Raw genomic sequence first — 72089 nt, forward strand, 5'->3', positions numbered from 1 at the left:
TTCCAAGTTTGGGAGGTGAGTGGCTTGGAGGGGAACTTGCAGGTGGTGGTGTCGCCAGATATCTGCTACCTTGTCCGAGATGGTAGTGCACGTAGGTTTGGAAGGTGCTGCCTAAGGAACCTTGGTGAGTTCCTGCAGTGCATCTTGTCGATGGTACACACGGCTGCCACTGTTTGTCTGTGGTATCATCTTGCATCATTGAATTTGTCTATATATGTGTTTGTAGAACCCACCTCTTCATTCGCCTGAGGGAGGAGCTGTGCTCCGAAAGCTAGTGACTTGAAACAAACCTGTTGGACTTTAACCTGGTGTTGTAAGGCTTTATACATTTCGAACATTATACCCTTACTTTTATATTCTATAACTCTGCCAATGAAAGAGAGCATTCCATATGCATGAGCATTCCCGTGCCAGCCTCCCCGAACAGGCGCCGGAATGTGGCGACTAGGGGCTTTTCGCAGTAACTTCATTGAAGCCTACTTGTGACAATAAGCGATTTTCATTTCATTTTCATATGCTTTCTTAAAAACCTTGCAACTTGAACTGCTGCCTTTAGGGACTTGTGTACTTGTACACCAAGATCTCTCACTTCATCTACCCCTCTTTGTATATTACCATTTATTGTAAACTCCCAACAACTGTTCACCCTCCCTAAATGCTGACCTCACACTTCTCTGTGTTAAATTCCATTTGCCACTTTATCACCTGCTCCACCAGCCCATCTCCTGTCTATCATTCTGGAGATTGTAGCTATCCTCTACACTGTCCCCCACTCAGATAATCTTTGTGTCATCTGCAAATCTCCCAATCGTGCTCCTCAGGTTCACGCCCAAATCATTAACATATAACACAAACAGTAAGGGTCCCAACTCCAAGCTAAGTGGAACACCACTTGAAACAACTTTCCATTTCCAAGGCCAGCCATGGTCCAATACCCTTTGTTTCTTCTCACTAAACCAACTTTTTATCCAGTTCGCCACGTTGCCCTGTATCCCATTGGCTTTCACTTTCCTGACCAATCTGCCACATGGGACCTTGTCAAACACCTTGCTAAAATCCATATACCCAACATCCACTGCACTACCTTCATCAACCCTTCTTGTCACTTTCTCAAAGAATTCATTCAAATTTGTGAGGCAAGACCTTCTTTTAACAAATCCATGCTGACTATCCCTGACTAGTCCATGCCGTCTTTGTGACAATTAATCCTATCTTTCGGGGTCATTCTGCTAACACCACCAACATAAAACTAACTGGCCTGTCATTGATTGGCATTTCCTGCGATCCCTTTTTAAACAATGGAACCACGTTTACAGTTCTCCAGTCCTCTGGTACCTCACTTGCATCTTGTGTGATTGAAAATCATCTTCAGAGCATCTGCTATCTCCTTCCTGACCTCCTTCAGTAGCCTTGGAAACAATCCACCTGGCCCTGGTGGCTTATCAACGTTCAAGGATTCCAAGGCTACTTCCTCTCTCTTTATGATTATCCCATCCGATATCTCACAGTGTCCCTCCTGGACGACTCTATCTGCATCATCCATTTCCGTTGTAAACACGGAGACAAAAAAATCATTTAAAACCCTTCCCAAACCTCTGCATCCACACACAAGTTCCCTTCTTCATCTCTGATAGGTCCCACATTTTTCTTAACTGACCTTTTACCATTAATATATTGGTATCCATGTCACCTGATGTCCCCACTGAATCCCTATACTCCTTTAAACTCCTTTGTGCCAAGCTATAGCACCTGCTTGACATGCCATAAGACCATAAGACATAGGAGCGGAAGTAAGACCATTCGGCCCATCGAGTCCACTCCGCCATTCAATCATGGCTGATTTCAACTCCATTTACCCGCTCTCTCTCCATAGCCCTTAATTCCTCGAGAAATCAAGAATTTATCAACTTCTGTCTTAAAGACACTCAACGTCCCAGCCTCCAGCGTCCTCTGTGGCAATGAATTCCACAGACCCACCACTCTCTGGCTGAAGAAATTTCTCCTCATCTCTGTTCTAAAGTGACTCCCTTTTATTCTAAGGCTGTGCCCCCGGGTCCTAGTCTCCCCTGCTAATGGAAACAACTTCCCTACATCCACCCTATCTAAGCCATTCATTATCTTGTAAGTTTCTATTAGATCTCCCCTCAACCTCCTAAACTCCAATGAATATAATCCCAGGATCCTCAGACGTTCATCGTATGTTAGGCCTACCATTCCTGGGATCATCCGTGTGAATCTCCGCTGGACCCGCTCCAGTGCCAGTATGTCCTTCCTGAGGTGTGGGGCCCAAAATTGCTCACAGTATTCTAAATGGGGCCTAACTAATGCTTTATAAAGCTTCAGAAGTACATCCCTGCTTTTATATTCCAAGCCTCTTGAGATGAATGACAACATTGCATTTGCTTTCTTAATTACGGACTCAACCTGCAAGTTTACCTTTAGAGAATCCTGGACTAGGACTCCCAAGTCCCTTTGCACTTCAGCATTATGAATTTTGTCACCGTTTAGAAAATAGTCCATGCCTCTATTCTTTTTTCCAAAGTGCAAGACCTCGCACTTGCCCACGTTGAATTTCATCAGCCATTTCTTGGACCACTCTCCTAAACTGTCTAAATCTTTCTGCAGTCTCCCCACCTCCTCCATACTACCTGCCCCTCCACCTATCTTTGTATCATCGGCAAACTTAGCCAGAATGCCCCCAGTCCCGTCATCTAGATCGTTAATATATAAAGAGAACAGCTGTGGCCCCAACACTGAACCCTGCGGGACACCACTCGTCACCGGTTGCCATTCCGAAAAATAACTTTTTATCCCAACTCTCTGCCTTCTGCCTGACAGCCAATCGTCAATCCATGTTAGTACCTTGCCTCGAATACCATGGGCCCTTATTTTACTCAGCAGTCTCCCGTGAGGCACCTTATCAAAGGCCTTTTGGAAGTCAAGATAGAAAACATCCATTGGCTCTCCTTGGTCTAACCTATTTGTATCTCTTCAAAGAACTCTAACAGGTTTGTCAGGCACGACCTCCCCTTACTAAATCCATGCTGACTTGTCCTAATCTGACCCTGCACTTCCAAGAATTTAGAAATCTCATCCTTAACAATGGATTCTAGAATCTTGCCAACAACCGAGGTTAGGCTAATTGGCCTATAATTTTCCATCTTTTTCCTTGTTCCCTTCTTGAACAGGGGGGTTACAACAGCGATTTTCCAATCCTCTGGGACTTTCCCGGACTCCAGTGACTTTTGAAAGATCATAACTAACGCCTCCACTATTTCTTCAGCTATCTCCTTTAGAACTCTAGGATGTAGCCCATCTGGGCCCGGAGATTTATCAATTTTTAGACCTCTTAGTTTCTCTAGCACTTTCTCCTTTCTGATGGCTACCATATTCAACTCTGCCCCCTGACTCTCCGGAATTGTTGGAATATTATTCATGTCTTCTACTGTGAAGACTGACGCAAAGTACTTATTCAGTTCCTCAGCTATTTCCTTGTGTCCCATCACAAAATTACCAGCGTCATTTTGGAGCGGCCCAATGTCAACTTTTGCCTCCCGTTTGTTTTTAATGTATTTAAAGAAACTTTTACTATCATTCCTAATGTTACTGGCTAGCCTACCTTCATATTTGATCCTCTCTTTCCTTATTTCTCTCTTTGTTATCCTCTGTTTGTTTTTGTAGCCTTCCCAATCTTCTGACTTCCCACTACTCTTTGCCACATTATAGGCTTTCTCTTTTGCTTTGATGCATTCCCTAACTTCCTTTGTCAGCCATGGCTGCCGAATCCCCCCTCTGATAACCTTTCTTTTCTTTGGGATGAACCTCTGCACTGTGTCCTCAATTACTCCCAGAAACTCCTGCCATTGCTGTTCTACTGTCTTTCCCACTAGGCTCTGCTCCCAGTCGATTTTCGTCAGTTCCTCCCTCATGCCCCTGTAGTTACCTTTATTTAACTGTAACACCTTTACATCTGATTCTACCTTCTTTCTTTCAAATTGGAGATTGAATTCTACCATATTATGATCACTGCCTCCTAAGTGCTGCCTTACTTTAAGATCTTTAATCAAGTCTGGCTCATTACATAACACTAAGTCCAGAATGGCCTGTTCCCTCGAGGGCTCCATCACAAGCTGTTCCAAAAAGCCCTCCTGTAAACACTCAATGAATTCCCTTTCCTTGGGTCCACTGGCAGCATTATTTACCCAGTCCACCTGCATATTGAAGTCCCCCATGATCACTGTGACCTTGCCTTTCTGACATGCACTTTCTATTTCGTGGTGCATTTTGTGCCCCTGGTCCTGACCACTGTTAGGAGGCCTGTACATAACTCCCATTATGGTTTTTTTGCCTTTGTGGTTCCTCAACTCTACCCACACAGACTCCACATCATCTGACCCTATGTCATTTAGTGCTATTGATTTAATTTCATTCCTAATTAACAAGGCAACCCCGCCCCCTCTGCCCCCCTCCCTGTCTTTTCGATAGGTTGTGAATCCCTGGATGTTTAAATGCCAGTCCTGAACCCTCTGCAACCATGTCTCTGTGATGCCTACCACATCATACCTGCCAGTCACAATCTGGGCCACAAGCTCATCTACCTTGTTCCGTACACTGCGCGCATTTAAATATAGCACCTTTAATTCTCTATTGACCGTCCCTTTTTGTTTTCTTAGTGTGGTGGACCTTGGTTTACTGAGCCTTTCCATACACTGTGTCATATTTTGTGGGATGGGGACTATCGTAACCTCTCCTGAGTTTTGTCTTTTCGTGCTTTTTTGTATTCCTAAGCAGTTACGCTTCCCACTGATTACTTCACCTCTTGGTTCCCTGACTTTCCCTTCCCCCCCAATCTTTAGTTTAAAGTCCTATTGACCACCCTATTTATTCTTTTCGCCAGAAAACTGGTCCCAGCTCGGTTCAGGTGGAGACCATCCCAACGGTATAGGTCCCCCCTGTCCCAAAACTGATGCCAGTGTCCCATGAAAAGGAACCCCTCTTTCCCACACCACTCTTTCAGCCACGTGTTAACTTCCCTTATTCTTGCCTCCCTATGCCAATTTGCACGTGGCTCGAGCAGTAATCCGGAGATTATGACCCTTGAGGACCTGTTTTTTAATTTGAATCCTAGCTCTTTATAATCTCTAAACAGGTCCTCTTTCCTAGACTTGCCTATGTTGTTGGTACCGACATGGACCACAACAACTGGATCCTCCCCCTCCCTCTCCAGTATCCTTTCAAGCCGGTCAGAGATGTCCCGCACCCAAGCACCGGGCAGGCAACATACCATGCGGGACTCTTTATCCTGCTCACAAAGGATACTATCTATCCCCCATTGATCCATCATACACGAAGCATGGCTGAGGGCCCAGGCATCCATTAGACTTGTTGAAACAGCTGCACCCCAGAGTAAGCATCGCTTGATTGACAGCTCAGGCTCTCTCATCTCTGTGTCAATTTCACAATGTGTGTTTACACGACATTAAGTGGTTTCAAGGGATTGGAGATTTTGTTATCTACACTTTAAAGTGCCTGGATGACTGACAAATCTATTGGCTTGTAGTGAAGTGACTTGTTTGGCAACATATTAGAGAGCTATGATTGACTTACTTTTATAAAAAAAACTTTTTTTAACGTCCAACTGGCACAATGGCCTGAATTGTTTTTGGATGGCGATGTCCCTGCTCCCATTTGAAGAGTCAGCAAGGATATAGTCCCGCCAACTCTGAGTGCTCCATGCTCATTTCACACTTGAATGAGCATTAAGTGGCTGCAGGTTGGACTTCTGTCCCAGCCTCAGATGGAAGCCGCACCCAACCCCCCACCCCCCCGTAGAGAGCTGCCATAGCTGGGCTTGGGGGACATAGGGTGGGCAGAATGGCATAGGAAGCATGAAGGGATGCGAGAAGTGTGTGGAATGGCAGAGCTGGGGAAGGGGTGGTGCACGGGGAGCTATATATCTTTTATAAAGGTCCCTTCAAGCACACTAGGGTTCACTACTCTATGAACCATGACTCTCCTCCATGTCAAGTCTGGTGGAATAAGACATGCTGATCCCAGTAACGGAGCCATCCAGGTCAGAGGTGCCAGGTGTGAGATTTTGACAGGAGCCAGCCATACTATTCCCAAAAACCCCTGGAAAGGGGTTGGAAATCCCAGAATGAGGACCGTCTGCCAATTTAGAGTGCTCCAAGTCATTCCAATTCAGTGAAAGCCCCAGGCCAGCCTGTTTAGTCAATTATAGCATTGTCACTTGTGGGAACTTACTGTATGCAAATTGACTGCTGCCCTCCCTACTTTCTAACAGTGGCTCATAGAGTGCCCATCGAGTCTGCACCGACCCACTTAAGCCCTCACTTCCACCCTATCCCTGTAACCCAATAACCCCTCCCAACCTTTTTTGGACACTAGGGGCAATTTATTATGGCCAATCCACCTAACCTGCACATCTTTGGACTGTGGGAGGAAACCGGAGCACCCGGAGGAAACCCACGCGCACACACAGGGGGGAACGTGCAGACTCCGCACAGACAGTGACCCAGCGGGGAATCGAACCTGGGACCCTGGCGCTGTGAAGCCACAGTGCTATCCACTTGTGCTCCCGTGCTCCCATTTAACAGACCTGTATTAGTCATAGAGCAACTGGGATGTCCTGATTTGGAGAAAGGCACTATATAAATGCGCATTCTTCTTTCCATTCTGCAAAAAAGGAGGCGGCAGCAGTGAAGAGCAGGAAATATGAAGAAGGTGAGCCTGGGGAGTTAATGATGTAAAACAAGGAAATTGGGGAAGCATTGAACAGCTATTTTGTGTCTGTATTCGCTGTAGAAGGCTTAGAAAACTTCCCAAACACACTTGAAAATCATGAGCTGCAAAGGAAGAACTTAAAACAATCACCATCACCGGGGAAAAGGCACTGATCAAACAATCAACCCTCAAGACTGACAACTCCTAATGGCCAACATCCCAGTTTCTTAAAAGAAGTGGCTGCAGGGATAGTGGAGGCATCGATTATAATCTTCCAAAATTCCGTAGATTCTGGAAGGGTCCCAGTGGATTGGAAAATGTTGCATGTCACACCTTTATTCAAGAAAGGAGGGAGACAGAAAGAAGTAAACAATAGACCAGTTAGCCTAACGTCTGCCATGGGAACATTGCTTGAATCCATTATAAAGGAAAATATAGCAGGACTTAGAAAATCATAATGGTTTCAAAGGCAGAGTCAACAGGGCATTGTGAAAGGGGTTATGTTTCATTCATTCAGTGCAGATCTTTAAGGAAGTAGCAAGCAATCTGGAGGACGGAGAAGCTGTAGATGTAATGTACTTGGATTTCAAAAAGGCATTCAATATGGTGTGTTGCGACACCAGTGTGCACTAAATTACAGCCCCAGAGACCTTGGAGTCCCAAGACAAATGAATTAACCAATCATTTGTGGGAAGATTCTGAGATCTTTGTCCTGTCATGTGAGAGTACCTTTAAGAAATGGGTGTTTATAAATGGGTGTGTGTATAAATATCTGTAGTGAGAGTACCTTTCAGAAATAGGTGTTTATAAATGGGTGTGTATATAAATATCTGTAGTGAGAGTACCTTTCAGAAATAGGTGCTTACTAGTGCAGTGGTGTCAGAGTGTGGGTGGAGCTGGGCTGTCTGTCAGCTTGTTACTTTCATTTTAGGCTGTTTGCTGCAGGGTGTGTTTTAGTTTTGTATTCGGTGTTGGAGCTGAAGCCAGATAGTGCAGGTGTACTGTTGATCTCTCTGCCATGAAAAGACTATCTCTTGATCATTTGGTGAATTCAGAATTATAAATGTTCTCTGTAGTGAATGTAAACCTAATGTGCTTCTGTTAAAAGGTGTTTATTTTGTCTTCTGGATGTTGTTTGGGAAGTTATTAAGGGTTACTTAGTGTTGTATTCTTTGGGGGTTGTATTTGAATTAATGGTGGCTAAGATGTTCACTGTATGTTTTAAAAAGGTTAACTTGAGTTCATAGAATAAACATTGTTTTGCTTTAAAAAATGCTTTTCCATTTCTGCTGTACCACTCCTGTAGAGTGGGCCGTGTGCTCCCCATACCGCAATCTATTAAGAGTTGTGGGTCAGGTGAACTCCATGATACACTTTGGGGTTCTCTAAACCCTGGCCCATAACATTCCCTTGACTGTTCCAATGACTCACAGGCACCAGATTTGTAAGTGAAACACAACAACTGTTTATTTTTAACAAAAATAGAGATAAAACGTGCAATAATTATAATTGAATAATGGCCAGCTAATCTACTACACCACCTTTTACTGTCCCATCCACCATCCAACCACACACACGACACACACAGGGGAAGGGAAAGGAGTAAAATTATAGGGATTAAAATGGAAAAAAAGGAAATGAGTGTCCTTGTTGCTGATATTGGAACCGTTGTAGCCAACCATCTTCCCAGGACGTGGAGTGTTGAAACCATCAGCTGGATTGATAACAATGTTTTTTCTGGCAGCTGCATTCAGTCAGAACTCCCAGGCTTCAGTCTTTCCACCACAGCCTCAAGCCTGCGTAATTTTAATTTGTTTCCAACTACAGCAAAATGACCAACAGCTTGTCTGAGATAAACGGAGTACCAGAGAAGCAGCTTCCATGAGATCTTACAGAGATCTGGTAACTTTCCAGGGAGAGAACCCCAAAATGTTCCCTCCAACTCAATGATATTCCAGTGAGTGCAAGGCCGACTGGAGGTGTCCCAAGGCTTCAGGTGAGGGAGATGCTGATGACAGTGCGCAGTGCTGAGGCCAATACTGCAAGGGTGGTAACTGCTTTGAGAACGTGGAGCACGATGTGTGCATCTTGAGTGGTGGTGTTCAAGGCATATGTGATGACCATGGCTGAGGGCCTTTACATCATGTCCCAGTCGCCGAAGGATGTGTCCCAGATGCAGGTGGACATTGGCAAGGCACTGCAGAGCATGGTCCAGTCACTGAGGACCATCCCTGAGGGTGTGGAACTGGGGAGCCTCCAGGACTGGGAGCACCAGATGACTCAAAAGCTCCTCGAGCTCACACCAGCTGCCCCTCCGTCTTTCGGGACTTGTGGGAGGAAACCGGAGCACCCAGAGGAAACCCACACAGACACGGAGAGAAAGTGCAGACTCCGCACAGTGACCTAAGCTGGGAATTGAACCCAGGTCCCTGGCACTGTGAAGTAACAGTGCTACCCACTGTGCTACCATGCCACCCTTAAGCACCTTAAGATGTTTAACTATGTTATACTGGATCTGGTTTAGCACAGTGGGGCCGGTTTAGCACAGGGCCAAATAGCTGGCTTTTAAAGCAGACCAAGGCAGGCCAGCAGCACGGTTCAATTCCCGTACCAGCCTCCCCGAACAGGCGCCAGAATGTGGCGACTAGGGGCTTTTCACAGTAACTTCATTTGAAGCCTACTTGTGACAATAAGCGATTTTCATTTCATTAAAGGTGCTATATGGTAACAAGTTGTTGACATTGAATTTGTGTTTCAATGGCCTGTGATATGGGAAACTTAGGGGAGGTGAGAAGCTCTATAGTTTGAAGGTTAAATGGAAGAATGAGACGAGGAGGCAGGGTGGTGGTTTTTGGTTTTAACATAGTGAGGTTAGAGTAACGGGGAGAATGCGAAGGGCGTGCTTTCTTTAGAAAAGAGAAGACTTAGCGTTAGCGTAACATTAAAGGCCTGATAGCTTGCCAGTGCTGTTTAAAAATAATGGCCGAGAGTTTTTCCAATATCAGCAAAGGCCTATTCCAAGTGGGAAAAGTGGCGTTGAGGTTGTCAAAAGCAATGGGGGCTTTCTCCACCACATAATCCTGGACTTCGAAAAAAAAAAAGAAGACAGGCAGGGGTGCCATGTCGTATCGCTGGCGGGCAATCTCTGATTCGCCTAGCCCGCCATCAACTCAGCCAATCGATGATCCTGGTGCCATTTTTAAAGGTTGCTTCAGCGCACAGTGAGCAAATCAGGGAACAATCTTCAGCACTTCCACCACCGAACACACCCGCCCCCGGCACCACCTGGGCATCAAGGTGGCATCAACCAGGCAGACAGAGGCATTACCCTGGCATGATCATGGTGCCCGTGGAAATACCCTGAATTAACCTGGCACCCCTGAGATTACCCTGGCACCCTCTGGCATTACCGCAGAACCCCTGCCATGACCCACCTGTCATGATATCCACATCAGCATATCATGGTGCAATCACACACACACTGATGGACAGGTAGTTGGACCAACCAGCACACACATAACATCGCAGCCAATCACCAGTGAGAGCACACGCACTATAAAACAGGGAACACCACAGTTCCCGCTCATTCTACCAGGAGATAGCTCAGAGCACAGAGCTCACAGCGCGCCACTCAGACATAGACCATGTGCTGAATGCCTCACCAAGATAGTGATAGGGCTGTGTCCACAGGTTAGCTGGTGAAGCATGAACTTCAGCCAGCAGTTAGTTGTTACCGTTGTTTAGACAATAAAACTGAGTTGTACCATCTACAGCCGTGTTGGATCATTTGTGCATCGGAACACCCAACACGACATGATACCAGTAGTGGACGCTAACCAGCGACTGTGAGACCTACCAGAACCCTTTCAGAAATCCGCCATCCTGCTCCATGGAAAACATCAGCCCGCCGCAGCTGCTCCGAATCGCTGTTAATTTCGGCGTAAACTGGAAGCTGTTTAAACAGCGCTTCCACTCTTCCTAGAAGCCACAGACACCCTAAGAAGCCTAAGAAGGCACTGCCCACTTAAAGCGGCAATGTCCGGCCAAAACGCGACAATGCCTTCAATGTGGCAGGATGGGCCACTATGCTGCCTGCTGTCGAGCAGTTCAACCTGCCAACTCCCAACAATTCCGCCAGCCTCGCAGGGACGTGTGGGCGATTCAGCCCCCCTAGACTGAGTCATATCCAGATAATATGCAGACCAGCGATACCGAAGACAGAGAGCCCTTCCGCGTTGCGGTAATCCACAAGAACCGGATGTCCCCAAGTCGGAACCACCAGCCGCTGCCAGTGCACAGCATTGATCCGGGCGATGAGTGGTGTGCCACCCTAACGGTCAACCGATCACAGATCACATTCCGCCTGGACACTAGTGCCTCCGCCAATCTCCTCGCATGGTCAGCCTTCCAGACCTTGAAGGTCAAACCACCAATTCTGCCATCCCACTGTCAGCTGGTTGACTACAATGGAAACGTCATCCCGGCCACGGGTCCTGCCAGCTCGAGGTTACACACAACTCACACAAAGCCACATTATCATTTGAAATCGTTGGATCCTTGAAGGACTCTCTGTTAGGCGCACAGGCGTGCAAGATCCTCCACCTCGTTTAGCGGGTACACACTCTGCCTCCAGAAGGCACGTCCGATTTCCCAGATGCAGACTTTAGGGCGCAGCTCCACTCACTCTTCGCGCACAACCAGGAGGTTTTCGAGGGCATGGGCACACTGCCCTACACGTACAAAATACGGCTCAAACAGGATGCCACCCCGGTCATTCACGCACCTCGTAGGGTCCCAGCACCACTCAAGGACCGCCTCAGGCAGCAGCTGCAGGACCTGCAGGACCAAGGAGTGCTTTCCCGGGTCACGGAGCCAACGCCATGGGTCAGCTCCATGGTGTGCGTTAAGAAGCCCTCCGGCGAGCTCCGGATCTGTATCGACCCAAAAGATTTGAATCACAACATTATGAGGGAACCCCATACCCAAACGAGAAGAAATACGAGCGAGATGGCTCGGGCAAAAATATTCACCAAGCTTGATGCCTCAAAGGGCTTTTGGCAGATTCAATTGGATCAGTCCAGCAGGAAGCTGTGCACCTTCAACACCCCATTTGGCAGATACTGCTACAATAGGATGCCATTCGGCATAATTTTGGCCTCCGAAGTGTTCCATCGCATCATCGAACAGGTGATGTAAGGCATTGAAATGGTACGCGTCTATGTAGACAACGTTATCATCTGGTCCATCACACCACAGGAGCACATCAGTCGTCTCCAGCGCGTCTTTGCACGGATACGGGATCAGGGCCTGCGCCTTAACCGAGCCAAGTGCTCTTTTGGCAGACTGAGCTAAAGTTTTTGGGGGACCACATATCCCGGTCAGGTGTGCGGCCGGATGCCAACAAAGTGGCAGCCATCGCAGCCATGCAGCAGCCGGCAGACAAGAAGGCAGTGCTGCACTTTCTCGGGATGGTCAACTTCCTGGGGAAGTTTATTCCTAACCTTGCTTCGCACATGACGGCTCTTCGCCACCTGGTCAAAAAGACAACGGAATTCCAGTGGCTGCCCGCACACCAGAGTGAATGGGAGGAGCTCAAGGTCAAGCTCACCACCGCCCCGGTACTGGCGTTTTTCGATAACACACGGGAAACAAAGATCTCAACTGACTGACATTGGGGCGGTACCCCTGCAACAGGACAACACCGCATCATGGGCTCCGGTCGCCTATGCGTCGCGGGCCATGACCCCCACAGAACAGCGCTATGCGCAGATTGAGAAGGAGTGCCTAGGCCTGTTGACTGGCATCGACAAGTTTCACGACCATGTATATGGTCTTCCGCAGTTCACTGTGAAGACCGACCATCACCCCCTGGTCGGCATCATTCAGAAGGACCTCAACGACATGACCCCTCACCTCCAGCGCATTCTGCTCAAGCTCCGGAGGTAAGACTTCCAACTTGTCTACACCCCGGGGAAGGATCTCATCATCGCAGATGCTCTGTCCAGGGCAGTCAACACACCGCCCGACTCAGAGGGATTCGTTTGTCAGGTTGACGCACAGGTAGCCTTCACATCGGCCAATCTGCTGGCCACTGATGCACGTCTAGCCTACATCCGCCGTGAGACGGCGGCTGACCCCCTTCTACAACGTGTGATGCGCCACATGACGGAAGGGTGACTCAAGGGGCAGTGCCCACAATTTTACAACGTCCGGGACGACTTGGCCGTCATTGATGGTGTCCTCTTGAAGTTGGACCGGATTGTGATCCCACACAGCATGCACCGGCTTGTCCTCGAACAACTGCACGAAGGTCATCTCGGAGTTGAAAAGTGCAGGCGGAGGGCCCGAGAGGCTGTGTACTGGCCGGGCATCAGCGACGACATCGCCAACATGGTGCTCAACTGCCCCACCTGCCAAAGGTTTTAGCCGGCGCAACCCCCTGAGACACTTCAGCCCCATGAGTTGGTCACGTCCCCCTGGGCAAAGGTGGGCGTGGAGCTCTTTCATGCGCTCGGCAGGGACTACATTATTCTTATTGACTGCTTCTCAAGTTATCCGGACGTCATACGCCTGCACGACATGACATCATCAGCTGTCATCCGGGCATGCAAAGAAACCTTTGCTCGCCATGGAATTCCGCTCACCGTCATGTCTGACAACAGGCCTTGCTTTGCGAGTCAAGAATGGTCTTCCTTTGCCACTTCATACAACTTCACACACGTGACGTCCAGTCCCTTGCATCCTCAGTCGAATGGCAAGGCGGAAAAGGGCGCCCACATTGTGAAGCGGCTCCTCTGCAAGGCTGCTGATGTCGGATCTGACTTCTGTTTAGCCCTGCTGGCCTATCGCTCGGCCCCACTGTCTACGGGCCTCTCGCCAGCCCAGCTGTTGATGGGTCGCACCCTCAGGACCACTGTGCCGTCCATTCATGTTCCTGACCTCGGCCATGCTCCAGTACTGCGAAGGATGCAACAATAGCGTGCTCAGCAGAAGGTGGAACATGATGCTCGGGCGACTGATCTTCCTGCCCTGGCGCCTGGAGACAACGTCCGCATACACCTACCGGAGGGTGGCTGGTCGGCAACCGCCGAGGTTCTCCGCCACGTGGCTCCCCGCTCATTCCTGGTTCGTATGCCTGATGGCTCTATTAGCCACCGTAATCGGCGGGCCCTTCGTTTGGTTCCACGCTCGCTACGAGATCATGCATCAGTCCAACGCCCTCCTGTTATCCCTGATATCGACTTTGTTGAGCTTCCTGCCACTCTGCCTATTCCTCTCTCGCCCGTGGCCAGGCCCATTGCTCAGCCGGTGGATCCTGACCCACCCTTGAGGCGGTCAATCCGAATTCATCGCCCACCTGATAGACTTGACTTATGAGCCTGATAGCACATTGGACTCACTGAATTGTTTACAGTACTGTTAACGAGTTTTTTTTTGTCGTTCATTGGTCCAGAATTTTTCTCTCGTCGTTTGTTGATTGCATTTGTTCTGTTCCTGGTACAACCTCGTTGTTCTGTTGCACCTGACACCTTCCTCTGTATATAGTTTAGCCTCATGTACATGTTGTAAATATTGCACACACATACTCAGATGCACTCAGTACACGTTTCTATTTATTATCATGTAGGCACATATCCTTTGTTAATGGGGGGGATGTCATGATATCCACATTAGCATATCATGGTGCAATCACACACACACTGATGGACAGTCAGATGGACCAACCAGCACACACATAACATCGCAGCCAATCACCAGTGAGAGCACACGCACTATAAAACAGGGAACACCACAGTTCCCGCTCATTCTACCAGGAGATAGCTCAGAGCACAGAGCTCACAGCGCGCCACTCAGACATACACCATGTGCTGAATGCCTCACTAAGATAGTGATAGGGCTGTGTCCACACGTTAGCTGGTGAAGCACGTACCCAAGCCAGTAGTTAGTAGTTAACGTTGTTTAGACAATAAAACTGAGTTGTACCATCTACAGCCGTGTTGGATCATTTGTGCAGCAGAACACCCAACATGACACCACCCCACCCTCCCCACTCACCCCGAGCTCCCTCCAGGTGAGCACCTTCTGGACCAGTCATCTTTCTTGTCATGTTCTGACATCACACCGTGGTGGTTGGATTTCTTGACGTGGAGGTGCGAATCAGCCGTCTGGACCCAATAGTGACGTGATAATTTATTCCAGTGATGTTCTCATCGTTGAATGGCAGGAGCTGAGACCCACCCCTGACAGGAGGTGGGGTGGGACGGGGGGTGGGACGGAGGGGGGAGGGGGGGGGCGATTGCTTCTTGCTTTTGTGAAACGCAACTTTGGCCGTCTCGTGGCATCCTTTGCCCTCGTCGCCAAATCCGCTCGACAGGAACAGATGCGAAAAATCCCAGCCGAGTAGATCGGACAGGGTACCTGGGGAGGGAATGTGCGCGATTCCAAAACGAGGGGTCAAAAATCCAAGATCGCTACTGATTAACCCAGTTGGAAAATAAGGAAGAATTTCTTTGCTCAGGGAGTGGTTTGAATGTGGAATTCCCGAAAAAAAACAAATGGTTGAGGTGAAAGTCTCCTGAGAGTACTGAAGTCTTTGGAAACAACAACCTAGACCAGTGAGGCACAATAGACTGCTGTGGCTATACTGCTTCTCCGAAAAGGTTCACCACCTGCTTTTATCCCTCTGCTTCTTGTCCAAGCCCTTTGTCAATGCTTCGTTTTCAAAACTGCTTCCCTCAGTAAAAGAATTGTGGAATCAACTCCCACAGTTATATCCGACTCGGCACTCTGTGTCCTAACAACTCTCCGGCTAAAATATATGCCTCGCTGGTCTTTTTGCTGGTGATGTTCTTAAGTTCATATCATAGAATTTAAGGTGCAGAAGGAGGCCGTTCGGCCCATCTAGTCTGCACCGGCTCTTGGAAAGAGCACCCTACCCAAGGTCAACACCTCCACCCTATCCCCATAACCCAGTAACCCCACCCAACACTAAGGGCAATTTTGGACACTAAGGGCAATTTAGGCCAATCCACCTAACCTGCACGTCTTTGGACTGTGGGAGGAAACCGGAGCACCCGGAGGAAACCCACGCACACACGGGGAGGATGTGCAGACTCCGCACAGACAGTGACCCAGCGGGGAATCGAACCTGGGACCCTGGAGCTGTGAAGCAATTGTGCTAACCACCATGCTAGCGTGCTGCCCATGTGCTGCACAAGTTGATGCCCTCTCGTTGCCACCTTAGCAACTGATAGAAGGAGCTTGTGCCCCTCACTCACCTCTTGCTGCTCACCGTTTTGAATTCTTACGCATTAGAATCAAGCGGTTATGTCATCCAGCATAGGAGGAGGCCATTTCATCCATTAAAGCTGTGCTGACCCTTCTGAAGAGCAGGTCAGGTCATCCCATTTCCTCCTCGATTCATGGTTGCTGGCAAATGAATAAAACAAGGTGTAGTTTGGAGCGGAATGCCACTCAGTAGCAACTTACCTGCGCTTGAAATGTAAAGCGCCTGTCTCACCCGACCCTCCTGACTCAGGCCGTGTGAAGCTCAGTCAGCGAAGTGCGCCCCCAGCTCCAGTGGCTAAATGCAAAAGGAGCGGAGCAAATCCCGTGTGGATAGGGCTTGGGAATACCGTAAGGGTAGGATTCTTTGTTGGGCAGGGGGAGGTTGGCATGGGAGGTCCCCTGGGGGTCAGGGATGCATTGTCCGAGGCTCGGACGAGATGGTTAAAATAGCTACTCTGAAGTTAGAAATGCTTTGGGATCAGAGGTGAGCTGGCAAGATGGACCCAGAACTGGCTCGGTCATAGAAGGCAGAGAGTAGCAATGGAAGGATGCTTTTCTCATTGGAGGGCTGTGACCAGTGGTGTTCCACAGGGATCAGTGCTGGGACTTTGCTGTTCGTGGTATATATAAATGATTTGGAGGAAAATGTAACTGGTCTGATTAGTAAGTTTGCAGACGACACAAAGGTTGGTGGGACTGCGGATAGCGATGAGGACTGTCAGAGGATACAGCAGGATTTAGATTGTTTGGAGACTCAGACGGAGAGATGGCAGATGGAGTTTAATCCGGACAAATGTGAGGTAATGCATTTTGGAAGGCCTAATGCAGGTAGGGAAATATACAGTAAATGGCAGAACCTTAAGAATATTGACAGGCAGAGAGATCTAGGTGTACAGGTCCATAGGTCACTGAAAGGGGCTACACAGGTGGAGAAGGGAGTCAAAAAGGCATACGGCATGCTTGCCTTCATTGGCCGGGGCATTGAGTATAAGAATTGGCAAGTCATGTTGCAGCTGTATAGAACCTTAGTTAGGCCACACTTGGAGTATAGTGTTCAATTCTGGTCGCCACACTACCAGAAGGATGTGGAGGCTTTAGAGAGGGTGCAGAAGAGATTTACCAGGATGTTGCCTGGTATGAAGGGCATTAGCTATACTAATAATCTTTTATTGTCTCAAGTGTGAAGTTACCGTGAAAAGCCCCTAGTCGCCACATTCCGGCGCCTGTTCGGGTAAGCTGGTACGGGAATCGAACCGCGCTGCTGGCCTTGTTCAGCATCACAAACCAGCTGTCTAGCCCACTGAGTTATGAGGAGATGTTAGATAAATTTGGTTTGTTCTCACTGGAACGACGGAGGTTGAGGGGCGACGTGATAGAGGTCTACAAGATTATGATGGGCGTGGACAGAGTGGATAGTCAGAAGCTTTTTCCCAGGGTGGAAGAGTCAATTACTAGGGGACATAAGTCTAAAGTGCGAGGGGCAAGGTTTAGAGGAGATGTGGGAGGGAAGTCTTTTACACAGAGGGCAGTGGGTGTCTGGAACTCGCTGCCGGAGGAGGTGGTGGAAGCAGGGGCGATAGTTTAGGGAGTGTCTTGACAAATACACAAATAGGATGCGAATAGAGGGATGCAGACCCCAAAGTGTAGAAGGTTTTTGGTTAGTCGGGCAGCATGGTCAGCACGGGCTTGGGGGGCCGAAGGGCCTGTTCCTGTGCTGTACTTTTCTTTGTTCTTTGATTTCTTTGTTCCTTCTAACACTTTCAGAGTATCCGGCACCTTTCCTAAAGTTAGAGATTTATGTTTTGCCTTTAATTTTTATGGTACATTGCTTTCAATAATAAACTAATTTTCCCAGACTCAAAGGATTTGTCTCTTCCTACACACAGGTGAGAATCAGAGAATCACAGAATTGTTACAGTGCAGGAGGAGGCCCATCGTGTCTGCGCTAGCTCACCAGACGAGTATCATAGCTTATTGCCATTTCCCTGCTGTTTCCCTGCCCCTGGGTGCCGCAGTTTGCGATTGGGATGATGGGATGATATCCATTCTGTGCTCTGTCCATATGTCATTTGCTGTTTTACACAGCGTACGGGTACTTCACAAAAATATCATGTTCAAATGATCAGTCTGGTAAAAATGAGAATTGTTGGACAAGCCAATGCTCCCCCTGCGTTGCTGGGACCTGTCTAATTGACTCCCGCTGTGAAACATGTTCGGCGTTTGCGATTTCCCATTTGTGAGGTTTCGCGGGTCTGCAACCCCTGCAAACGGTGGGACTTTACTGTCCGTACCGCATTGTCACAGGCGAGACAGTAAACCCCGCCTGACCTCTGAGGTGGACATGAAAACGGCCATGGCAAATATAGCATAGTTATTTTGAAGAACAGTCGGGGGTTTATCGCCGGTGCCAGTAGCTACCATGTTTCCGACATTACAACTACACGTGACTACACGTCAAAAGGTGGACCATTGGTTTGGGACGTCCAGTGGCCATGAAAGGGGCGGTATGTGCAATGGTTAGCACTGCCGCCTCACGGGACCCGGGTTCGATCCCAGCCCCGGGTCGCTGTGCGTGTGGAGTTTGCACATTCTCCCCGTGTCTGCGTGCGTCTCACCGCACGAGCCAACGGGGTGCAGGGTAGGGGGATTGGCCACGCCAAATTGCCCCTTAGTTGGAAAGATAATGAATTGGGCACTCTAAATTTATTTTTTTTAAATGAAAGGTGCTATATAAATGCAAGACCGCCCTGTTCGTTGCCCAAATTTGGACACAGTCCAGCTGCGGTTGACCTTGTGATTCGTAAAAGGTTTAGCATTGTCCGCTGAAAATCGGACTAAGATACGGAGGATCAGCTGGTTGGGTGGGTAGGTGGGTGGATTATGGGGGTTAAAGATAGTTGACTAATGCTACCCTTGTCGGAATAAAGGCCAAATCATGTCATTGGGCGCGGGCTTGCGCGTTCATCTGTGAAGTAACAGCGCTGAGCGCAACAGGGACACGTTGAAGCTGGAGCTGAATAAATTGATAAAGATGTGTTAGTAACAGGCGACTGCTTGCAGTAGACAAGTGGATTTTAGTGTACCTACACTCTGCCATAAAACACTCACATTCCAGCACTGAGACTGTATCAGCAGCCAGCAGGTGCAGAGTTACTGATAAACCTATTCATTAAGAGGAGTTAATCAACAATAGACCATGATTATGACTTTATTTAGATGTAACTTATTGGGAGCAGTGTTGTGAAGTCTACAACTTGGGACAGAATTGTTCATCCACAGACTCTTTTCTGTGTGATCTGCCGTGAGTACTGAGTATGTTGGTGCTAACACTTGTCCCCCAGTTAGGTTACTCTGCACAGTGCATTAGAGAAAGGATGTTATACCGGAGACGGAATGCAGTACAGATTCGCCAGGGGCATGAAAAAAGCTAGTTATGAGACTTGAAGATACTATAAGTGTTTCTGCTGGAGCAGAGGACAAAGGGGGAGATTTGTGCATGCTTTTTTAAATGAATGAAATGAAAAATGAAAATCGCTTATTGTCACAAGTAGGCTTCAAATGAAGTTACTATGAAAAGCCCCTAGTCGCCACATTCCGGCGCCTGTTTGGGGAGGCTGGTACGGGAATTGAACCATGCTGCTGGCCTGCCTTCGTCTGCTTTCAAAGCCAGCGATTTAGTCCTATGCTAAACAGACCCTATAATAATCACTTATTGTCACAAGTAGGCTTCAATGAAGTTATTGTGAAAAGCCCCTAGTCGCCACATTCCGGCGCCTGTTCGGGGAGGCCGGAATTGAACACACGCTGCTGCCTTGTTCTGCATTGCAAGCCAGCCCAGTGTGCTAAACCTAAATGATGAAGGAATTTTACAGCGAACTGGAGAAGTCTGTTGTCTCAGGTCAGGGAATCAGTGACGAGGTGTCTGTCGTGTTCTGTGTGCGTTGTCCAGCAAGGAATCTACAGAACTGCTGGTGACTTGTCCAAAGCAGGATTTTTATTAATCTACACGTGGCACACGGTAACGATCAGATACAGATCAAGTTGTCACAGAGTTTCTTCATACTCCCCTGGAACTACCCTTATGTGCGACTGTCCTCATGTACATCTTACAACCTTCTGAGGATGGCCGGATATGCCCTGACTTATACCTGATGCCACCTGCTGGTGGGAGGTCACACTGCTGCATACATGCAATATTATCTACAGGCATATCACCACAGTGTCATTAATTTAAAATTGACAACAAAGGGAGGAGGCTTAGTCCAGAACACCTCATACGGACAACAGTTGAATCTACAAATGCTTTGCCACAAGAATAGTTGGGGCAGATCAGGTCATTGCATATTTGATTTTGAAAATGGAGACAGACCAGTTAGAAACATAGAAAATAGGAGCAGGAGGAGGCCATTCGGCCCTTCGAGCCTGCTCCACCATTGATTATGGTCGTGGCTGATCAGCCAACTCAATGGTCTAAGCCCGCTTTCCCCCCATATCCTTTGATCTCCTTCACCCCAAGTGCAATACCTAACTCCGTCTTGAAAACATCCAGGGCGAGATTCTCCGTGGGCCAATGTCGGAATCGTGATACGCGATTGGGCGGAGAATCGGGTTTGACGGCAAAATCGTGACCAGCACCGGGTTCACGCCAAATCGCAATTCTCCGGTGCCACGATAGCGGCATCAATGCGTTCCTCTCCACACGTACAGTAAACAGCGTTGGCATATCATTAGCGGGTCCGGCCCAGTGTTCTCCGGAGCCTCCCCGAACTCCGCCTCCACCGGGGGGAATTCCTGACAGCGAGGTTCACTCGAGCTTTCAAAAATCAGAAAACAGGAGCCATGGCAGCTGAGGGAGGAAGTGTCCAACATCACCATAGTTTGCTGACCGTTGTGTCGCTGGCCGGTGGGGCTTCTGCCAGGGCCGGGGGGAGCAGTGGGCGGTGGCCAGGAGGTGGTCTGTGGTGTATGGAAGGACGGGCATGGAACACCATCACCGCAGCCTGCCAGCCATGTGGCTGTGCATGCCGCTGACTGGCCACTGAGAACCAGGGGCCAGGGGTTGTATGGATGCCCCCCAGGCCACCCCTCCTAGGTACCATCTGACCCCAGCCGACCCATCAACGGGGTGGGCGTACTCCAGCGCAACCAGTGCCGCCTTGTTGTCTGGGATGAGTATGTGTGGGGAGTGGACTGCTAATATGCGGCTTCTCAGCCTCTTGGGTGTCAACCCCGACCCCCGGCGAATCCGACACCGTCTTCCATTGGAATCAATGGTGTTCCACGTCGCGCAAGTGCGAGCCCCTCAACGGTCGCTGAATCGATCCCGGTGCGGCGCCGGGTTTGCTGTCACGAACATCCACGTATCCTGCGCCGGCATCAACACTTAGTCTCAGGAATGGTGAATCCGGCCAAAAATGTTTTGGCTTCAACTACCTCCTGTGGTAACGAATTCCACAGGCTCACCGCTCTCTGGGGGAAGAAATCTCCCCTCATCTCTGTCCAAAATGGTCTACCCCGTTACCCCTGTATCTGGACACTCCCACCATTGGAAACATCCTTTAGTTATCTCAATATCAGCGGCAGGAAAGATACTGGCATTTTTGCTAAAAGACCAGGGGCGGGATTCTCCACGAACTGGCGGGCGGGGCCACTCCGGCTCCGAGCAGTGGCTGAACCACACCGGCGGCGGGCTGCCCCGAAGGTGCAGAATCCTCCGCAACTTCAGGGGCAAGGCCGGCGCTGGAGTGTTTGGCGCCGCGCCAGACGCCGCCGAAGGGCCTCTGCTAGTCGGTGCGAGTTGGCGCATGCGCGGGAGCGCCAGCAGGGGGTTCGTCTCCGCACTGGCCGTGGCGGAGGTTGACAGCAGCCGGTGCGGAGGGAAAGAGTGCCCCCCCCACGGCACAGGCCCGCCTGCGGATCGGTGGGCCCCGATCGCGGGCCAGGCCACCGTGGGGGCCCCCCCCGGGACCAGATCCCCCCCGCCCCTCCCAAGGACTCAGCGGGCCGCCCGTGGAGCCAGGTCACACCGGTAAGGATCTGTTGTGATTTATGCAGGCGGGACCCACCGAAAACGGGCGGCCACTCGGCCCATCGCGAACTGGAGAATCGCTGGGGGGCCGCTGCCAGCGGGGGGGTGGGAGAATCCCGCCCCAGGTAACAAAACATGAATATCATTAAAAATTATATAACAAAAATGAGCATGGATTTTTTTTAATGGTCACCTTTAATTAACCAAACGTGCCGAATTCTTTGAAAAGTCCAACAAATTTGAAATTTTCAAAAGAGAAGTGGATGAACATTTGAAGGGAAGAATTTACCGGAATGCTGGCTTTGGATAGAATTCCACCCAGAACATAGAAAAGGCTGACATGTAAAGCTGACAAATGGTTTAATTGTTTAGCTGTATTGCAGTCAGGTGAGTCAGAATAAGATTGTGCACAGATGTCCTTTCTGTGAATGGATGCCTTACGAGCAAAGCAATATTAGCAGCAATCAGGGAGCAGGTCCGTCGAGAAGGGGACATGCTCCCTCCCATGAAAGCAAAACGTGTCTGGACTCCAACACACTAAACGTTTTCTGAAGATGACGAATTCGACAACTCGATAGCAAAAACTGATGAATTTAATGACAACACCAGAGAATTGACTCTGCGCTCAGCACTTGCTGCGTGGTTTTTTTTCATTTTGTTCACAGGATGTGTTCGCTGGCTAGGCCAGCATTCAGTGCCCATTCCTAATTGCCCTTGAGTGATACCATAATGTTCGGGTATTGATTACGAACCTGTGCCAATCTGGATTTCAGGCAGCGAAGCTCAAGACCTTTCTGGCAATATAACGCAGAAATAAATTACAGAACACAAGTAACTGGCAAATTGAACACCCAGCCCGGAAACATATTGAACCCCTTTGGTACAAAACAAATGCTCCATCATTAATCTAATCAAACAGTTATTGGAGTGGAGTGGAGCAGGTGAATTGCAAATTCTTACTTGCCATTCACAAAAAGAGCCGGCAAGGTAGCACAGTGGTTGGCACTGTTGCTTCCCGGCTTGGGTCACTGTCTGTGCGGAGTCTGCACGTTCTCCCCGTGTCCGCGTGGGTTTCCTCCGGTTTCCTCCCACAATTCCCGAAAGACGTGGGGTTAGGTAATTTGGACATTCTGAATTCTCCCTCAGTGGACCCGAACAGGCGCCGGAATGTGGCGACTGCAAGATTTTCATCGTAACTTCATTGCAGGGTTCATGTAAGCCTACTTGTGACAAGAATTAATAAAGGTTATTGAAGAGGAGGGTGGCACGGTGGCACAGTGGTTAGCACTGCCGCCTCACCGTCCCGAGGTCCCGGGTTCGATCCCGGCTCTGGGTCACTGTCCGTGAGGAGTTTGCACATTCTCCCCGTGTCTGCGTGGGTTTCGCCCCCACAACCCAAAAAGATGTGCAGGGTAGGCTAAATTGCCCCTTAATTGAAAAAAAATAATTGGATACCCTAAATTTTTTTTTTTTAAAAGGTTATCAAAGAAGAAACCTTTTTGTCTTGTCACATTGGGCAAAACACTGCTTTGTCAGTAACCAGGGGCGAAATTCTCCTACCCGCCCCGCCACATTTCTGCCCCGACCCGCCAGCGGGAGTCTCCGTAACACCGGCCGGTCAATGGGGTTTCCCATTGTGGGGCAGCCCCACGCCGTCGGGAAACCCCCCGGCGCCGGCAAAACGGAGACTCCCGCCGGCGGAGAATGACGCCCCAGAGGTCACAGGTTCGAGATAATTGACCGAAGAACCATAGGGAACAGGTGAATAGTTCTGGTCCCCTTATCTCAGGAAAGATCTCCTGGCATTGGAGGCAGTCCAGCGAAGGTTCACCAGGCTGATCCCGGGTGTGGAGGGATTTTCTTATGAGGAGAGGTTGAGTAGGCTGGGCCTATACTCATTGGGATTTAGAAGTATGAGAGGTGACTTTATTGAGACATATCGGATTCTCAGGGCATTTGACAGGGTCGATGCTGAGAGGATGTTTCCTCTTGTGGGATAGTCTAGGACAAGAGGGCACAATCACAGAGTAAGGGGTCGCCCATTTCAGACAGAGATGAGGAAGAATGTCTTCCCTCAGAGGGGAGTGAATCTATGGAATTCTTTACCGCAGAGACTGGGACGTTAGGTATGTTCAAGGTTGAGATAGACAGATTTTTAATCAGTGAGGGAATCGAGGGTTATGGGGATAAGGTGGAAAAATGAAATTGAGGAACACGTCAGTCAAGATCTCATTGAATAGCAGAGCAAACTAGATGGACCGAATGGCCTGCTTTGGCTCTCACGTCGGAAGGAAAGTAAATTTAAGGAGCGAATTGTTGTGATCTGGAGCACACCACCAGAAATGGTGGTGGAAACAGATTTAGTAACTTCTGAAAGAAACTGGATAAATCCTGGAAGGGGAAATAGTTATAGGGTTATGGTAAATAGGCAGGGGAAATAGGACTAATTAAACAGCTTGATGCGACCATCAAGTCACACAAGACGAAGAATTGAACTGAACAGTGGTTTTGATCAGCTAGATCTGTGCCTGCCTGCGACTGCTCTGTACTGAGTGCCGCCTACAGGCTGCAGCTCTATATACCTCCCCCAAGGGGGTGGGGCCATAGGCAGAGCCCACAAGGGCATCAACGTAATGCAATACAATGTAATGCAATACAATGGTGAATGGTGGCAGTAATACATTCACCACACAGCTCGATCAAAGAGCTGGCACTGGCATGATAGGCCAAGTGTCCTCCTTCCTGCTCATCATTCTGTAAGTAACAGTAAGCCAGGGCGGTGCTGTGGATACGGATTTTTAGAAGCACTTCGATAAGGTGGCACATAAGACGTTGGCTGCAATGGTCAGGAAGCGTGGAGTTAGGTGTGGGCGGCAAGAATAGATTGAAAGGTGGCTACAAAAGAGAAAACGCAAGGTCACAAAGGGGCAGGTTTCTCAGAGTGTCAGAGGTGGAAAGCTGCACCCCTTTGGAAGGCATGCAAGTAACACTCATTCGCCAAATACTTAAATAATTTGGACAAATGGAGGGGGAGAGTCTAAATTTGACGTTGATTCTAGACGTGGGGGATGGGATAAGCCAATAAGGTGGCAGGCACCAATTAAATACAGGGAGACTTGAGACTTGGGGACGGGACGGGTAAATGAAACATGTGAGGTGATTTATTTTGGTAGGAAGGAGGTTGCATATTCCTTGGAAGGTAAGAGAGTAAGTGGAATAAAGGAGAAAAGAGATTTAGGAATACAGATACATAGATCACCGCAAGTTGTTAAGACCATAAGGAGGACCACAAATATCAGGTTCATTTCTCAAGGAATTGAACATAACTGATAAGAAGGGGCTCATCTTAAATTTCTATGGAAGCTTGGTGAGACCACACTTGAAGGGCTGTGGGCAGTTCTGTTGTTGAATTATCCTGGCTGTGTGAAGTTGGGGTTGGAGATAGGGTTCAGGGGAAACAGGGGTGGCGGGAGGCATGTTGGGATATTCAACTGCATTCCAGATACCAGGGTGTAAAGTAAAGGGTTAACATCAGGAACCCCTGAATACTGATGTCACTGCTGATGTAACGATGATGCGATGTCACATGACAAGAAACTGAGATCTGATAGGGTGCAGAAGTACAACCTCATGTACAGTCTTGAGACATATATATATCTGTAAATAAGCAAGGGTGTTTCTTTACGCATGACAGTCTGTGGTAACATTCTTAGGGTAAGAGGCAAGCTCTAAAGAACCCTGATCAAGATCCCAACCCCCAAGACAGAAAGTGGGTGACAGCAGACAAGGCATAAAGACCCAGAAATATTCCTCGTGAAGACTGCAGATCTCAAAGACTCACAAATCTTTGGACAAAGGACAAGAAGGAAAACAATTGGAGACTCACCTGAGAATGGAGGCTTGTAGGTGCTGCAGAAGCAAGCAGACACGCTGAGTCCAGACAGCAGCGGGCACAGACCACAATGTACAAGCCAAACTACTGAAGCAGCAACTGGCCCAAAGCTGAGGGTATGTATGGGGACTACATTGCCGTTCTGAAGCGCTGAAGGCTCGCAATAGGCTCAACATTGGGACAAATCTAGAAGAGGTTCTCCAGAAACAGAAGAATTTCAGGTTTGCATAAGAAGGAACAGCAGGATCAGGTCAGTACGTTAGTCTATGCAGTGGGGACCAAACCAGACAATGTTACTGAAAGACAAGGGCATCAATGAGGCCTCAAGTTCAAAGGAGGAAATCCTCGCGGTATTCGATTTGTGCTTCAGTGTTCAAATAAGTTTGATAATTGAGCGAGTCAAATTTAACAAAGGAGTCAAAAATTGGGTGATTCCATGGAATCATTTATAAATGACTTGTACAGACTAGTGGAGAATAGTGACTCTGAGATCCTCAGAGATTAATTAATAAGTGATCGTATAGGAGTTTGGATCTTAGATGCAAACAAGGGGATATTTAAGTCTCAGAAAAGCGATACAAATAGCACTGCAATGTTACAATGGTATAAAGACATCAGTCACTTCAAAGGTAAAACTTGTTAAGGGTTCATTTATTAAGACTAGGCATATGAGAAGAGATATACATAAATGGAAAGCATAAAGACATCAGCAGCAGAGCTGTGTGTGCTCTGCTCCAAAGCAAAGAAACTGGGACTGGATCGCATGACACACTTCCCTTCTCGTGATATCATGCTGCTATCCATGAGAGACATATTACAGTATGACCAAGCTGAGGAAGCAAAATCAGAATCTGGTTGGTCGTGGGGAAAGCGATGCCGCTTGGAAAGGAATGAATGCCACCATTCAATATGTTGGACAAAAAAAAAAGAAAGCCCAGTGACACAAAAACCCACAAAATGGGGGAAAAAAGTGGATCACTTGCCAGCTGTCAGTCATCCGCAAACATCCCCACTTCTGACCTTATGATGAAAGAGAGGTCATTGATGAAACAGCTGAAGATGGTTCGGCCGAGGACACTACCCTGAGGAACTCTTGCATTGATGTCCTGGAGCTGAGATAATTGACCTCCAACCACCACAACCAAATACCTTTGTGCCGGGTATAACTCCAACCAGCGGAGAGTTTCCCCCTGATTCTCATTAACTCCAGTTTAGCTCGGGCTCCTTGATGCCACACTCGGTCAAATGTTACCTTGATATCAAGGGCAGTCACTCTCACCTCCCCTCTGGCATTCAGCTCTTTTATCCATGTTTGAACCAAGACTGTAATGGGGTCAGGAGCTGAGTGACCCTGGCGGAACCCAAACTGAGCGTCTGTGAGCAGGTTCTTGCTGAGTACGTGTCGCTTGATAGCGCTGTTGATGACTCCTTCCATCACATTGCTGATGATGGGGAGTAGACTGATAGGGTGGTAATTGGCTGGGTTGGATTTGTCCTGTTTCTTGTGAACAGGACATATCTGGGCAATTTTCCACATTGGCGGGTAGGTGCCAGTGTTGAAGCTGTACTGGAACAGCTTGGCTAGGGGGGTGTCCTGGAGCACAAGTCTTCAGTACTATTGATGGAATATTGTCAGGGCCCATAGCCTTTGCAGTATCCAGTGCCTTCAGCTGTTTCTTGATGCCACGTGGGGTGAATCATATTGGCTTTTGACTATTGCCTCTGAACGAAGAATCCAGGAGACTAAACCACTTTTATTACCCGTTATTTCGTAGTGTTTTAACAAGCTACCATCTGGAATTGCTTCCACGTCTGAGATGTTCCAAAGAACAAGGTCTCAGACCCTGGAAGGTATAATATGCGATATGAAAGTGCTTCCTCAACATGGTTCATTGAGCGGATTTCAGGACTGCCGGGTGAGAGCAGACCTCAAACCCCAATAAGAAGCAGATTTGAAATGAAACAAATATGAATTTGCAAAGCCCATTATAAGATTATCATAGAATTTACAGTGCAGAAGGAGGCCATTCGGCCCATCGAGTCTGCACCGGCTCTTGGAAAGAGCACCCTACCCAAGGTCAACACCGCCACCCTATCCCCATAACCCAGTAACCCCACCCAACACTAAGGGCAATTTTGGACACTAAGGGCAATTTATCATGGCCACTCCACCTAACCTGCACATCTTTGGACTGTGGGAGGAAACCGGAGCACCCAGAGGAAACCCACGCACACACGGGGAGGATCTGCAGACTCCGCACAGACAGTGACCCAAGCCGGAATCGAACCTGGGACCCTGGAGCTATGAAGCAATTGTGCTATCCACAAGGTTACCGTGCTGCCCCAAGCAGGTTAAACATCATGAATGAAGAGGTATGCTCCAGAAACACACACATAGACAAACCCAAAGATGCCAAACAATGCCCGGAACGCGACCATCAGCAGGCGACCAAATCTCTACAGATCCAGAGATCTGGTCACCTGCTAATGGTCGCACTCCAAGCACTGTCCGGCATCCCCGAATCCGTCCGTACATGTGTCTCTGGAACATACCTCCCCATTCACCTGAGGAAGGAGCAGCGCTCCAAAAGCCAGCGACACCGAAACAAACCTGCTGGACCCCAACCCGGTGTTGTAAGACTTCGTACTGTAATAATACCATACACCCATCAACGCCTCAGTTCATCAGCCTTCTCTGTAAGACTCCTTGCATTAAAATGCCATATAGCCATGCCATATTCCCTTGTGGCTTAACATGCCTATCCTTGCTCTGCCTTCCAGACTGATTTATTTTCTTCAATACTTAGCTATGCATCATCCCCTGCTTCTTAGGGCACATTATGAAAACTTCGGGAACTCTGGCTGAACCACAGAAAACCAAGCTCATTGGAGAGTTCCAACAGGCCGGAAACATCACAAAATTACAAAGATTCCTTGGGCTGATCACTCAAGTGGACAAGTTCCCACCAAACCTGGCAGTAGCCAATGAGCCCTAATGACAGCTGTTGAGACAAGGTCAACGCTGGTGCTGGATTGTAGACAAGCAAAATGCTTTTGACAGGATCAAGAATCTCCCAGTTTCTTCTGAAATTCTCATGCACCACGATTCCGTGTTGCCAACAATTGTAGCAGCGGGTGAATCATCTACAGGCTTGGGGGCAGTGCTGCTTTAGGTTCAAAAAATGGACAAAAGACCAGTTAATTAATTAATGAATTAATTACACCTCAAGGTCTCTCACGCTGACAGGCAAGGGGCTGGATTCTCTGCGCCCCGGCGCCGGGGCAGAGAATCCAGTTTGGCGCATGGAACCGGGAACGACGCCGGTTCCCCGATTCTCCGGGCCCCGAAAAGCGCCGTACTCCGAGAGTACGCGCGCCGCATATCACCTACCTGCGGCCATTGCTGGAGGCCCACCCCACCATTCCCCGCCCCTGACCGGCCGAATTCCCCACGGCGTGGATCTAACATGGTCCTGCTGGTCGGGATACTAGCGTGGCCGCTGTGGACTCAGTCCGTAGCCGCCAAGGTCGGGGTGGGCCGATTGGAGGGCAGTGGAGGCCTCACATGGCACTGGGTTAATTTTGGGCGGGCAGTCTGGGTTGGGCGCGTGGCCGATTGGGGGCACTATTTGGTAGGTCCAGCTCTGCAGTCTGAGACCGCCATGGAGCATGGCACGGCCACTGGAGGCTACCGCCGTGCGCATGCGCGACCTCTGACCTGGAAATGTGGGGGCCCGTATCTGCAGCAAACGCTGCGAGCTTCCCGACTGGTCACTGCTAGCCACCTGCAGGGCTATGAATATGTGGCCCTTTCACGTCAGTTTTTCTAGCATGAAGTTCCACAGCTTTTATGGCGGCGTGGGGACATAGTCCCAACAATGAAGAATCCAGCCCAAGTGGTATACAACCATTGAGAAAGAACCATCAGCAGCAACATGGACCTAAGAGACGTTTTTGATTTTGTCGTGGGATTAAGGTTCAAAGTTGAAACCTTTCTTCTGAACCTTTGACTCAACGTTCAACAAAAAATCCATCAAAGTCATTTGGGTTCAGTGAAATGCAGAGCAAGAACCTAACAGCCAGCCTGGTGGGCAGACTGCAGTCACTCCATTGAAGGGTCCATCAGAAATACGTGTGCAGTGAATAGTCAATAGCAGAGTGAGCGGACTTTGGCACCCATGGGTTTTCCTTCAAGGCCTTGGCAGCACCCAGGAATGGAATTATTTCAGTTCGAAGGGAAAGTTTACATCATCATCATCGATTACTAGTTCAGGTGGTTTGGAGTGAGCAGACTGCCTGGTCCCAGGGCGGAGGCAGACTTTACATCAACAAGAAGCAACATCCCGGATGTTGTGGTGTCAGACAATAGTCCTCAGTTTGCCCAGGATTTGTGGTTTCATGCATGGGCCGAGTTTGCCTGGATGTCCTCAGTTGAATGGAGAAGCAGAAAGAGGAGTTTGAGCAATCAAGGAATTGATAATGATAATCTTTATCGTCACAAGTAGGCTTACATTGCAATGAAGCTACTGTGAAAATCCACGAGGCGCCACACTCCGGCGCCTGTTCGGGTAGACAGAGAGAGAATTCAGAATGTCCAAATTACCATCAGCATGTCTTTCGGGACTTGTGGGAGGAAACCAGAACACCCGGAGGAAACCCACGCAGACACGGGGAGAACATGCAGACTCCGCACAGGCAGTGACCCAAGATGGGAATCGAACCTGGGACCCTGGCGCTGTGAAGCCACAGTGCTATCCACTGTGCTACCGTGCTGCCCCATTGATGAAAGAGAATTAAGTCCTTCAAAACGAGAGAACCTCACTGCTAAAAAACTGGATCTCGCCAACAGAACTATTGATGAGAAGACAGCTTGATACATAACTTGCAGCTCCACTACAACCCAGCATTACCTCCAATGATGATTAGATTTATAAATTGAATTTAAATTCCACCAGCTGGCGGGGTGGGATTTGAACCCGGGTCTCCAGAGCATTCGCCCGGGCCTCTGGATTACTCGTCCAGTGGCAAAACCAGCGTGACACTACAATCGGGAATGAAGGAGAGGGTCTGTGGACAGATAAAGGTGATCACGTGGGAAGAGATCACTGGTTCATGGGCCGGGTTTGCCTGGATGTCCTCAGCTGAATGGAGAAGCAGAAAGAGGAGTTCGAGCAATCAAGGAATTGACAATGAGACTGGCTGTTTGGATTTGTCCATGAGGTCACTGATGACACCAGGACAGGGATGTGTAAACACAAAGGGCATCAGCAGAGAGATGGACTGGGACTGAGTGATCACACAGATAGCTTCAGAGCCTTAGATTCAGCAGCACAGAGAAGGTACCTTGATGTCCATCAGTAGAGTATCTTTAGAAATCATAACTTTGAGTCCAGATAATGTTTAGGCATTGCAATGAACAATGATCAGCCATCGTAGCCATGGGAAACGAAACGGGTTAAGAATGCTGACAAACTGGGAGCAAGGCTGAAGACAAAGAGCTGTGTATAAAGGCTGGACCTCAGTTTGGAACATGCTGTCCCAGCAAAATATTATCTGATGGGCAAGATATTGATACGACTGGAATAATGGTCACAGAAATGTGGGTATGTAAGACCGTGAGTGCAGCATGTTGTATGGGGTTGTGACACAGGTTTGCATTTATGCAGCCTTTTATCACATCTCTCAAAGACTCCAACCACTTCACATGCAATTAATTACTTTCGGTGTTTTGTAGACAAGCGCGGTCGCCATTTTGCGCATAAAATGATTCCAGAGGCATCGCTGAGTGCAGGGTCCGTTAACGTTCAGTTTTGGAGATGAAGGCAAACTTTCACTTCTACTTTCTGTTGCACATTTTCTCTCTTTCCAGCTGATAGTCTGGGGGATGTGTGGCGCAGTGGGTTAGCGTCTCTGCGTCTGAGTCAGGAGTTCTGAGTTCGAATCCCAGCCCAGGACTTGATGGTCAAGGAAGGTGCGTTCATAACGCGGCCAATCCCATTGTCAACCTGGAAAATCCTTCCAATGGCTGGCGGTAAGAGCGGGGGAGACTCCTGGTCATCCACACTTGATGTGGAGTGGTGCCCCTCAAGCTATAAGCCCCTAGCAACCTGTTCCGGGAATTGCTAGCTATGGGAACAGTTTAAAGTCTACCTTTGTGCCCCACTCGATGTGGGAAGAGAATTGATATGGACGTAGTCTATTTCTAAATTCATTTTGTTGCAATTAAGCGACTGTTTCTCAGTTTCATAGAACAGGAGGAGGCCATTCAGCCCCTGGAGCCTTTTCTAGAATTCAATTAGATCATGTTTAATATGCATCTTAACCTCGGTACTCACCAGTGTTTCAATACCCTCAATAGTCTAACAAACATCTATCAACTGCAGCTTTGAAGTCCAGTTTCAGATTCCCACTATTCTTTGTGAGAGAAAGGGTTTCCTGACATCACCCCTGAGTGGCCTGGCATGAATTTTAAGTTTCTGGACTCCCCTAGTATTGCATGGTGCACACAACCAGACCACTGGTGTTAATGCTCCATGCAATCCTCTGCGAACCCGGATGTCGGGCGAGGTGGAGAGTGTAGACTTGGGGCAGGATTCTCCATCGGCTGACAGCAGAATCGTTAACGGTCATTGGTCAGAGAATCGGTGTTGGCATAGAACATAAAACATAGAACATTACAGCGCAGTACAGGCCCTTTGGCCCTCGATGTTGCACCAACCTGTGAAACCACTCTAAAGCCCGTCTACACTATTCCCTTATTGTCCATATGTCTATCCAATGACCATTTGAATGCCCTTAGTGTTGGCGAGTCCACTACTGTTGCAGGCAGGGCATTCCACGCCCTTACTACTCTCTGAGTAAAGAACCGACCTCTGAAATCTGTCTTATATCTATCTCCCCTCAATTTAAAGCTATGTCCCCTCATGCTAGACATCACCATCCGAGGAAAAAGGCTCTCACTGTCCACCCTATGCAATCCTCTGATCAACTTGTATGCCTCAATTAAGTCACCTCTTAACCTTCTCTCTAACGAAAACAGCCTCAAGTCCCTCAGCCTCTCCTCATAAGATCTTCCCTCCATACCAGGCAACATTCTGGTAAATCGCCTCTGCACCCTTTCCAATGCTTCCACATCCTTCCTATAATGCGGCGACCAGAATTGCACGCAATACTCCAAATGCGGCCGCACCAGAGTTTCGTACAGCTGCAACATGACCTCATGGCTCCGAAACTCAATCCTTCTACCAATAAAAGCTAACACACCGCACGCCTTCTTAACAACCTTCTCAACCTGGGTGGCAACTTTCAGGGATCTATGTACATGGACACCGAGATCTCTCTGCTCATCCACACTGCCAAGAATCTTACCATTAGCCCAGTACTCTGTCTTCCTGTTATTCCTTCCAAAATGAATCGCCTCACACTTTTCTGCATTAAACTCCATTTGCCACCTCTCAGCCCAGCGCTGCAGCTTATCTATGTCCCTCTGTAACTTGTAACATCCTTCCGCACTGTCCACAACGCCACCGACTTTAGTGTCATCTGCAAATTTACTCACCCATCCTTCTACGCCTTCCTCCAGGTCATTTATAAAAATGACAAACAGCAGTGGCCCCAAAACAGATCCTTGTGGTACACCACTAGTAACTGGACTCCAGTCTGAACATTTCCCATTAACCACCACCCTTTGTCTTCTTCCAGCTAGCCAATTTCTGATCCAAACTGCTAAATCACCCTGAATCCCATACCTCCGTATTTTCTGCAGTAGCCTACCGTGGGGAACATTATCAAACGCTTTACTGAAATCCATATACACCACATCAACTGCTTTACCCTCATCCACCTGTTTGGTTACCTTCTCAAAGAACTCAATGAGGTTTGTGAGGCACGACCTACCCTTCACAAAACCATGTTGATTATCTCTAATCAAATTATCCCTTTCCAGATGATTATACATCCTATCTCTTATAAACCTTTCCAAGATTTTGCCCACAACAGAAGTAAGGCTCACTGGTCTATAGTTACCGGGGTTGTCTCTACTCCCCTTCTTGAACAACGGAACAACATTTGCTGTCCTCCAGGCTTCTGGCACTATTCCTGTAGACAAAGATGACTTAACGATCAAATCCAAAGGCTCAGCAATCTCCTCCCTAGCTTCCCAGCGAATCCTAGGATAAATCCCATCCGGCCCAGGGGACTTATCTATTTTCACACTTTCCAGAATTGCTAACACCTCCTCCTTATGAACCTCAATCCCGTCTAGTCTAGCCGCCTGAATCTCAGTATTCTCCTCGACAACATTGTCTTTTTCCTGTGTGAATACTGACGAAAAATATTTTACGGCATAATCATGCCGGCTGCCGGTTTCGCGCAAAATCGCAATTCCCCGGTGCCTCGACAGCGACATCAATGCGTTCCACTCCATAAGTACAGTAAACGGCGTTGGCATGACGCTCTCGAGCCTGACCCGCAGTTCTTCGCCTCCATCGGAGCGAATTCCCGCCGGTGAGTTTCACCTGTGCTTTTAAAAATGGTGAAATAGGCGCAGTGGCTGCTGAGAGAGAGGAGGTAGGACACAGAGAGGCACGACTGTGGGCTGCCGGTCCTGACACTGGCTGCGCTGGCTCAGGTGGGCGGGGGGGGGTGATGATGGGGTAAGGGGCTAAGGGGCCAAGGTGACCCCCCCCATGGTAATGGGTAGGCGTCCAGTCCCGGACTGCCTTTGCCGCAGCCTGCAAGACAGCCATCTCGCTGCACACCTCACTGACCACCCACCTTGGCCCCTGGTTCTGGAGAGTGCCACCAGCTTTGTGGGTGCCCCCACCCCATCAAACCTGCACTCCACCCTCCGCCAAACCCCCCCCCCCAACTGACCGTCACCTGCCGATGCCCACAGTAGCCCCTGAGGGGGTGCCGGGCGGGACCACGGACCATACCGTTGGCATGGACAGTGCCAGCCGACGGTACAACCATTTCAATTTGGACTGCGTCCACCAGGATGCCCAGGCCCTGGGGTTTACCGCCAACACCAAGACGTTTCGGGTCCAGGGTGTGGTCAACGGGATGCCTGTCGTCCAAGAAGCACCTGCAGAAGACAGGCCGCTCTACACAAACCGAAAGGGGTTTCACTCGATGAAGGTGCAGCCGATATGTGACCAGCAGATGCTCTGCGCCCTGTGCCCAGGCAGTGTGTACGTCGCCTTCATCCTGACATGTTCGAGAACCTCCCCCCCCCCAAGTAGGGCGGGGGGTTGGCTCCTGGGTGACAGAGGTCCACTGCGGTCTTGGCTGATGACACCTATCTGGAGGCGGCAGACTGACGCAGAGACCCGCTACAACTACGCCCTTGCTCCGACCAGGGGTGCAATCGCGCGGGGCTTCAGCATCCGGAAGATATGGTTCAGGTGCCTGGACCGCTCTGGAGGGGCCCTCAACTATGATGCTGGGAGGGTCGCCCATATCGTGGTGGCCTGCTGCATCCTCCACAACATTGCGCAGCAGAGGGGTGACGTGCTGGAAGAGGAGGAGGAACACCAGTCCTCGTCCAATGAGGAGGATGTGGGGATGGAGAGGATGGCCAGGGCATGGGGCTCAGGAAGGCATGGGAGGCCGTACGATGTGTGCACCAGGGCCACCGTGCACGGGGAGCTCTGATCGCCACCAGGTTCACCGACTGGGTGGGGCCAGGGACCCAGACACTGCAACTCACCCCCACACACACACCCTGGCCACTCCCCCACTTGCAACTCCCTCCATAATACTACCGGGTGCAGGCCCTGGGTTGGCAGTAACAGCGGGTTTGGGCCAAGGGATGGAGGATGATGACAACCCGCTCTGCAATGAGCTCTGGTGCTCCGCATTGTTTGACAATGTCGGACTCCTGCCCACTGTAGCACCTTCCACCTGGGTGACGCCTGCATGCGAGCTGGCCAGTGCATCACATGATCCCATCGAATCACTGGGGTGGCGGACGTGACCCGTGCGGTGTCGGACTGGGTGGCACGCATGGTCGGCACCACTTCCTGCTCCTGCAGATGTTTGGACTCCTCCACCTGCGCCTGCAGGTGCTGGATGCTCGCTGACAACTGATGTGTTGGGTAGGCTGGGTCGAGGTGGACTGCACTTGATGCAGTGTAGCGAGAGACACGCCTCCAACACTTGATAAAATGCAACACGATTTTACTCAACATCCAAACTATTATACATGTTCAACTGTGGGTCGACACAATGCTGACTTGACTGGAGACCTGACACTAGCCTGACCAGACTAACTTAGCTACCACATGGTGTAGGCACTGGCTAGCTCACTAACTCTGACTGTCTCAGAGGCTGGGTCCTGAGAGAGAGGGAAAACTGGTGCCCTCTGGATTTATAGTGGTCGTGTCCTGTCTGGTGATTGGCTGCTCTGTTCTGTGTGCTTACTGGTCATCCTGTGTGTCAATCACTGCCTGTCTGCATTCCATTGTATACATAGATGTATATTATGACATCTCCCCCCCTTCTTCTTTCTCTATATTGTATGTGTTGAGATAATAAATATTAAGGTGCACGTGCGTGTGGATGTGTATATGTGCATGACTATATACAGAATGTGCTAAAATAACCTTATGTACACAGGAAGGTGTGGCTAGTGCAGATATAGGGCAGATGAAACGGTAACAACGATATTTACAGAGGTCAAAACGATAAGGTAACACAGTTGTGCAAAGGTTTAGTCTATAAGTTTAGTCTCTGCGGCGGGTGACCAATTCTGGTTGACCGCCTCAAGGGTGGATCAGGGGCCGCCGCCAATGCGGTGATTGCAGAGGTCAGCAGGATTGCTGGTAGATTGGTGGCCTCGTGGTAGGGCACGTCCGGAGGAAGCATTGTGTGAGGCGGGACATCATGGTTAGGTGGCGGGCGTGGAACTCTGCGCAGCCCCCGTCTGTTGCGTCGTTGGAAGGAGCCATCAGCCATGCGGACGAGGAACGATCTCGGGGCCACTTGCCTGACCACCACAGCTGTGGCGGACCAGCCGCCGTCAGACAACTGCACACAAACACGATCCGTTGGGACCAGCTCGGGGAGATCCGTGGCATGAGCGTCGTACGCTGATTTCTGGTGGGCCCGAGACTACTGCATCTTTTGTATGACCGTGAGGTGGTCAAGGTCTGGAACATGGATGGCTGGAACCGTGGTTCGCAGAGTGCGATCCATGAGCATCTGCGCGGGAGACAACCCAGTGGACAGCGGGGATGCTCTGTATGCCAGCAGCGCCAGGTTGAAGTCAGAGCCTGAGTCTGCAGCCTTGCATAGTAATCTCTTGACGATATGGACCCCTTTTTCGGCCTTCCCGTTTGACTGCGGGTAGTGGGGGCTGGAGGTTACGTGACGGAAGTTGTATAGGCGGGCAAAATCAGACCATTCCTGGCTGTAAAAACAGGGACCGTTGTCACTCATCACCGTGAGCGTTATCCCATGCCTGGCAAACGTTTCTTTGCATGCTTTAATCACCGCCTTCGAAGTGAGGTCGGACAGTTTAACCACTTCAGGGTAATTGGAGAAGTAGTCGACCAGGAGGACATAGTCACGCCCCTTGGCGTGGAAAAGGTCGACACCGACTTTGAACCATGGGCAGGTCACTATCTCACGTTGCTGCAGAGTTTCTTTGGGTTGAGCTGGCTGAAATTTCTGACATGTGGGGCAGTTTTGACCGTGTTGGCAATGCCCTGGCTGATGCCCGGCCAATAGACTGCCACTCGAGCTCTGCGTCGACATTTCTCGACCCCCAGGTGACCCTCATGGAACTGACCGAGCACCATAGCTCGCATGCTCTGCGGAATCACAATCCTATCGAGCTTCATGAGGATGCCGTCCACCACCGTCAGGTCGTCCTTGACGTTGTAAAACTGGGGATACTGTCCCTTCTGCCAGCCATTCGTGAGGTGCTGCATCACACGCTGTAGCAGATGATCCTTGGCTGTTTCCTCACAAATTTGGATGACCCTGCCGGAAGGTTGGAGGCACACAATTGCACCTGCGCATCGATTTGGCAGACAAAGTCAGTTTGTTCACACGGTGTGGTGATAGACCTGGAAAGGGCATCTGCAACAATGAGTTCTTTGCCTGCCGTGTAGACAAGTGCAAAATCATAGCGGCGTAGCTTGAGAAGGATTCATTGTAACCGAGGCGTCATGTCATTCAAATCCTTCTGGATTATGTGGACTAGTGGCCTGTGGTCCGTCTCAACCATGAATTTTGGGAGGCCATACACATAGTCGTGAAATCTGTCGATTCCCGTTAGGAGACCCATGCATTCCTTCTCGATCTGAGCATACCGTTGCTCAGTGGGCGTCATGGCTCTGGAGGCATACGCAACTGGGGCCCATGAGGAGGAGTCATCCCGTTGGAGGAGCACCGCCCCAATACCGTCCTGGCTCGCGTCAGTGGATATTTTGGTCTCTTTGGTCGGGTCGAAGAACGCCAGAACTGGGGCTGTGGTGAGTTTTGCCCTCAGCTCACGCCATTCGTTCTCATGAGCGGGCAGCCACTGGAATTTCGTCGACTTTTTGACGAGATGGCGGAGGGCTGTGGTGTGTGCCGCCATGTTGGGAATGAACTTCCCGAGGAAGTTGACCATCCCTAGAAAGCTGAGAACCGCCTTCTTGTCCTCTGGGGTCTTCATGGCGTTGATCGCCGAGACCTTGTCAGCATCTGGCCGCACACCTTCCTGCGAGATGTGGTCACCAAGGAATTTGATTTCTGATTGACCGAACGAGCACTTGGCTCTGTTGAGTCGGAGGCCATGCTCATGGATTCTGTGGAATACCTGCTTGAGGCGATCGATGTGTTCTTGAGTTGTAGACCGGATTATGACATCGTCAATATACACGCGCACCCCCTCGATACCCTCCATCATCTGTTCCATGATGCGGTGAAATACCTCAGAGGCAGAGATGATGCCAAAAGGCATCCGGTTGTAGCAGTAGCGACCAAACGGGGTATTGAATGTGCACAGCTTGCGACTGGATGCATCCAGCTGTATTTGCCAGAACCCCTTGGAAGCGTCCAGCTTCGTAAAGAGTTTGGCATGAGCCACCTCGCTGGTCAACTCCTCTCGTTTTGGTATCGGGTAATGTGCCCTCCTGATGTTGCGGTTTAAATCCTTGGGGTCGATGCAGATTCGAAGCTCCCCTGATTGCTTCTTGATGCAGACCATGGAGCTGACCCAGTCCGTGGGCTCTGCGACCTTTGATATGATGCCCTGGTCCTGGAGGTCCTGTAACTGCTGCTTGAGGCGGTTCTTGAGGGGTGCCGGCACCCGACGTGGTGCGTGAATCAGAGGGGTGACGTTTGGTTTGAGCAGGATTTTGTATCGGTATGGGAGTGTGCCCATTCCACCAAACACGCTGTGGTACTGGGTGATGATGTCATCAATTTCAGCCTGGAAGTTCTCACCAGGTGAGGCCGTCGCCTGTGAGGATGACATGGTGTGGACTCGCTGAACCAAGTTAGGAGTTTGCAGGCCCGAGCACCGAGCAGGGATGCTCTGTCAGGTCCGACGATCTCAAATTGCAGTGTCGCTTTAAATGACTTGTTGGAAACTCCAAGTTGGCATGAGCCACTGGCAGCTATGGCATTGCCATTGTACTCAAGGAGCTGGCAGGCCGGTGGAAGCATGCTTGGTCTGACGCGGATGGTGTCGAGATCGGATTTGGAGATGAGGTTCGCCTATGCACCGGTGTCCAGTTTGAACAGGATGTGAGCCTTGTTGACTGTGAGGACAGCACACCACTCGTCGTCGGGATCCACGCTGAGGATCGGGAGGTGCGTCGCTGTCTTGGAGAAAGGCAGCGCATGCTTCGTAATGATGCCCACCCGGTATGGAGATTTGAGGCACGCAGCATCAGGATCTGTTGGGCTGTCGGGGTCGGAGTCTGGCGTGGCCTGCTGTATTGAACGGATGCTTCTGCACCGCGGCTGGGATCGCTGAATGCTGGGCAGTGGAGCAAATCTGCAAAGGGCTGCGTAGTGGCCAAGCTTGCCACACTGTAGACACCGTCGTGATTTTGCCGGACATTGCCACTTTAAATGGGCGGAGCCACAATTCGGACACATCATGACGCCAACGTCAGCGCGTTCCGTGCACCATCACGCATGCGCAGTGCGGTCGAACGACGTACGCACCTGCGCAGTCTGGTCGCCAGTCTCACCGTCCCCTTGGTCGTGGCGCACAGGCGCAGGGGCCCGGGGAAAGTGTGCGGAATGGCCACTCTCGTCGATACTTAGGCCCTGCATTTGTGCGATGGCTGCACCCGTTCCGCCTCGTGGGAGGCCGGCTTTGCCGTTTCTGCCGCCCTGATGTGGGAGTGCCGATTGTTAGCCTGTTCGTGGAGAACGCACGTCTCGATGGCGATGGTGAGGGTGAGCCGCTTGACTTTCAGGAGTTGCTGGCGAATGGAATCGGAGTGGACCCCGAAAACGATCTGATCCCGGATCATGGACTCAGCCGTTGAGTCATAGTTACATGACTGCGCTAGGATGCGGAGATGGGTCACGAAGGATTGAAAAGGTTCATCCTTACCCTGAAGCCTCTGCTGGAAAACGTACCATTCAAAGCTCTCATTCACCTCAATGTCGCAGTGGCTGTCGAACTTCAGTAGGACTGTTTTAAATTTTGTCTTGTCCTCGCCTTCAGCGAATGTAAGGGAGTTGAAGATGTGGATGGCGTGGTCCCCGGCTGTGGAGAGGAATAGTGCGATTTTCCTGGCATCCGATGTGGCCTCGAGGTCGGTGGCTTCGAGATAGAGTTGGAACTTTTGTTTGAAGATCCTCCAATTTGCACCGAGGTTGCCGGCGATGCGGAGCTGCCGAGGAGGGCGGACGTTTTCCATGTCACCGGATGGCTGTTTGCTGGTCAGCGCTGATTCACTCAAGGTAGGTCCATCAATTTTTCAGCATCACTCAGCTGTACCATGATGTGATGGGTAGGCTGGGTCGATGTGGACTGCACTTGATGCAGTGTAGCGAGAGACAGGCCTCCAACACTTGATAAAATGCAATACGATTTTATTTAACATCTAAACTATTATACATGTTCAACTGTGGGTCGACACTATGCTGACTTGATTGGAGACCTGACACTAGCCTGACCAGACTAACCTAGCTACCACATGGTGTAGGCACTGGTTAGCTCACTAACTCTGACTGTCTCAGAGGCTGGGTCCCGAGAGAGAGGGAAAACTGGTGCCCTCTGGCTTTATAGTGGCTGTGTCCTGTCTGGTGATTGGCTGCTCTGTTCTGTGTGCTTACTGGTCATCCTGTGTGTCAATCACTACCTGTCTGCATTCCATTGTATACATAGATGTATATTATGACAACAACCTTATGCTCTGCGACTGCATCTCCATGATCGATGGGACAGTCCATTCCAGAAGCAGAGGTTTGGACAGCAGCTAGTCCCTGGGGTCAGCCCACCCTCCGACCATCCGCCCTCTCAACAGTTCCTACCTCCACCTGCTGTGTCGGGGCATGATTGCGGGGCGCACCAGCGAGTCTCGCAGGGGCCTCTTCACTAAAGTGCCCAACCGAGGTGAGTGTCTCTGGGGTGGTGGAGGGTGTTGGGGGACAGCTGCGACGGGAAATCAGTGTCAAATCGGACTCAAGCTGCGGGGTACACTGGGTTTCGGGCATATGGATCGCCTCCGTGTCGGGGTCATCGCTGCTGCTCGGCAGATGGGAGGGGGTTCTGGCTGTGGCTGCGGGCATGGGACACCCCACCACCAGCAGGTCCCGCAAGACAGAAGACAAGATGCATGATTAGACCACAGGCGGGCGGGGGGGCGGGGGGAAGAGAGAGAGAGAGAGAGGAGGGGGTGGGGGGGGGCAGGTGAAGGTGAGGGTGGTCTGGGATTGAGAGTGGTGTGGGGGAGAGGGTGGTGTGGGGGTGAGGGAGTGGGGGTGAGGGTGATGTGGGGGTGAGGGTGGTGTGGGGATGGGGTGATGGGAGTTAGTGTGGTGTGGGGGTGGTGGTGGGGGGGGTGAGGGTGGGGTGGGGGTTAGTGTGGTGTGGGGGTGGTGTGGGGGTGGGGGGGTGGGGATTAGTGTGGTGTGGGGGTGAGAGTGGTGGGGTGGGGGGGGTGGGGGTTAGTATGGTGTGGGGGTGGGGGTGGTGTGGGGGTGGGGGTGGTGTGGGGCTGAGGGTGGTGTGGGGGTGAGGGTGGTGTGTGGGTGAGAATGATGTGGGGGTGAGGGTGGTGTGGGGGTAAGGGTGGTGTGGGGGTGAGTGTGGTGTGAGGGTGTGGGTGGTGTGTGGTCCCCCTGCAGTCTTCCCCCGCTCCCGGCGGTTATGAGTGGCCTTCTCCTGTGGAGGGGATGTGGGGGCGGACAGAAAACGTACAGTGGTAGACAGTCCAATGCATGCAGCCCAGGGGATGGGTAGCTGGTCACTTCAATGGCCAGGGCACCCAGCCATGGCAGCCGGTATGGGTACCGACATATGGGGCAGGGTGGGGTTCGGCCGCTCCGGGTGGGGGGGGGGGGGGGGGGGTTACGGGTATGTGGGACGGGTGTTGGTGCCAGGGACACACTGCAGCCTACTCACCCTGGCTGTCCTGAGGACGTTGTGCAGTTTTCCACGGCACTGCAGGCCAATCTGGTTGGTGATGCTCGTGGCACTGACCGCCTCTGCCACCTGTGCCCAGGTACGGCGAACGGTGGCAGCTGGCAGCCTCCTCCTTGGGCTGTGGTACAGGGTGGCCCATCTCTCCTCCATGGCTTCCAGGAGGGCCTCACGCTCGGCGTCAATGAATCGTGGGGCCGCTTTCCTTGCTGCCATCTTGTTGGCTGGGATGGTGTGTGTGGGGAGTGTGTTGGCTGGGATGGTGTGTGTGGGGAGTGTGTTGGCTGGGATGGTGTGTGTGGGGAGTGTGTTGGCTGGGATGGTGTGTGTGGGGAGTGTGTTGGCTGGGATGGTGTGTGTGGGGAGTGTGTTGGCTGGGATGGTGTGTGTGGGGAGTGTGTTGGCTGGGATGGTGTGTGTGGGGAGTGTGTTGGCTGGGATGGTGTGTGTGGGGAGTGTGTTGACTGGGATGGTGTGTGTGGGGAGTGTGTTGGCTGGGATGGTGTGTGTGGGGAGTGTGTTGGCTGGGATGGTGTGTGTGGGGAGTGTGTTGGCTGGGATGGTGTGTGTGGGGAGTGTGTTGGCTGGGATGGTGTGTGTGGGGAGTGTGTTGGCTGGGATGGTGTGTGTGGGGAGTGTGTTGGCTGGGATGGTGTGTGTGGGGAGTGCAGTGTGTATTTGCGGCTGCAGTTAGTCAGCCTCCTGAGTGTCAATCGCGAATCCGGCAAATCCGGCCCCGTTTCTCATTGGAATCGATTGTGTTCCACGTGGCTCCGGTGCTCGCTCCTCCACAGTCATTGAATCGTTACAGGTGCGGCGCCACTTTTGCTGTCGTGTAAGTCCACGAATCCTGCCCCGCGTCAACACTTAGTCTCAGGAACGGCGAATCCAGCCCATTTTGGGGGGCAGAATGGACTTTAGGTGGGACTTTGCCTATACTTCACTGTTTGAAAGGCAGCACCTCCCAACTGTGCAGCACGCCCTCAATGCTTCACGGGCCGTATCAGCCTGGATTTGGTGCTCAGACCTGTGGAGTGTAGTCCCTCTAGTGGCTACTCTAGACACCATTAACCCTTGCAGTTCTTACGGTAATGATAATATCACAGAGTCGGGATTTAACCCATGACGTTGTGACTCAGAGGCAAGAGAATGCTACCTTTTATGAGGACACAGGGAGTCCACACTGAGTTGTAACAAACAAAACAAAGGTTTGTTTCCACAGTTTAAGGTACACTCAGTACGGCCCAAACGGGTCTGAGAAGGCTGTTCCTGAACTGGTCGACCTTATATACAATGTTAATTGAGTTTACCCCGCCCCCTTAACGGGGAAGCCCATTTTCCACAAGGGACACGGAGAATACGATCGTTCCCATCCCGTAAACCCCCCGCGGGTGCAGGTATGATACTACCCACTGACCAATTATATTGGAACTAGAAGCCCGATTCTTTCTGTTGACTTCAGGGGCGAAATTCTCCCCCAACGGTGCGATGTCCGCCGACTGGCGCCAAAGCCGGCGCCAATCAGATGGGCATCGCGCCGGCCCAAAGGTGCGGAATGCTCCGCATCCTTGGCGGCCTAGCCCCAACATTGAGGGGCTAGGCCGACGCCGGAGGGACTTCCGCCCCGCCAGCTGGCGGGAATGGCGTTTGTTGCCCCGCCAGCTGGCGGAAATGGCGTTTGTTGCCCCGCCAGCTGGCACGGAAATGCGGCGCATGCGCGGGAGCGTCAGCGGCCGCTGAAAGTTTCCCGCACATGCGCAGTGGGGAGAGTCTCTTCCGCCTCCGCCATGGTGGAGACCGTGGTGGAGGCGGAAGGGAAAGAGTGCCCCCACGGCACAGGCCCGCCCGCGGATCGGTGGGCCCCGATCGCGGGCCAGGCCACCGTGGGGGCACCCCCCGGGGTCAGATCACCCCGCGCCCCCCCCCCCAGGACCCCGGAGCCCGCCCACGCCGCCTGGTCCCGCCGGTAAATACCAGCTTTGATTTACGCTGGCGGGACAGGCAATTTCTGGGCGGGACTTCGGCCCATCCGGGCCGGAGAATTGAACGGTGGGTCCCGCCAACCGGCGCGGCCCGATTCCCGCCCCCGCCCAATCTCCGGTACCGGAGACTTCGGCGGGGGCGGGATTCACGGCGGCCAACGGCCATTCTCCGACCCGGCGGGGGGTCGGAGAATGATGCCCCAGGTGTTCAAGATTGCATCTTGTGCCTGCGTTGGGAAGGTGCGAGTTTAATTCCCAGTCCGGGGATTTAGCCCCACAATCTTGACTGATAATCCCGGTGCAGTTCGAAGGGATTATTGGAAGTCACCTTTTAACTGAGATCTGGATGCCCTCTCAGTTCGGTGTAAAATATCCCACAGCACAATTTGACATGTGTCCGAGCCAACACATATCCTTCAACCAACATAACAAAACCGGGTCACCTAGTCACTTATCTGAGTTTTGCTGGTGTTGTTATTGCTGTTGATGGGGCCTTGCTGAGCACCACCAGACTACCCCATTGCCTGGCAGCACACAAAGGGCACAACCTTAGAATTAGGAGTCAAATCAGGAAGGGACATTCAGACAAAAGGGAGCGGAAGTCTGGAATTCTCTGTCTCAGAGGCCACTGTGTGATGGAGAATCATTGACGATCCAAAGACAGAGATCGTTAGACGTTCATTAGGTATCAAACAACATGGAGCAAAGGCAGATAGATGGAGTTTACATACAGATTGACCATGCTCTAATTGAAAAGTGAGACAGGGTGGAAGGATTGTAGCCTCAATACAGATCACCCGACCCTATCAGGGGAGATCGAACTCCGCAAGGACCATGGGGAAGGTTATCATCCTCAGCCCACAGGCCATGTGTGGGCTATTACTGGGTCAGCGTGGTGGCTGATCCACTATCAATTACGATGAGACAAGAGTAATCGAGGCTTTATTATGCAGAGATGTGTGGCCTCCCACAGCTGCTGCCGAAATGGCTGCCGTTCGGAGAGCACACACATTTATACTCCGCCTACTGGGCGGAGCCAGCAGGCAGACCTGTAGTACAGGGGCCTTACGTAATACCCTCGTATGCAGCGCAGTTTATACAATATAATACAACAGTGGTGACCTACCACAGTGGCGCAGTGGTTAGCACTGCTGCCACACGGCTCCGAGGTCCCAGGTTCGATCCCGGCTCTGGGTCACTGTCCGTGAGGAGTTTGCACATTCTTCCCGTGTCTGCATGGGTTTCGCCCCCACAACCCAAAGATGTGCAGGGTAGGTGGATTGGCCATGCTAAATTGCCCCTTAATTGGAAAAAATGAATTGGGTACACTAAATTTCTAAAAACAAAAATGTGTGGGCTATTAGAGGACGGATATCAGGGGCATCATTCTCCGACCCCCCGCCGGGTCGGAGAATGGCCGTTGGCCGCCGTGAATTCCGCCCCCGCCCCTGCCGAAGTCTCCGGCATCAGAGATTGGGCGGGGGCGGGAATCGGGCCGTGCCGGTTGGCGGGACCCCCCGCTCAATTCTCCAGCCCGGATGGGCCGAAGTCCCGCCCAGAAATTGCCTGTCCCGCCGGCGTAAATCAAAGCTGGTATTTACCGGCGGGACCAGGCGTCGTGGGCGGGCTCCGGGGTCCTGGGGGGGGCGCGGGGCGATCTGACCCCGGGGGGTGCCCCCACGGTGGCCTGGCCCGCGATCGGGGCCCACCGATCCGCGGGCGGGCCTGTGCCGTGGGGGCACTCTTCCCCTTCCGCCTCCGCCACGGTCTCCACCATGGCGGAGGCGGAAGTGACTCTCCCCACTGCGCATGCGCGGGAAACTTTCAGTGGCCGCTGACGCTCCCGCGCATGCGCCGCATTTCCGCGCCAGCTGGCGGGGCAACAAACGCCATTTCCGCCAGCTGGCGGGGCAACAAACGCCATTTCCGCCAGCTGGCGGGGCGGAAATCCCTCCGGCGTCGGCCTAGCCCCTCAATGCTGGGGCTCGGCCCCCAAAAATGCGGAGCATTCCGCACCTTTGGGCCAAAACGGCGCCAATCAGACGGGCATCGCGCCGTTTCGGGAGAATTTTGCCCCAGAGCCCCTATATTATCATTCCGTGCCAAGTGTCATGTGACTAAAATGAGCACGTAATTAACAATCCCACGGAACTCCTGAAGAAAGGCTGAGATTTCTCGCAATGTTGTGATCCGGATTCTATCACCACCCCCCACGCCCCAACCTTGTGCCAATAAACAATAAGCTATACAGACTAACCACATGTATTATGTGAAAGCGGTCTTAGTTAAAGGGTTAATCAGTCTTCTCCCATTAGTCCGGCATTTCGGAATTAACTTGTGTCCCGTCGTGTGTTTTCAAATCCCCCCATGTCCCCACCCCTCCCTATCTCTGTGATTGCCTCCAGCCCCTGAACACTCAGCTCGCTGCCTTCCACCAAACCTGGTCTCTTTCACGCTACTAATAATCTTTGCTCCACCATTGACAGCCGTGCCCAGCGACCTGGGCTCTGATGCACTATCAATTATCACAAAGACGAGAGTAGTGAATAATCGAGGCTTTATTGAGCAAAGATGTTGTGCCTCCTGTAGCTGGAACCAGACTGGCTGCAGCACCGGCGAGCACACACATTTATACCCCGCCTACTGGGCGGAGCCAGCAGGCAGGGATTTACCCATGTACCTCTACTATACGTGTCTTACCGTACTACATATAATACTGCTAGTGGTGACTATCACAGGCTCTGAGCACTGGCATTCCCTCCCTCACTCTCTCTGCGTTTCTTTCCTCTTTTAAGTCACTCCTTGGAAGAGAGCTCTCTGAGCAAGCTTTTGATCACCTGACCTCATATCTCTTCATGTGGCTCAGAGACACAACGTGTATGTTTGTTTTATAATGTTCCTGTTAAGCTTCTTGGGATGTTTCACTATATTAAAGGTGCTATGTCATTGCAGGTTATCATTGTCTGCCTTTGTCACTGGGCAGCAGCTATGAGTTGGAATTGTCCAGATCAAACCCACCAGTTCTCTTTCCCTGTGCCAGCTCCCCGTGGGACGCACTCCGATGACATGCCTGCTCATCTAAACCCAAGGGAACAATTATAAAGGGATTAGGGGTGGCAATTGTTCTGTTCCCTGTGGTTAGTTTGGTTTCACCAAGTCTGTCCAAACACACCTTCCTCGTTAAGGGTGGCAACATGAATGAATGCTGGTGAACAGCTGGTGCCGGCGTTTCTTATGGCTGTCCATACTCACTGAGCGGGAGGCCTGTAGAGGGCCGATCAAGGTCAAAGGGCAGGGTCAGAGGTCAACCCACCTGGTAGCTGAAATCATCTACCAAACACCAAGAGAAGGAATGGTGAGAAAATAAACAAGGAGTTAGAGGGTTCAATCTGATTCGCTCGGCGTGTCAGTTTACTGATCTGTAATCCAGTCACAGAAACATAGAAAATAAGAGCAGGACAAGGCCATTCGGCCCTTCAAGCCTCCTCCGCCATTCATTGATCATCCACCTCAGTAACCTGTTCCCCCTTTCCCCCATATTCTTTGATCTCTTGAGCCCCAAGTGCGATATCGAAGTCCTTCTTGAAATCGTTCAATCATTTGGCCTCCACAGATTTCTGTAGTAGTGAATTCCACAGGCTCACCACCCTCTAGGTGAGGAACTTTCACCTCATCTCAGTCCTAAATGGTTTATTCCATATCCTGAGATGATGATTCCTGGCCCTGCACTGCCCTGCCATCAGGAACATCCTTCCTGAATAACAGTCATCCAGAATAAAATAACAATTATTCAGTATTAATCCCCAGTGCTGTTTACCACCCCCCCCCCCTCCCCTTCCCGTGACGCCTCCAACCCTGAATGCATGAAAACCCCACAGGCCATCCACCTGCCCCTTTACTACCTGAATGGAAGTGCTTTAAACCAATGCGATGGACAGCACAGTAGCACGGTGGTTAGCACAGTTGCTTCACAGCACCAGGGTCCCAGGTTGGATTCCCGGCTTGGGTCACTGTTTGTACGGAGTCTGCACGTTCTCCCCGTGTCTGCGTGGGTTTCCTCCGGGCGCTCCGGTTTCCTCCCACAAGTCCCGAAAGATGTGCTGTTAGGTAATTTGGACATTCTGAATTCTCCCTCTGTGTACCCGAACAGGTGCCGGAGTGTGGCGACTAGGGACTTTTCACAGTAACTTCATCGCAGTGTTAATGTAAGCCTACTTGTGATGATAATAAAGATTATCATTATTATTCACATCTCTTTCATGCTTCTTTTTTTAAAAGGATATATGGAATATTTGGCAATGCAGCAAGTAGTTATGAGCATGTTATGGGCCAGGGTTTAGAGAACCCCAAAGTGTATCATGGAGTTCACCTGACCCACAAGTTTTAATAGATTGTGGTGTGGGGAGCACACGGCCCACTCTACAGGTGTGGTACAGCAGAAATGGAAAAGTATTTTTTTAAAACAAAACAATGTTTATTCTATGAACTCAAGTTAACCTTTCTAAACCAAACAGTGAACATCTTAGCAACCATTAATTCAAATACACCCCCCAAAGAATACAACACTAAGTAATCCTTTAAGCTTTCCTTTTAACATCCATAAGACTTAAAAACAAAACCTTTAACAGAAGCACATCAGGTTACAGTCACTACTGAGAGCAGTTATTAGTTTTAAATCACAAAGGATCAATTTACAGTCTTTAGATTACAGAGAGAGAGACTAATACCCCTTCTGGCTGTGACTGCAGCTATCCAGCTCTGAAAACGAAACAAAAACACACCCTGCAGCAAACAGCCTAAAACGAAAGTAAAAAGTTGGCAGACAGCCCACCCACTCTCTGACATCACTGATAAACACCCATTTCTTAAAGGTACATTTCTTAAAGACCCATTTTTTAAAGGTACTCTCACATGACAATCAGCAATGCTCTCCCTGTAAAGGCAGTTGGAAGCAAATAACCCCTTATCCACACCAATGTCAGCCTTATCAATAGTTCATTAAAAATAGCCACGGATGTTTTTTAAAAACTCCTTTGCTCAGATTAGCTTTTGCTAATTACAGAAAGAATCATCAATCAGACCATGCAACAATAATCACAGTAACTTGAAAAGATCAACTGTGAAAACATTAAAATATAAATATAGGCCAACAAATCCAATGGCAGAATTTGGAGACCACGGGGCGAGACGATAAATGACCCAAAACAGAGACAGATAGGAGCATGTCTCGAGTATAAATCGTGGGATCACTACTGTGCAGAACGAGGCTATTTGGCCCATTGAGTTTGCCGCCACCCTCTGAAAGGTCGATGCCCCCACCCCATCTCCGTAACCTAGTAACCCCACCCGATGTACATTCTGGGTGCCAGTTCTCTAAATCCTTGTGGTAAAAGGAATAGGTTAGTGACAGAAATGTCGTCTCGGCTAAGGATGGGAGCAACATCTGTGCAGGGTAGGATTACTGATGGTCCAAGTATATTAAATTCGACTCAGCAGAATTCTCCATTGCTATGAATGCAATGTCAGCAAGGCTCCCTTTGCTCCTTGTGCAGTTGTCACTCACTCTTGTGGAAACCCTACTTCAGGTCCAGTCAATGGTATGCTATTGCATTCAGAACTGTGGATGTGGAATATTGGTCACTGTGGAAATGGTGCAGCAGCTAGGGCTAGGGTCCCAGGTTCAATTCCCGGCTTGGGTCACTGTCTGTGCGGAGTCTGCGCGTTCTCCCCGTGTCTATGTGGGTTTCCTCCGAGTGCTCCAGTTTCCTCCCACAAGTCCCGAAAGACGTGCTGTTAGGTGAATTGGACATTCTGAATGCTCCCTCAGTGTTACGAACAGGTCCCTTATTAGTTTAGCTTCAGCACCTCCACTGGTGAGATAGTGTAATTACAGCGTGATTGGTTTACATACAAAATTCTTGGAAAGGTTTACAAGAGATAGAGGATGTATAATCATCTGGAAAGGAATCATTTGATTAGAGATAGTCAACACGGTTTTGTGAAGAGTAGGTCGTGCCTCACAAACCTTATTGAGTTCTTTGAGAAGGTGACCAAGCAGGTGGATGAGGGTAAAGCAGTTGATGTGGTGTATATGGATTTCAGTAAAGCGTTTGATAAGGTTCCCCATGGTAGGCTACTGCAGGAAATACGGAAGCATGGGATTCAGGGAGATTTAGCAGTTTGGATCAGAAATTGGCTAGCTGGAAGAAGACAAAGGGTGGTGGTTGATGGGAAGTGTTCAGACTGGAATCCAGTTGCTAGTGGTGTACCACAAGGATCTGTTTTGGGGCCACTGCTGTTTGTCATTGTTATAAATGACCTGGAGGAGGGCGTAGAAGGATGGGTGAGTAAATTTGCAGATGACACTAAAGTCGGTGGAGTTGTGGACAGTGCGGAAGGATGTTACAAGTTACTGAGGGACATAGATAAGCTGCAGCGCTGGGCGGAGAGGTGGCAAATGGAGTTTAATGCAGAAAAGTGCGAGGTGATTCATTTTGGAAGGAATAACAGGAAGATAGAGTACTGGGTTCATGGTAAGATTCTTGGCAGTGTGGATGAGCAGAGAGATCTCGGTGTCCATGTACATAGATCCCTGAAGGTTGCCACTCAGGTTGAGAGGGTTGTTAAGAAGGCGTACGGTGTGTTAGCTTTTATTGCTAGGGGGATTGAGTTTCGGAGCCATGAGATCATGTTGCAGCTGTACAAAACTCTGGTGCGGCCGCATTTGGAATATTGCGTGCAATTCTGGTCGCCGCATTATAGGAAGGATGTGGAAGCATTGGAAAGGGTGCAGAGGAGATTTACCAGGATGTTGCCTGGTATGGAGGGAAGATCTTATGAGGAAAGGCTGAGGGACTTGAGGCTGTTTTCGTTCGAGAGAAGAAGGTTAAGAGGTGACTTAATTGAGGCATACAAGATGATCAGAGGATTGGATAGGGTGGACAGTGAGAGCCTTTTTCCTCGGATGGTGATGTCTAGCACGAGGGGACATAGCTTTAAATTGAGGGGAGATGGATATAAGACAGATGTCAGGGGTAGGTTCTTTACTCAGAGAGTAGTAAGGGCGTGGAATGCCCTGCCTGCAACAGTAGTGGACTCGCCAACACTAAGGGCATTCAAATGGTCATTGGATAGACATATGGATGATAAGGGAATAGTGTAGATGGGCTTTAGAGTGGTTTCACAGGACGGTGCAACATCGAGGGCCGAAGGGCCTGTACTGCGCTGTAATGTTCTATGTTCTATGCTCTATATGTGAATGCATACATTTATTAACAGATATGGAACAAACAGGAGAGACTATCATCAGTGTTAATGCACAAAGACAGATTTATATATATGTGCATCAATTTACAAAACCACCTTCTGGATTTATTTAGTCAAGCTACATTGTGTTATATTAGCAGTTAGAATTCAGAAAGAAAACCATCAGCTCTGGCAGAAAGTGGTCTTAAAATGTGTCTTCATGAACCATTTTTCACCGTGGGCGGCACAGTAGCACGACGGTTAGCACTGTTGCTTCACAGCGCAAGGGTCCCAGGTTCGATTCCCGGCTTGGGTCACTGTCTGTGCGGAGTCTGCACGTTCTCCCCGTGTCTGCGTGGGTTTCCTCCGGGTGCTCCGGTTTCCTCCCACAAGTCCCGAAAGACGTGCTTGTTAGGTGAATTGGACATTCTGAATTCTCACTCTGCGTACCCCAACAGGTGCTGGAGTATGGCGACTAGGGGCTTTTTGCAATAACTTCATTGCCGTGTGAATGTAAGCCTACTTGTGACAAGAATAAAAGATTATTATTATTACCTTCACCTGCCAGCATAGGGACATTGGAGCACTTTCAACTCTTTCAAGCCTGTTTCACCATTCACATATGACCGATCAGTACGTTATTTTCATTGACCTGCCTTAGTGGTGTAACACTCGCCACCCTTGCCCAACAAAGATCTATCAATCTCAGTTTTTGCCATTTTGGATTGATCCCCAGGCTCAACAAGGTTTCAGGGCACAGGGCTCCAGATTTCCATTCCTCTGTGTGATGAAGGGCTTCCTCACATCACCCCTAACGGCTCTAATTTTAAAGTTACATTCTCTTGTTCCGGACTGCCCCACCAGAGGAAATGGTTTCTCTCGATCTACCCGATCAATTCATTCTTTATCTGAAACACTTCAATTAGATCTCCCCCTTAAACCTCTGTACGCAAGAAAATAATTCAACTCTTACAGACCTGCACCCCTCTGCACCCCTTCCAGAACCAATATATCTTACCTGAGCTAAGGTGACCACAACAGAACACTCTAAATCTTACCGAACCAAAACTTTATATATCGTCATTTCTAATTTGTTGTCTTAACCTGTGATTAAGACCAGCATTCTATTAGCCTTTTGAATTTCCATTTGCACATATCCACTTGTTTTTAATGTTTTCTGTACTTATAATTTATAATAATCTTCATTAGTGTCACAAATAGGCTTACATTAACACTGCAATGAAGTTACTGTGAAAATCCCTGAGTTGCCACATCCGGCGCCTGTTCGGGTACGCAGAATTCAGAATGTCCAATTCAGCCACACAACGTTCGGGAATTGTGGGAGGAAATCGGAGCACCCGGAGAAAACCCACGTAGACACGGGGAGAACGTGCAGACTCCGTGCAGACAGTGACCCAAGCTGGGAATCGAACCTGGGACCCTGGCGCTGTGAAGCAACAGCGCTAACCACTGTGCTACCGGGCCGCCCATAAACTACTACATCTCCCTGCTCATCCATAATTCATTGTTTCCATCTGGTTAGAAATTTCTCTGACCTCTCTCTCTCTCTGTGACTGCTCCATCGCTACTTTTGGTTGTTCCCAGTGCACCTTGGTAAGACCAGAAATAATCGTAGTGCTTCAATGTGAATTAATGGGTGTTTGTTGTAAACTAATGTATGACTTTGCCAATATTTTTCAGGAAAACAATAGTCCTTTTAAGATGAAGTATAAAAGTTTAGTGACTGGAGGAAGGCAGTGGTCCCTGGAACCTAAACAGCAACTGAAGAAGAATTAACGTACCCTCCACCCTTTCAACCGATGTCCTTATCATCCTTTAAGAAGTCAAATTAAATGAATTAATAACAAGTGGAACAGAGAGTAAATACTCCACATGAACTTCATTTAGACGTTGCTGTGACAACCAGTGAATGATTACAAGGTGTGCCTTATTTACTTTGAAGTCCAGCTTCTGAATCTAGGATTTTATGGCTGGTCCAGACTCATAGCAATTCATCAGTGATATCTATCTTTCGAGGCAGGGTCAATGTGCAGGTTTCGGTCCTATACCTGACAACAAGGGATCTGACCTTTCCTCTGAGCTTTTATTTGTTTATACGGCTTAATGGTCATAATAGAATCTGTCTGGTGCATGTGAAATGGGTTTGAACTGTCCGACCCCAATTTTTAGTGAGTGCTAGTTCACTGCAAGGGACTAACAAAATGTCACGCATATCTTGACATTGAATGTGCATCTTTGGACAACTCCAGGTTGAATTGAGCTGGGGAAATGTAGCATTGGGAGATACTAGAGTAGCAGGGATGAAAAGGAAAGCTAATGAAGATTTGGAAAATTGTTACAATCCCCATAGTGACCGATAACTTTTAAAAAGAGATATGAATTTCCCAGTGGCCGTCTCAGAAACTCACACAAGGTTTGATATTTTGAGACTTTTGCTGGAACGAAGAAGCTGAAGTCAATGAACAAAACATTATTTAGGAGGCACCTAATGCATTAAAGTACAGAAAATATATCTCCCCTTCGCTTCCCACCACTACTGTTCACATCCTTTCTGGGCATCGACTGGATCACGTCATCGGTGGGGGTGGGGTTGCTAACGGGGAAGACACCAGTGGTTAGCACTGTTGCCTCACAGCACCAGGGACCCGGGTTCAATTCCGGTCTCGGGTGTCTGTGCGGAGTCTGCACGCTCTCCCCGTGTCGGCGTGGGTTTCCTCCAGGTGCTCCGGTTTCCTCCCACAGTCCAAAGGCTGGCGCAACTCCCGCCTTTGGCCTCTTGTGAGATTTGGTGGCCATTAAAGGATTTGCACCCACCATCAATAGGGCCGTTAGAGCGTGGCCAGGCTCACAGGAAGCAGTCTAAGTTACTCCCAGCTTCCACCAGGCTCATTTCTCCCCCATTTACCAACGTATGAGTGAGGAGCAGGAGCAGGCCACTCGGCCCTTCGAGCCTGCTCCGCCATTCAATAAGATCATGGCTGATCTGATTGTAAGCTTTTGTCTACCCCTTTTTTTATCAAGAATATATCTACCTCTACCTTGAAAACATACAAAGGCTCTGCTTCCGCTGCCTTTTGAGGAAGAGAGCGCCAAAGGCACACAACCCTCTGAGAGAACAAACGTCCTTCTCATCTTTGTCTTAAATGGGTGACCCCTAGTTCTAGATTCTCCCACAAGAAGAAACATCCTCTCCACACCCACCCTCTCAATACCCCCTCAAGATCTTATATGTTTCAGTCAGGTCACCTCTTACTCGTCTAAACTTCAGCAAACACTAGCCTAGCCTCTCCAACCATTCCTCAGAAGGCAACCCACCCATTCCCAGTATTAATTTAGTGAATCTTTTCTAAACTGCTTCTAATGAATTACATTCTTCCTTAAATTGGGGCGGTACGGTGGCACAGTGGTTATCACTGCTGCCTCAGAGCACCAGGGACCCGGGGTCAATTCCAACCTTGGGTCACTGTCCGTGCGGAGTTTGCACATTATCCCCGTGTCTGCGTGGGTTTCCTCCGGGTGCTCCGGTTTCCTCCCACAGACCAAAGATGTGCAGGTTAGGTGGATTGGACAGTGAGAGCCTTTTTCCTCGGATGGTAATGTCTATCACGAGGGGACATAGCTTTAAATTGAGGGGAGATAGATATAGGACAGATGTCAGAGGTAGGTTCTTTAGTCAGAAAGTAGTAAGGGCGTGGAATGCCCTGCCTGCAACAGTAGTGGACTCGCCAACACTAAGGGCATTCAAATGGTCATTGGATAGACATATGGACGATAAGGGAATAGTGTAGATGGGCTTTAGAGTGGTTTCAAAGGTCGGGGCAACATCGAGGGCCGAAGGGCCTGTACTGCGCTGTAATGTTCTATGTTCTATGTTCTGTGTTCTAAATTGCCCCTTCGTGTCCAGAGATATGCGGGTTGGGTGGGGTTATGGGGATAGGGCGGGGGAGTGGGACCAGTTTGGAGTTCTCTTTCAGAAGGTCGGTGCAGACGTGATGGGCTGAATGGCCCCCTTCTACACTGCCGGGATTCTGTGATTGTATGATGATTCTAAATAAGGAGACCAGTGCTGTACACACTACTCCAGATGTAATCTGACCAATGCCCTGTATAACTGAAGTATAACCTCCCTACTTTTCTATTCAATTGCCCTTGCAATAATCAATAACATTCTATTGGCTTTCCTAGCTACTTACAATACCTGCATACAAACCTTTTGTGATTCATACACTGAGAACTTCACTGGGTCACAATGTCCAGCGTCTATTGAAAGCTGATTCCGTGTCTTCAGAGAATCCCTGAACTGACTTCCAGCAGCAAGCCCCACTCAGGTGACCTCTCCTCCCAGAGGAGTCAGGGCAGCGTCTGATGTCGATAAATCTCCACGGGAATCAAAACAATCTTTTCCTCTGCTGTTGATAGAAGCTGCTACTTACATGTCCTTCTGTCCATGTTCTCGCAGTCGGTACGTCTGACCGTTGTCTCCAAGTGTTGAAAATTTACACTTTACTTTCGATAGGGCTTGACCTGGGCTCCTGCCCCCATGGTAACCAGGGTACAGGGACTTACCACTGAGTAGAGCAAGTAGGAGGTCACATGCATCTCTCCACTGTTCCATTTCACTTTGAATTAAAGGAGGCAGTTTAAAGCATGGTCATCTTATAAAAGCTAACAAAATGATGAAGAAGTTTGCCAAAGCTTAATGCTTCGGTTTGAGGAATCAGTGAAAGAAAGTAAGCCAACGTAAAATTTTCATTTACTGAGCAGGAAGGGGACATTACTGGACACAGAGGCTTGTTGGACCTTCAAATATTTTATGCGGTGAGTAGCTAAGATAGGGGTCATTGCATCGTTTATGCAAAATTGGATTAAACTTTGATCATTGGCAGACACTGAGCTACATGGAAAGCATAGAGCAGTGAGACTCATTGTTTATCTGTAACAAAATAGCCAGCATAAAGGGATGAATGCTGTGCTGTAGACCGCTTTGCTTCCATGTTACAGTTGGAAGTTATTGAGAGCTTGGAGCAAAACTTCATTGCGGAAATGGGAAGCAAGAATTAATCTGTGCTGTACCTGTCCTGGGAGTGTTTGATGGGGACAGTGTAGAGGGAGCTTCACTCTGTATCTAACCCCGTGCTGTACCTGTCCTGGGAGTGTTTGATGGGGACAGTGTAGAGGGAGCTTCACTCTGTATCTAACCCCGTGCTGTACCTGTCCTGGGAGTGTTTGATGCAGACAGTGTAGAGGGAGCTTTACTCTGTATCTAACCCCGTGCTGTACCTGTCCTGGGAGTGTTTGATGGGGACAGTGTAGAGGGAGCTTTACTCTGTATCTAACCCCGTGCTGTACCTGTCCTGGGAGTGTTTGATGGAGACAGTGCAGAGGGAGCTTTACTCTGTATCTAACCCCGTGCTGTACCTGTCCTGGGAGTGTTTGATGGGGACGGTGTCGAGGGAGCTTTACTCTGTATCTAACCCCGTGCTGTACCTGTCCTGGGAGTGTTTGATGGGGACGGTGTAGAGGGAGCTTTACTCTGTATCTATCCCCGTGCTGTACCTATCCTGGGAGTGTTTGATGGAGACAGTGTAGAGGGAGCTTTACTCTGTATCTAACCCTGTGCTGTACCTGTCCTGGGAGTGTTTGATGGGGACAGTGTAGAGGGAGCTTTACTCTGTATCTAACCCCGTGCTGTACCTGTCATGGGAGTGTTTGATGGGGATAGTGTCGAGGGAGCTTCACTCTGTGTCTAACCCCGTGCTGTACCTGTCCTAGGAGTGTTTGATGGGGACAGTGCAGAGGGAGCTTTACTCTGTATCTAACCCCGTGCTGTACCTGTCATGGGAGTGTTTGATGGGGATAGTGTCGAGGGAGCTTCACTCTGTGTCTAACCCCGTGCTGTACCTGTCCTAGGAATGTTTGATGGGGACAGTGTAGAGGGAGCTTTACTCTGTATCTAACCCCGTGCTGTACCTGTCCTGGGACTGATTGATGGGGACAGTGCAGATGGAGCTTTACTCTGTATCTAACCCTGTGCTGTACCTGTCCTGGGAGTGTTTGATGGGGACAGTGTAGAGGGAGCTTTACTCTGCACCTAACCCCGTGCTGTACCTGTCCTGGGACTGATTGATGGGGACAGTGCAGATGGAGCTTTACTCTGTATCTAACCCCGTGCTGTACCTGTCCTGGGAGTGTTTGATGGGGACAGTGTAGAGGGAGCTTTACTCTGTATCTAACCCCATGCTGTACCTGTCCTGGGACTGATTGATGGGGACAGTGTAGAGGGTGCTTTACTCTATATCTAACCCCGTGCTGTACCTGTCCTGGGATTGTTTGATGGGGTCAGTGCAGAGGGAGCTTTCCTCTGTATCTAACCCCGTGCTGTACCAGTCCTGGGAGTGTTTGATGGGGACAGTGTAGAGGGAGCTTTACTCTGTGTCTAACCCTGTGCTGAACCTGTCCTGGGAGTGTTTGATGGGGACAGTGTAGAGGGAGCTTTACTCTGTGTCTAACCCTGTGCTGAGCCTGTCTGATGTGTTGGGTGTTCTGGTTCACATACAGGTCACCAACACTTGAAGTAGTGCAACACTATTTTATGAAAAGGTTAACTATTTAAACATACTTGAACTGTGGGTAAATACGATACCAGCATTAACTTTGCCTTGTCCTCACCAGTTGATGCACTCAGCACATGGTGAATGTCTGTGTTGCAGGCTGTGAGCTCTGTGCTCCTAGCTAGCTGCAACTCGAATGAGCGGGAACTCTGATGCCCCCTGTCTTTATAGTGCGTGTGCTCTAACTGGTGATTGGCTGCGGTGTTGTGTGTGTTGATTGGTCCCACTGTGTGTCCATCAGTGTGTGTCTGCACCATGATATACTGGTGTATATTATGACATCCTACCTTTTATATAAAAAAATGTGCCTGCGTGACAATAAATAGTGTGTGGTGAATGTTCCTGACTACATGTGTGCCAAATATTTACAGGACTATGTACATGAAACTAAGCTATTTACATGGAAGGTGCCTGGTGCAGAAAAAACAGTGTGTCACACAAATAACGAGATGAACACTATATACAAACCACTTGAATGATTAAACGGAAGAACATAACAGACCAGAAAGTCCATTAGTGCACAAAGTTCACAAATTAAGTCTCTGAGGTGGGTGACGAATTCTGGTTGACCGCCTCAAGGGTGGGTCGGGAGCCAGTGGCTGAGGAGCGGGCTGGACTGCGTCAGAGTGAGGAGGATGCAGAGTAACCGGAATCTCCGCATAGTCCAGGTCAGGGACAGCAGGAGGGCCTGGCACTGGCGGAGGATCACGTAGCGAGTGCGGAACGAGACGAAGGGCACGTCGATTTTGGCGCCGAATGGAACCATCCGGTAGACGAACCAGGAACGAGCGGGGAGCCACCTGTCGAAGAACCACAGCAGTTGCCGACCAGCCACCATCCGGAAGATGGATGCGGACGTTGTCATCTGGAGCCAGAGCAGGGAGATCAGCTGCACGGGTGTCATGAGCCGCCTTGTGCTGTGCACGAGACAGCTGCATTCGTTGAAGGACCGGAACGTGGTTGAGGTCTGGGACGTGAATGGACGGCACCGTCGTCCTCATGGTGCGACCCATCAGCAGCTGGGCTGGCGACAAGCCAGTGGACAGTGGGGCCGAGCGATAGGTCAGCAGGGTGAGGTAGAAGTCGGATCCCGCTTCGGCAGCCTTGCAGAGGAGCCGTTTGACGATGTGGACGCCCTTCTCCGCTTTGCCATTGGATTGGGGGTACAGGGGACTGGATGGCACATGCACAAAGTTGGACCTCCTGGCAAAGTTGGACCATTCCTGGCTTGCGAAGCAGGGGCCATTGTCCGACATCTCGGTGAGTGGGATGCCGTGTCGAGCAAAGGTGTCCTTACAGGCTCGGATGACTGCAGACGATGTGATGTCATGCAAACGTACCACCTCCGGGTAGTTTGAAAAATAGTCTACAATCAGAACATAGTCCCTGCCCAGCGCGTGGGACAGGTCGATGCCGACCTTGGACCAAGGGGACGTGACCTACTCATGGGGCTGTAGGGTCTCGCGTGGTTGGGCCGGCTAGAACCGCTGACAGGTGGCGCAGTTGAGCACTGTGTTGGCTATGTCGTCATTGATGCCGGGCCAGTACACTGCCTCTCGGGCCCGTCGGCGGCACTTCTCCACGCCAAGATGGCCCTCGTGTAGCTGTTCCAAGACAAGCTGGCACATGCTGTGCAGGATAACAATGCAGTCCAGTTTCAGGACACCATCGACTACTGCCAGATCATCTCGGATGTTGTAGAACTACGGGCATTGGCCCTTGAGCCACCCGTCTGTTAGATGGCGCGTGACACGCTGTAGCAGGGGGTCAGCCGCAGTCTCGTGGTGAATTTGGACGAGGCGTTCATCCGTGGCCAGGAGATTGGAGGCCACGAAGGCCACATCGGCGTCAACCTGGCAGACGAGTCCCGCTGGGTCACACGGGGTGTTGACTGCCCTGGACAGAGTGTTGGCTATGATCAGGTCTTTGCCCGGGGTGTATACGAGCTGGAAGTCGTATCGCCGGAGTTTGAGCAGAATGCGCTGGAGGCGAGGCGTCATGTCGTTCAAGTCTTTTTGTATTATGTTGACCAGCGGGTGATGGTCGGTCTCGACGGTGAATTGGGGAAGGCCGTACACATAATCATGAAACTGGATGACACCGGTCAACAGGCCCAGGCACTCCTTTTCTATCTGCGCGTAGCGCTGTTCCGTGGGGGTCACGGCATGTGACGCATATGCAACGGGGGCCCATGATGAGGCCTCATCGCGTTGCAGGAGCACTGCCCCAATGCCAGATTGGCTGGCATCGGTCGGAATTTTTGTCTCTTTCGCTGGATCATAAAAGGCCAATACTGGGGCCCTGGTAAATTTGGTTTTAAGTTCTCTCCATTCGCGCTCATGGGCAGGAAGCCATTGGAAGTCTGTCATCTTCCTGACCAGGTTCCTGAGAGCTGTGGTGTGAGAGGTGAGGTTAGGGATGAACTTCCCTCGGAAGTTGACCATGCCCAGAAATTGGAGGACTGCCTTCTTGTCCTCTGGCTTTTTCATGGCTGTGATGGCAGCCACCTTGTCCCCATCCGGCCGCACACCCAACTGGGAGATGTGGTCCCCTAGAAACTTGAGTTCCGTCTGGCCAAAGAAGCATTTGGCCCTGTTGAGGCGTAGGCCCTGCTCCCGTGTGCGTTTGAACATGTGCTGGAGGCGACTGATATGCTCCTGCGGGGCGTGGACCAAATGATTATGTCGTCGACATAGACGCGAACACCTTCAATGCCTTCCATCATTTGTTCCATGATCCTGTGGAACACTCCTGACGCCGATATGATCCCAAACGGCATCCTGTTGTGACAATATCTGCCAAAAGGGGTGTTAAAGGTGCAGTTTCCGGCTGGATCTGTCTAGTTGAATTTGCCAGAATTCTTTCGAGGCGTCAAGTTTGATGAAGAGCTTGGCGCGAGCCATCTCGCATGTGATCTCTTCGCGCTTGGGGATTGGATAATGCTCCCTCATTATGTTGCGATTCAGATCCTTTGGATCAATGCAGATTCTGAGCTCGCCGGAAGGCTTCTTTACGCACAGCATGGAACTGACCCAGTCAGTTGGTTCCGTAACTCTGGAGATCACTCCTTGGTCTTGGAGGTCCTGCAGCTGCTGCTTGAGGCGGTCCTTGAGGGGTGCTGGGACTCTGCGAGGTGCATGCACCACATGCGTGGCGTTCTGTTTGCGTAGGATCTTGTAAGTATATGGAAGCGTGCCCATGCCTTCGAAGACGTCGCGGTGCTGGTCGATGATGGCGTTGAGTTGTGCCCTGAAGTCAGCATCCTGGAAGGCAGATGTGTCATCAGGAGAGAGAGAGCGAACTCTTTGAACGAGGTTTAGCAGCTTGCACGCCTGTGCACCAAGCAGAGAGTCCTTCGAGGAGCCCACGATATCGAAAGGAAGGATGGCTTTTCGTGACTTGTGCATCACTTCGAGTTGGCAAGAGCCGGTAGCAGGAATGATGTTGCCATTGTAGTCCAATAGCTGGCAGGCCGATGGGAGAATGGTTGGTTTGACACGAAGGCTTTGGAAAGCAGACCACGCCATGAGATTGGTGGAGGCACCAGTGCCCAGGCGGAATCGTATTTGGGACCGGTTGACCGTCAGGGTGGCACACCACTCATCGTCTGGATCGATGCTGTATACCGACAGCGGCTGGTGTCTTTGCTTCGGGGACAGCCTGTTTTTCGTTACGACACTGACTTGAAAAGGCGCCTTCGGGTCCTCGGTGTCACTGCTGTGCGATAGGTCGGAATCGGACTCGGTGACCGTGGGTTGAATTGCCCGAACATTCCTGCGAGGCTGGCTGATATGAATTGGAAGGCTGAGCTGCTCGACAGCAGGCAGCATAGTGGCCACGTCTTCCACATCGTAGGCATTGTCGAGATTTTGCGGGGCATTGCCGCTTTAAATGGGCGGAGCCACAGTTGCCGCACGTCATGACGTCAGCACATTCGCTGCGCCACCGCACATGCGCGGTGCGGTCCTGCGTGGTGCGCGCCTGCGCATTACGTTCCTCCACGTCGCTGTCCCCTCCTTTGGTGCGTACAAGCGCGGGAGTCCGCGAAAAGTGCGCGAAATGGCCGCCCTCATCCAGGCTGAGGCCCTGGAGGTGCTCAATCACTTGGACCCGTTCCGCCTCGTGGGGACCTTGCCGCGCCGTTTCAGCCGCTTGTATATGGGAGTACCGACTGGTGGCATTTTCATGTCGGACACAGGTCTCGATGGCGGTCGCTAGGGTGAGTTGCTTTACTTTGAGGAGCTGCTGTCGTAGGGGGTCCGACTGAACACCAAAAACGATCTGGTCGCGTATCATGGAGTCGGAGGTGGGCCCGTAGCTGCAAGATTGCTCAAGGATGCGGAGGTGCATTAGAAAGGATTGGAAAGGTTCGTCCTTACCCTGCAAACGCTGCTGCAACACGTAGCGTTCGAAACATTCATTCACCTCTACGCTGCAGTGAGTGTCAAATTTGAGGAGAACCGTCTTGAACTTCGTCTTGTCTTCGTCATCTGTAAAGGTGAGAGAATTGAAAATGTGGATGGCATGGTCTCCGGCCGTGGAGAGGTGAAGAGCAATCTTCCTGGTATCCGAGGCGCCCTCCCTGTCTGTGGCCTCAAGGGAGAGCTGGAAGCGCTGTTTGAAAATCTTCCAGTTGGCCCCGGGGTTGCCGGCGATGCGGAGCGGCGACGGCGGGCTGATGTTGTCCATGTTGCAGGATGACGGAATGCTGGCAGAAGGCAGATCACTTGCAGGTAGGTCTAAGAAGTGCTAATATCTCTCAACTCCTGGTATCATGATGTGTTGGTTGTTCTGGACCCGTGGAACACATACAGGTCACCAACACTTGAAAGGGTGTTTTACTCTGTACCTGTTCTGGGAGTCATTAATGGGGACAGTGTAGAGGGAGCTTTACTCTGTATCTAACCCCGCGCTGTACTTGTCCTGGGAGTGTTTGATGGGGACAGAGTAGAGGGAGCTTTACTCTGTATCTAACCCTGTGCTGTACCTATCCTGGGAGTGTTTGATGGAGGCAGTCTAGAGGGAGCTTTACTCTGTATCTAACCCCATGCTGTACCTGTCCTGGGTGTGTTTGATGGGGACAGTGTAGAGGGAGCTTTAATCTGTAATTAACCCCATGCTGTACTTGTCCTGGAAGTGTTTGATGGGGACCGTATAAAGGGAGCTTTACTCTGTATTTAACACCGTGCCGTACCTGTTCTGGGAGTCATTGATGGGGACAGTGTAGAGGGAGCTTTACTTTATATCTAACCGTGCGCTGAACTTGTCCTGGGAGCGTTTGATGGGGACAGTGTAGTGGGAGCTTTACTCTGTATCTAACCCTGTGCTGTACCTGTCCTGGGAGTGTTTGATGGAGGCAGTCTAGAGGGAGCTTTACTCTGTATCTAACCCCATGCTGTACCTGTCCTGGGAATGTTTGATGGAGGCAGTCTAGAGGGAGCTTTACTCTGTATCTAACCCCATGCTGTACCTGTCCTGGGAGTGTTTGATGGGGACAGTGTAGAGGGAGCATTAATCTGTAATTAACCCCATGCTGTACTTGTCCTGGAAGTGTTTGATGGGGACCGTATAAAGGGAGCTTTACTCTGTATTTAACACCGTGCTGTACCTGTTCTGGGAGTCATTGATGGGGACAGTGTAGAGGGAGCTTTACTCTATATCTAACCGTGCGCTGAACTTGTCCTGGGAGCGTTTGATGGGAACAGTGTAGTGGGAGCTTTACTCTGTATCTAACCACATGCTGTACCTGTCCTGGGAGTGATTGATGGAGACAGTGTAGAGGGAGCTTTACTCTGTATCTAACCCCGCGCTGTACCTGTCCTGGGACTGATTGATGGGGACAGTGTAGAGGGAGCTTTACTCAGTATCTAACCCTGTGCTGAACCTGTCCTGGGAGTGTGTGATGGGGACAGTGTAGAGGGAGCTTTATTCTATATCTAACCGTGTGCTGTACTTGTCCTGGGAGCATTTGATGGGGACAGTGTAGAGGGAGCTTTACTCTGTATCTAACACCATGCTGTACCTGTCCTGGGAATGTTTGATGGGGACAGTGTAGATAGAGCTTTAATCTGTAACTAACCCCATGCTGTAACTGTCCTGGAAGTGTTTGATTGGGACGCTGTAAAGGGAGCTTTACTCTGTATCTAACCCCGTGCTGTACCTGCCCTGGGAGTGTTTGCTGGGGACAGTGCAGAGGGAGCTTTACACAGTATCTAACCCCGTGCTGTGCCTGTCCTGGGAGTGTTTGATGGGACAGTGGAGAGGGAGTTTTACTCTGTACCTAACCCCGTGCTGTATCTGTCCTGGGAGTGTTTGATGTGGACAGTGTAGAGGGTGCTTCACTCTGTATCTAACCCCATGCTGTATCTGTCCTGGGAGTGTTTGATGGAGGCAGTGGAGAGGGAGATTTACTCTTCTCTAACCATGTGCTGTACTTGTCCTGGGAGCGTTTGATGGGGACAGTGTCGAGGGAGCTTTACTCTGTATTTAACCCCGTGCTGTACCTGTTCTGGGAGTCATTGATGGGGACAGTGTAGAGGGAGCTTTACTCTATATCTAACCGTGCGCTGGACTTGTCCTGGAAGCGTTTGATCGGGACAGTGTAGAGGGAGCTTTACTCTGTATCTAACCACATGCTGTACCTGTCCTGGGAGTGATTAATGGGGATAGCGTAGAGGGTGCTTTAATCTGTCACTAACCCCATGCTATACCTGTCCTGGAAGTGATTGATGGGGACAGTGTAGAGGGAGCTTTACTCAGTATCTAACCCTGTGCTGAACCTGTCCTGGGAGTGTTTGATGGGGACAGTGCAGAGGGAGCTTTACTCTGTAACTCACACCGTGCTGTACCTGTCCTGGGAATGTTTGATGGGGACAGTGTAGAGGGAGCTTTACTCTTTATCTAACCGTGTGCTGTACCTGTCCTGGGAGTGTTTGATGGGGACAGTGTAGAGGGAACTGTGGTAATACCAGGTATTGCGGTACCAGAGAGAGGAATAACCATTAGCTAGACCTCGGGGTCTACCATTGGGCAATGCACATAGCCCCGCCCTGAGAGGCGGGCTATAAGAACCAATGCCGTCCCAGCAGCCCTCACGTCTGTAACTTCGCTGCTGGGTCCAGTTCTATCTGATTAAAGCTGAATCGATATGACTCCACGTGGTCTCAAGCGTATTGATTGCGTATCAGGAACTTTACTCTGTATCTAACACCATCCTATACCTGACCTGGGAATGATTGATGGGGCTAGTGTAGAGGGAGCTTTAATCTGTAACTAACCTCATGCTGTACCTGTCCTGGAAGTGTTTGATGGGAACAGTGTAGAGGGAGCTTTACTCTGTATCGAACTCCGTGCTGTACCTGTCCTGGGAGTGTTTGATGGGGACAGTGTAGAGGGAGCTTTACTCTGTATCTAACCACGTGCTGTACCTGTCCTGTGAGTGATGGGGACAATGGAGATGGAACTTTACTCTGCATCTAACCCCGTCCTGTACCAGTCCTGGGAATGTTTGATGGGGATAGAGCAGAGGGAGCTTTACTTAATCCCCTGTTGTACTTGTCCTGGGAATGTTTGATGGGGACGGTGTAGAGGGAGCCTTACTCTGTATCTAATCCCGTGCTGTACCTGTCCTGGGAGTGTTTGATGGGGACAGTGTAGAGGGAGCTTTACTCTGTATCTAACCACGTGCTGTACCTGTCCTGGGAGTGTTTGATGTGGACAGTGTCGAGGGAGCTTTACTCTGTATCTAACCCCGTGCTGTACCTGCCCTGGGAGTGTTTGATGGGGACAGTGTAGAGGGAGCTTTACTCTGTATCTAACCCCGTGCTGTACCTGTCCTGTGAGTGTTCGATGGAGACGGTGTAGAGGGAGCTTTACTCTGTATCTAACCCCGTGCTGTACCTGTCCTGTGAGTGTTCGATGGGGACAGTGTAGAGGGGGCTTTACACTATATCTAACCACTTGCTGTACCTGCCCTGGGAGTGTTTGCTGGGGACAGTGTAGAGGGAGCTTTTTTACTGTATCTAACCCCGTGCTGTGCCTGTCCTGGTAGTGTTTGATGGGACAGCGGAGAGGGAGTTTTACTCTGTATCTAACCCCGTGCTGTATCTGTCCTGGGAGTGTTTGATGTGGACAGTGTAGAGGGAGATTTACTCTGTATCTAACCCATGCTGTACCTGTCCTGTGAGTGATGGGGACAATGGAGATGGAACTTTACTCTGCATCTAACCCCGTCCTGTACCAGTCCTGGGAATGTTTGATGGGGATAGAGCAGAGGGAGCTTTACTTAATCCCCTGTTGTACTTGTCCTGGGAATGTTTGATGGGGACGGTGTAGAGGGAGCCTTACTCTGTATCTAATCCCGTGCTGTACCTGTCCTGGGAGTGTTTGATGGGGACAGTGTAGATGGAGCTTTACTCTGTATCTAACCCCGTGCTGTACCTGTCTTGGGAATGTTTGATGCAGACAGTGTAGAGGGAACTTTACTCTGTAACTAACTCCGTGCTGGAGGCAGTGTAGAGGGAGCTTTACTCTGTATCTAATCATGTGCTGTACCTGTCTTGGGCGTGTTTGATGGGGTCAGTCTAGAGGGAGCTTTACTCTGCATCTAACCCCGTGCTGTCCCTGTTCTGGGACTGTTTGATGGGGACAGTGTAGAGGGAGCTTTACTCTGTATCTAACCCCGTGCTGTACCTGTCCTGGGAGTATTTGATGGGGACAGTGTAGAGGGGGCTTTACCCTGTATCTTACCCCGTGCTGTACCTGTCCTGGGAGTGATTAATGGGGATAGCGTAGAGGGTGCTTTAATCTGTCACTAACCCCATGCTATACCTGTCCTGGAAGTGATTGATGGGGACAGTGTAGAGGGAGCTTTACTCAGTATCTAACCCTGTGCTGAACCTGTCCTGGGAGTGTTTGATGGGGACAGTGTAGAGGGAGCTTTACTCAGTATCTAACCCTGTGCTGTACCTGTCCTGGGAGTGTTTGATGGGGACAGTGCAGAGGGAGCTTTACTCTGTAACTCACACCGTGCTGTACCTGTCCTGGGAATGTTTGATGGGGACAGTGTAGAGGGAGCTTTACTCTTTATCTAACCGTGTGCTGTACCTGTCCTGGGAGTGTTTGATGGGGACAGTGTAGAGGGAACTGTGGTAATACCAGGTATTGCGGTACCAGAGAGAGGAATAACCATTGGCTAGACCTCGGGGTCTACCATTGGGCAATGCACATAGCCCCGCCCTGAGAGGCGGGCTATAAGAACCAATGCCGTCCCAGCAGCCCTCACGTCTGTAACTTCGCTGCTGGGTCCAGTTCTATCTGATTAAAGCTGAATCGATATGACTCCACGTGGTCTCAAGCGTATTGATTGCGTATCAGGAACTTTACTCTGTATCTAACACCATCCTATACCTGACCTGGGAATGATTGATGGGGCTAGTGTAGAGGGAGCTTTAATCTGTAACTAACCTCATGCTGTACCTGTCCTGGAAGTGTTTGATGGGAACAGTGTAGAGGGAGCTTTACTCTGTATCGAACTCCGTGCTGTACCTGTCCTGGGAGTGTTTGATGGGGACAGTGTATAGGGAGCTTTACTCTGTATCTAACCACGTGCTGTACCTGTCCTGGGAGTGTTTGATGTGGACAGTGTCGAGGGAGCTTTACTCTGTATCTAACCCCGTGCTGTACCTGCCCTGGGAGTGTTTGATGGGGACAGTGTAGAGGGAGCTTTACTCTGTATCTAACCCCGTGCTGTACCTGTCCTGTGAGTGTTCGATGGAGACGGTGTAGAGGGAGCTTTGCTCTGTATCTAACCACTTGCTGTACCTGCCCTGGGAGTGTTTGCTGGGGACAGTGTAGAGGGAGCTTTTTTACTGTATCTAACCCCGTGCTGTGCCTGTCCTGGTAGTGTTTGATGGGACAGCGGAGAGGGAGTTTTACTCTGTATCTAACCCCGTGCTGTATCTGTCCTGGGAGTGTTTGATGGGACAGCGGAGAGGGAGTTTTACTCTGTATCTAACCCCGTGCTGTATCTGTCCTGGGAGTGTTTGATGTGGACAGTGTAGAGGGAGATTTACTCTGTATCTAACCCATGCTGTACCTGTCCTGTGAGTGATGGGGACAATGGAGATGGAACTTTACTCTGCATCTAACCCCGTCCTGTACCAGTCCTGGGAATGTTTGATGGGGATAGAGCAGAGGGAGCTTTACTTAATCCCCTGTTGTACTTGTCCTGGGAATGTTTGATGGGGACGGTGTAGAGGGAGCCTTACTCTGTATCTAATCCCGTGCTGTACCTGTCCTGGGAGTGTTTGATGGGGACAGTGTAGAGGGAGCTTTACTCTGTATCTAACCACGTGCTGTACCTGTCCTGGGAGTGTTTGATGTGGACAGTGTCGAGGGAGCTTTACTCTGTATCTAACCCCGTGCTGTACCTGCCCTGGGAGTGTTTGATGGGGACAGTGTAGAGGGAGCTTTACTCTGTATCTAACCCCGTGCTGTACCTGTCCTGTGAGTGTTCGATGGAGACGGTGTAGAGGGAGCTTTACTCTGTATCTAACCCCGTGCTGTACCTGTCCTGTGAGTGTTCGATGGGGACAGTGTAGAGGGGGCTTTACACTATATCTAACCACTTGCTGTACCTGCCCTGGGAGTGTTTGCTGGGGACAGTGTAGAGGGAGCTTTTTTACTGTATCTAACCCCGTGCTGTGCCTGTCCTGGTAGTGTTTGATGGGACAGCGGAGAGGGAGTTTTACTCTGTATCTAACCCCGTGCTGTATCTGTCCTGGGAGTGTTTGATGTGGACAGTGTAGAGGGAGATTTACTCTGTATCTAACCCATGCTGTACCTGTCCTGTGAGTGATGGGGACAATGGAGATGGAACTTTACTCTGCATCTAACCCCGTCCTGTACCAGTCCTGGGAATGTTTGATGGGGATAGAGCAGAGGGAGCTTTACTTAATCCCCTGTTGTACTTGTCCTGGGAATGTTTGATGGGGACGGTGTAGAGGGAGCCTTACTCTGTATCTAATCCCGTGCTGTACCTGTCCTGGGAGTGTTTGATGGGGACAGTGTAGATGGAGCTTTACTCTGTATCTAACCCCGTGCTGTACCTGTCTTGGGAATGTTTGATGCAGACAGTGTAGAGGGAACTTTACTCTGTAACTAACTCCGTGCTGGAGGCAGTGTAGAGGGAGCTTTACTCTGTATCTAATCATGTGCTGTACCTGTCTTGGGAGTGTTTGATGGGGTCAGTCTAGAGGGAGCTTTACTCTGCACCTAACCCCGTGCTGTCCCTGTTCTGGGACTGTTTGATGGGGACAGTGTAGAGGGAGCTTTACTCTGTATCTAACCCCGTGCTGTACCTGTCCTGGGAGTATTTGATGGGGACAGTGTAGAGGGGGCTTTACCCTGTATCTTACCCCGTGCTGTACCTGTCCTGGGAGTGATTAATGGGGATAGCGTAGAGGGTGCTTTAATCTGTCACTAACCCCATGCTATACCTGTCCTGGAAGTGATTGATGGGGACAGTGTAGAGGGAGCTTTACTCAGTATCTAACCCTGTGCTGAACCTGTCCTGGGAGTGTTTGATGGGGACAGTGTAGAGGGAGCTTTACTCAGTATCTAACCCTGTGCTGTACCTGTCCTGGGAGTGTTTGATGGGGACAGTGCAGAGGAAGCTTTACTCTGTAACTCACACCGTGCTGTACCTGTCCTGGGAATGTTTGATGGGGACAGTGTAGAGGGAGCTTTACTCTTTATCTAACCGTGTGCTGTACCTGTCCTGGGAGTGTTTGATGGGGACAGTGTAGAGGGAACTGTGGTAATACCAGGTATTGCGGTACCAGAGAGAGGAATAACCATTGGCTAGACCTCGGGGTCTACCATTGGGCAATGCACATAGCCCCGCCCTGAGAGGCGGGCTATAAGAACCAATGCCGTCCCAGCAGCCCTCACGTCTGTAACTTCGCTGCTGGGTCCAGTTCTATCTGATTAAAGCTGAATCGATATGACTCCACGTGGTCTCAAGCGTATTGATTGCGTATCAGGAACTTTACTCTGTATCTAACACCATCCTATACCTGACCTGGGAATGATTGATGGGGCTAGTGTAGAGGGAGCTTTAATCTGTAACTAACCTCATGCTGTACCTGTCCTGGAAGTGTTTGATGGGAACAGTGTAGAGGGAGCTTTACTCTGTATCGAACTCCGTGCTGTACCTGTCCTGGGAGTGTTTGATGGGGACAGTGTAGAGGGAGCTTTACTCTGTATCTAACCACGTGCTGTACCTGTCCTGGGAGTGTTTGATGTGGACAGTGTCGAGGGAGCTTTACTCTGTATCTAACCCCGTGCTGTACCTGCCCTGGGAGTGTTTGATGGGGACAGTGTAGAGGGAGCTTTACTCTGTATCTAACCCCGTGCTGTACCTGTCCTGTGAGTGTTCGATGGAGACGGTGTAGAGGGAGCTTTGCTCTGTATCTAACCCCGTGCTGTACCTGTCCTGTGAGTGTTCGATGGGGACAGTGTAGAGGGGGCTTTACTCTATATCTAACCACTTGCTGTACCTGCCCTGGGAGTGTTTGCTGGGGACAGTGTAGAGGGAGCTTTTTTACTGTATCTAACCCCGTGCTGTGCCTGTCCTGGTAGTGTTTGATGGGACAGCGGAGAGGGAGTTTTACTCTGTATCTAACCCCGTGCTGTATCTGTCCTGGGAGTGTTTGATGTGGACAGTGTAGAGGGAGATTTACTCTGTATCTAACCCATGCTGTACCTGTCCTGTGAGTGATGGGGACAATGGAGATGGAACTTTACTCTGCATCTAACCCCGTCCTGTACCAGTCCTGGGAATGTTTGATGGGGATAGAGCAGAGGGAGCTTTACTTAATCCCCTGTTGTACTTGTCCTGGGAATGTTTGATGGGGACGGTGTAGAGGGAGCCTTACTCTGTATCTAATCCCGTGCTGTACCTGTCCTGGGAGTGTTTGATGGGGACAGTGTAGATGGAGCTTTACTCTGTATCTAACCCCGTGCTGTACCTGTCTTGGGAATGTTTGATGCAGACAGTGTAGAGGGAACTTTACTCTGTAACTAACTCCGTGCTGGAGGCAGTGTAGAGGGAGCTTTACTCTGTATCTAATCATGTGCTGTACCTGTCTTGGGAGTGTTTGATGTGGTCAGTCTAGAGGGAGCTTTACTCTGCATCTAACCCCGTGCTGTCCCTGTTCTGGGACTGTTTGATGGGGACAGTGTAGAGGGAGCTTTACTCTGTATCTAAACCGTGCTGTACCTGTCCTGGGAGTATTTGATGGGGACAGTGTAGAGGGGGCTTTACCCTGTATCTTACCCCGTGCTTTACCTGTCCTGGGAGTGTTTGATGGGGATAGTGTAGAGGGAGTTTACTCTGTATCTAACCCCGTGCTGTACCTGTCCTGGGAGTGTTTGATGGGGACAGTATAGAGGGAGCTTTACTCTGTATCTAACCCCGTGCGGTACCTGCCCTGGGAGTGTTTGTTGGGGACAGTGTAGAGGGAGCTTTACTCTGTATCTAACCCCGTGCTGTACCTGTCCTGGGAGTGTTTGATGGGGACAGTGTAGAAGGAGTATTTCTAACCTGTGCTGCAGCTGCCCTGAAAGTGCTCCAGAATGATTTTAGCCTCAACACCCACCCCCCCACCCTTAACAC

General features: G+C 50.3%; 1 long non-coding RNA gene across 1 annotated transcript; it reads left to right on the plus strand.

Annotated features, from left to right (window-relative positions):
- The first annotated feature begins 19252 nt into the window (after window positions 1-19252).
- On the plus strand, window positions 19253-53648 carry LOC140389537 (uncharacterized). Its single transcript, XR_011934417.1, has 3 exons — window positions 19253-19333; window positions 41296-41523; window positions 53481-53648. It is a non-coding gene; the product is annotated as an uncharacterized lncRNA (long non-coding RNA).
- Window positions 53649-72089: the final 18441 nt, after the last annotated feature.

The sequence above is a fragment of the Scyliorhinus torazame genome, chromosome 14 (genome assembly GCF_047496885.1).
Source record: "Scyliorhinus torazame isolate Kashiwa2021f chromosome 14, sScyTor2.1, whole genome shotgun sequence".
Taxonomy (NCBI): Eukaryota; Metazoa; Chordata; class Chondrichthyes; order Carcharhiniformes; family Scyliorhinidae; genus Scyliorhinus; species Scyliorhinus torazame.